Below are 67,259 nucleotides of genomic sequence, written 5' to 3'. Positions count from 1 at the left end.
CATGACCTGATCCAAAGGCGGATACTAAACTGACTGAGCCATCCAGACGTCCCCTTTTCCTTTTTTTTAGTCAAACTTGCATTCACTGGGCGCCTGGGTGGCTCAGTTGGTTGAGCGACTGCCTTCGGCTCAGGTCATGATCCTGGAATCCCGGGATCGAGTCCCGCATCGGGCTCCCTGCTCATCAGGGAGTCTGCTTCTCCCTCTGACCCTCCTCCCTCTCATGCTGTCTTTCATTCTCTCTCTCTCAAATAAATAAATAAAATCTTTAAAAAAAAAAAAAAACTTGCATTCACTGATCACCTCACTCTGACTCCCACCAACAATGGGGGAGACCCCAGAAAACTCCGCTTTGTAACTAGGTGATTTCTAGGGTTCCTTCTGCTCTTAGATTCTGAAATTCTTCCACCTGGCCAGTCCCAGGCTTATCTTCTTTTTTTTTTTTTTCTTTAAAGATTTTATTTATTTATCTGACAGAGAGAGACACAGTGAGAGAGGGAACACAAGCAGGGGGAGTGTGAGAGGGAGAAGCAGGCTTCCCGCTGAGCAGGGAGCCCTATATGGGGCTCGGTTCCAGGACCCTGGGATCATGACCCGAGCCGAAGGCAGACGCTTAATGACTGAGCCACCCAGGCTTATCTTCAGTTCCAGTGGAGCTTCTCTGCAGAGATGATGTTGGCCCGGGCCTTCTAGTCCTTGGATCAGACATTATTATTCTTTTTTTTTTAAAGATTTTTTATTTATTTATTTGAGAGAGAGAATGAGATAGAGAGAGAGAGCACGAGCAGGGGGAGGGTCAGAGGGAGAAGCAGACTCCCTGCTGAGCAGGGAGCCCGATGCGGGACTTGATCCCGTGACTCCAGGATCATGACCTGAGCCGAAGGCAGTCGCTTAACCAACTGAGCCACCCAGGCGCCCCCAGACATTATTATTCTTAAGAAGTTTTGCTAAGACTTAAAAGACTCCAGCTGGCCTGCCTTGTTTGTGTGTTTGTTTACTTGTTTATTTTGCAGGGGATGGATGATGAGCTCTGGCCTCAAATCCACGAGTCTGTGCCGGAAGCCAATATACAATGCTAGTGCAAGATCCGGGTGGGGGCCTGTTTTGGTGGGCTCCCTGAGGGGATCTGGGTAGTTCTAACCACACTGACTCTTCTCCAGTGGTCTCTGCTATGGATGAGCCATCGTGGACTCCCCCTCCCAGGGGAGTTCAGGCATCAAGGTTTAGGGACATCCCAACCCCAAAGGTAGGTGATAAATGGTAGCACATGGCTTGACCTCTGCCTCTCCTCTGAGTTTCTGCCTTGGGACGAATATCCGTGAGGCCAGTTCGACCCCGTAGGACTCACACTGTGAATAGAATTCCAAAGGCCAGGCAGGCAGGGCCCCCTCTTTCCCCCCCCCCCCCCCCCCAAGGCTCGTCCCTCACCCAGAGCGCACCGGCAGCAAGGGCAGTGGGGAGAGGCAGCTTAGGGAACTGGTAGCCCTGCGGGGGCCCTGCCGCTCAGGGTGGCTCTGAGTTTGAGTTGAGCTCTTGCATCCGGGGCCATCGTGGATTTCATCTCTAAAAGAGGTGATTTGAGGGCAGGTGGCAGTCCACCCTTCGTTCTGTGGGGTTTCCCTGCCTTTGGATTTCCACCTCCCGGACCTGGAGTGCGAGGCTGTTCTAAACATTCTGTGGTCTAAATATACCTGGTCTGCAGGGAGCCGGTAGGGGGACAGCCGGTAGGGGGAGAGCCCGTAGGGGGAGAGCCCGTAGGGGGAGAGCCGGTCGCTCCCACTTGCCAGGTCTGCGCGCTCTGTGCGCCAAGCAGGGAGGGAGCCCCCAACGGGCAGGCAGTTCGCCGCCCCATGGCTGGCCCGCCCTGCGGACCCCCTTGCCGTTGTTGGGGCAGGTATTTTCATCCTGCTCTGTAAATACAGGGGTGGGGACCCTCCCGCTGCCCCGCCCAGTACAGCGTGTGAGCAGGTAGCAGTTAAGAGTCCAGACCTCCCGTCTGTTTGCTGGGCAGCATCACGGCGCCCTTGGGGTTGACTGACCAGGGAGAAAGAAGGAAGGGCCCCTGTGACGGTCTTTATTTTCCTCTGGCCATTTACAATCTTTCATAGCCACCTTTGAGTTAACCTCTTAGGGACCAGTTCTGGAAGGATTTCTCAGTACCAACCACAGAACTAGAAATTGTCTCTTGGTTATGGGTCTGTAAGGGAGAGAGAAGACAAAGAGGGCTGGCTGCAGCTCGGAGTGGAGAGTGGGACTAACCCTAATTAAAATGTCCTGAGTCAGGCCTTTCTTGGCTTGCTGGAGTGTGCCACCCACATTTCCCAGCAGCCACGGGGTCTGGCGCGGCCTCGTGATGGCCAGTCTTCCCAGGGTGCTGGGCCTGCCTGCCGTCCTCCTGGCTTTGAGAGGGTGGGTGGGCTGAGCCCAGCACTCCCCGGCGCTGGTGCCTGAGTGCACCCCAAGAATCAGGAGCGGGGAAAGGCGAGTAGCTTAGCCAACCCGGGGTGTGGTCTGGGAACATGCCTGACTTAAAGGACTTTAGGGAGACCGTGGCTTTAAAAAAATTACTTTAAATCTTAATCCCTCTCTTCATTCTCAGCTGACCTTGCTTATTGTTATTTATTTATTTATATTTTTTTAATATCTTTTTTTTTTTAAGATTTCATTTACTTATTTGACAGAGAGATAGAGAGCACAAGTAGGCAGAGAGGCAGGCAGAGGGAGAGGGAGAAGCAGGTTCCTCCACTGAGCAGGGAGCCTGACGTGGGGCTCGATCCCAGGACTCCGGGACCATGACCCGAGCTGAAGGCAGAAGCCTGACCGACTGAGCCACCCAGGCGCCCCTTTATTTTTTTTTTAATTTAAATTTTAGTTAGTTAACATACAGTGCGATACTGGTTTCAGGAGAATTCAGTGATTCATCACTTACATACACCCCGCAGTGCTCATCACAACAAGTGCCCTCCTTAATGCCCTTCAGCCGTCTAGCTCCTCCCCCACCCACCTCCCTCCAGCAACCCTCAGTTTGTTCTCTATTTTTAAGGACCTTGCTTATTTTAAAATTTCCTTCTGATGGGAATAGTTCATCCTGCCGCCTTCTAGCATACCTGCCCACCTGCATCTGGGCACCCATCCCTGCCACCCTCCCCTGGGGCAGTGGGTGCCATCCTGTCTTTCCTGTTCAAGGACTCGACTCCTTCCCTCTACTCCCATTTTCTTACCACTCTTGACAGAACTGGTCAAAGGAGTTTTCTGTATTAATGTCTCCTCTCCTCCCTCCTTCCTCACCTCCCTCCCTCCCTCCTTTCTCGTCCTCTTCCCCCCTCTCTTTCCTCCAGCTAATAGTAGGCGGTAAGGTGAACTGAAGTCCCATGCACAGCTCTTATATCAGGGACTGTTTTGTGTCACCTGTAGCCCTCTGTTATTTTTGAAGCAGATCCCAGACATCCATACATTTTTCAGTAAACATTGCTCAAAGGTGAGGATTCTTTTCTCACATAACCTAATACCACTATTACACCTTAAAATTTTTTTTAATTTATTGATTTTAGAGAGAGAGAGAGAGAGCATGCACGTGCAAGCAGTGGAAGGAGCAGAGGGGGAGGGAGGGGGAAAGAGCCCCAAGCAGAATCTGCCCTGAGCGTGGGGCTCGATGTCACGACCCGGAGATCATGACCCTCGCTGAAACCAAGAGTCAGATGCTCATCCTGCTGAGCCACTCAGGCACCCCACTCACATTGCCTTTATCGGGGTTCCCAGCACCTCCCTTTTCGTGGGAATATGACCCCGATGAAGGGATCATTCCTGGGGCGCCTGGCTGGATCAGTTGGAGGAGCATGTGCTCTTGATCTCAGGGTTGTGAGTTTGAGCCCCAAGTTGGGTGTGCAGATTAGTTAAGAATTAAAAAGAGAAGAAGGGATCATTCCCTCCCTTTGGACACCTTCTTCACTTGGCTTGTGGAGCACACACAGTCCAGATTTCCTTCCTGCCTATCTGGCTGTACCTTCTCAGTCTAAAGCAGTGATCCTCAGCCCAGGCTGGGCATTGGAATTACCTGGAGAGCGTTTTTAAAAATGCTGGTCCCTGGGCTCCACTTCCAGAGTTTCTGCTTTAATTGATCTCAGAAGGCACCTGGGCATGATTATTTTCCTCCTATCCCAGGTGGTTCTGTTGTGCAGACTGGGCGAGGACCCCCGGTCTAACATGGCGTGCCCTGGCTCAGTACTCAGGTGCTGTGCTTCCTGTATTCCCAGGGTTGACCTCGTCCGATTGCACAGCTTTAAATACCTCTCCCTGAGCTCCAGACCCATTTATAGAGCCGTCTCCTTGACATCTCCACTTAGATGTCTGGCAGGTGTTTTGAACTTACTGTGTCCAGAGCAGAATTCCACCTGACCTGGAAATGGCACCCCCCTGCAGTTGTTCAGATGGAGAAGCTTAGAATCATCCTGGCACCCTCCTTGCTCGCATACCCCACATCTAATCCGTGAATAAATCCCTGGGGCACCACCTTCACATGAGATCTTGCACCTGACCCTTTCCCACTTCTACCACTACAGCCAGCTCCAAGCCTCACTATCCATTCGCACTGGTGATGGCCTCCCAACCAGTCTCCTGCGCCTACCGTGGCTCCCCACGGTCTGTGTACACACGACACAGAAGCTGTAGGAGCCTCGTAGCAGATATACTGAACTATGGCGGTTCCCTGTTATCAACCGAACTGGTAATGAAATGTGAAGTCCTTAGTATGGCCTGCATGACACACACGATGTGGCCCTTGGCTGCCCTCCGACCTCATCTCATACCACTCGCATCATCGCTTCCTGAGCTCCAGTCACACCGGTCTCCTTACTGTTCCCCTGCCTCAGGACCTTTGTACCTACTGCCCCTCTGATGAGAGTAACTCTTCCCCCAGGCACCTCAATAGTCATTTCCTCCGTGAGATCTTCTCAGACCCCACATTTATAACAGATTACCTGTACCCTGTGTTTTCTTTTTTTTTATAACATTTTTACTCCTGAACATGGTATTATGTATATGCACATAGTTATCTCCATCCGCCACCAGGGTGTAAGTTTCACAAGGGCAAGAACTTCTGTATAAGATTAGTATCTGATATACATATAGTAGTTGCTCAGTAGATATTTGTTGAAATATATGAATCTTCAAGGCTTGAGCCTCCCCTCTGGCCACTGCTGAACTGAGCTTTGGGCAAGAGACACCTCTCAACCCAACCTGTCACAGGTGTGCACTCCTTGCCACCTCTACTCAAGGCTCTAGACCAAAGCTCAGCAAACTTTTTTGGTAAAGGGCCAGATAACATTTTAGGTTCCATGGGCCGTATAGTCTCTCTTGTGTCTACTCAGTGCTGCCGTCATAGTGCAAAAGCAGCCGTAAGTAAGTGTTCCAGGCCGGCTCGTTGGAAGAGTATGTGACTCTTGATCTCTCGGGGATATGAGTTCAAGCCCTACGGTGGGTGTAGAGATTACTTAAAAAAAAAAAAAAAGCGGCTGTAGATAATACAGAAATACATGACATGCCTGTGTTCCAATAAAACTTTATTTACAAAAATAGGAGGCAGACCCACTGGCCATAGTTTGCTGGCCCCTGCTCTGACATTTTCCACCTTTCCCCCAAATCTACATAGACAGAAAGGAAATACTCAGAACTATTTGGGAATCTGATCAGCAGGATGAATTTCTCCCCAGAAGTGGGAAAAATCTCCTCCTGGAGCAACTGCGGCTTGTGTTAAGCAGACAGTATACCTCCTCACCACTGGGAAGGTGCCAGTGTGGGGGGCAAAGGGATGGTGAGAGTCAGAGGCAAGCTTTCTTCTCAAACAGAAGTTGCCTTGGCATTTCTCCTTGGCCCATCTTCCAAGAAGAGCTGCTGCGCAAGATGCTGAGCTCATTTCCACCCCGTGGTGAAAAAGGTTAGTTCTGTGGCTTGAAAAAGAGACCGCACTTCTCTTTCTTGGATTCTCCTGCAGCAATTAGATCAGAGCATGACATTATATACACATTATTCATTCAGGGGTCTTGAGCCCAGATGGAAAGACCTGGATTGAGAGTCTGGCCCTGCCACTTACTAGTTCTGTGACCTACTTTATGCAATTGCTGTGGTGATTACCCAGTGTTGGTAAACTGTGTCATCGTCCCTTTGATAAAACCAGTGTAAATATTATCTGAACCCTCACATCAGCCTATAGGGAGGATACCATCACTAAGCCCATTTCACAGATGGGGACGCTGAGTTTAGAGAGGTGAGATCACTTGCTCAGTGTCACACGGTGAGTGAGCAGCAGAGCCTATGTTCAAATCCAAGTTGTCTGACCCTGGAATCCATACTCTTCTCCACTCTGCGCTTCCTGGTACCTGGAATAAGCAGTCACTTAATGATGGTGCCAAACACAGCTGGTGTGAGCTCCAACAACAGGTGTCACACGTAACTGAAGAGTCACAGTCTGGTAACTGTGCTCCCAGGCTGACTTATGTTCAGTATCCTCATTCCCCACATTCTGTTGCCCCAGAGCCCTTGTTTGTGCGATGTTTGCTTCCCTTCCGCTCCCCAGTTCTTTCAGAGCCTGCTGATCTTACTGGTGCGGTGAGTGGCTACCAGCTGTGGCCTCTCCACGGTGAAGGGAAGAATAATCCTGCTGTTTACCTTTATGTCCGCACTTGGCTGACCCAACTCCCCACGTATGAGCTCAAGCTGTGGACACAACTCCTGAAATTCTTCCGGCACTGGTTCATAGACATTCCCTTTCTTCCTCCTCCTCCTCTGAGGAACCACGCTGGCCTGCAGCACTGATTCGAGAACACCTAGTCCCCTGAGATCATGGCAAATCTTTATCCACCTGCTGTAAGAAGGTGTTTAAAGAGTAGGCTTTGGAATCCCCGCTAGCGAACCCTTGAACAGAATGGTAGTTCTCGAGAGCAGAGCACTTCGTTATATCTTATTTGCACCTACTGTTAGGTTTAGCCAAGTGCTGTGTTATTGGTTTGACTAAGAATATGGGTTTGGGGCTCCTGGGTGGCTCAGCCAGTTGAGCATCGGACTCTTGATTTTGGCTCGGGTCATGATCTTGGGGTCATGGGATCGAGTCCTGTGTCAGGCTCCGCGCTCAGTGGGGTGTCTGCTTGTGATTCTTTCTCCCTCTGCCCATCCCCCCATTCACGGTCTCTCTCTCTCTCTCTCTCTCAATTAAATAAATTTTTTTTTTTTTAAGATTTTTATTTATTTATTTGAGAGAGAGCAGGGGCCAGGCAGGGGGCAGAGGGAGAGGGAGAAACAGGCTCCCTGCTCAGCGGGGCTCAATCCCAGGACCCTGGGATCATGACCTGAGCTGAAGGCAGACGCTTAGCCAATTGAGTTACATAGGTGCCCCTAAATAAAGAAATCTTTAAAAAAATAAAAAATATGGGTTCATTATTCTTAATAAGCTTGGCTAATATTTATTGAGTGCTTGACGCTTACCAGGATGTATGGTAAGCCTTTTGCATGCTTTATATCATTCCATCCCCCAAACTAGCACCATCCAATAGAATTTCCACAAGGAGGGAAATGTTCTATATCTGCACGGTCCAGTTCAGTAGCCACTCACCACGTGGGGCTATGGAACATCTGAAATGTGGCTAGTGCCACCGAAGAACTGAATTGTTAACTGTGTCTAATTTTAGTTAATTTAAATGTCCCTAGTCCCATGAAGCTAGCCTGTGGCTGCTGTACTGGACAGCTCAGCTCGCTCCCATTTTACAGATGAGCAAAAATGAGAGTTTAGCCGGTTGAGCAGTTTGCCAAAGGTACTCGGCTCCATCGTAGCACAGCTGAGCTTTGGACCCCCGCTTCCTGCCCCCAGCCCCCATTCTTTGCCACCGTGTCACACGCCTTTTCTGTTGTACTTTCTGCAGGAGTGGATTCGTGGTTGTCACACTGTTCCTGAAATCATAGTATACGTGTATGCATGCAGCCCACCTTGCAGTCAATGTGCGAGACCTACCTAAAGAAAGCTGTGAAACTTGCCAAATGATAGAAAAGAAGACCTGCATAAATGGGGGAAAATTCCACGTCCCTGGATGGGAAGACTTACAAAGATTCGGGTTCTCCCCGCCAAATCATCCCTAGACTCAGTATAATTCTACTCCAAATTTGATTCTAAAAGATTATGCCAGAATAGTCAAAACAATTTCGAAAAAGAATAGTTGGGGGATGGGGTGGATTTGTTCTGCCCATATCAAAATGATGAATAAGAAAATAATTAAAAATCAGAGACTGGGAATGCCTGGGTGGCTCAGTCGGCTAAGTGCCTGCCTTCAGCTCAGGTCATGATCCCAGGGTCCTGGGATCAAGCCCCGCATCGGGCTCCCTGCTCAGTGGGGAGCCTGCTTCTCCTTGTGCCTGCCGCTCCCCCTGCTCATGCTCTTTCTCTCTCTCTGACAAATAAATAAATAAAATCTTTTTAAAAATTATAAAAATCAGGGGCGCCTGGGTGGCTCAGTCATTAAGCGTCTGCCTTCGGCTCAGGTCATGATCCCAGGGTCCTGGGATCAAGCCCTGCATCGGGCTCCCTGCTCCTGGGGAAGCCTGCTTCTCCCTCTCCCACTCCCCCTGCTGTGTTCCCTCTCTCGCTGTGTCTCTCTCTGTCAAATAAATAAATAAAATCTTAAAAAAATAATAAAAATCAGAGACTGGCCCAGGAATAGGCAATGGGCTGATTAAAATAATCTAGACAGGTGGCATATGAAATCATAAATCAGTATGGGACCGTTAATAAATGTGGGAATGAGTTCTCCATCCAGAAAGTAATAAGGCTCAATCCTTACCTCATGCCACATATAAAGTAAAGGTCTAAATGCAAAAAAAGAAACCAAAAAAGTCCGAAAGCTATAAAGGGATAGAAGTACTTTTGTAATATATGACTGGGGAAAACAGGAAATGGTGAAGGGCAAGTTTGACAGATTTGACTACCTAAAACATCAAGTTTCTCAATAGGATAAAAAACACCATGAAGAAAACTTAAAGGTCAATTGACATGGGGCAAGAATAATAATTCAAAGCAACACACAGGATTAAATCCTCCACCAACAAAGAGCTATGACAGACTATCCGGAAAAAGGTGAGCAGACAGAAGATCGAGCAGACTGAACAGGTCGTTCACAGGAAAAGAAATAGCAATGGTAGGAATGGCTAATAAGAATGTTCAGCTGGGGGGCACCTGGGTGGCTCAGTCATTAAGCGTCTGCCTTCGGCTCAGGTCATGATCCCGGGGTCCTAGGATCGAGCCCCGCATCGGGCTCCCTGCTCGGCAGGGAGTCTGCTTCTCCCTCTCCCACTCCCCCTGTTTGTGTTCCCTCCCTCGCTGTGTCTCTCTCTGTCAAATAAATAAATAACATCTTTAAAAAAAAAAAGTTCAGCTGGGGGTGCCTGGGTGGCTCAGTCAGAGGAGCATGCGACTCTTGATCTCAGGGTTGTAAGTTCCCAGCCCCACGTTAGGCGTAGAGAGTACTTAAAATAAAATCTTTAAAAAAAAAACCCAAACAATTAGGTACTGTTTTTCCCCAGTTGGACTGCCAAGAATTAGACTAATTATGTCCAGGGTTAGCCGGCCCCGTGGGAGTGCGAATCAAGGTCTGCGGGTCGTTGTAAGCACTCACCGCGCAGAAATACCCACACAGGGGTCCACGGGTGTTCGCTGTGGTGTCGTGTGGCATCAAAGGAGTAGAGACCGCGGCCATTAGCTGATGATGTCCTATTTCAGCGTGCACTGTGGCCTGAGAAAATGCAGTCGCTCGGTATGTGATGGTACAGAAATAGACGCTTCGTACATTGTTAAGAAAAAGCACATTTGGGAACAATGAGTATAGCATGACCCGGTTTCACATTTAAAAAAAATTTTTTTAAGTCTGCGTATGCAGGAAGCGTATTGGGAGGACACACACACACACACACACACACGAGCTGTTGACAGTGGGGAACAGGGGGCCAAGAGGCCTTTATACTTTATACACACTTCCATCTTGCTTGAGTTTTTATGGTGAGCAAATGTTGTTTTCGGATTAATTGTTGCAAAGGTCTCTTTTTTTTCTTTTTTTTTGAAGATTTTATTTATTTATTTGACAGAGAGAGAGACAGCTAGAGAGGGAACACAAGCAGGGGGAGTGGGAGAGGGAGAAGCAGGCTTCCCGCGGAGCAGGGAGCCCAATGCGGGGCTCCATCCCAGGACCCTGGGATCATGACCTGAACCGAAGGCAGACGCTTAACGACTGAGCCACCCAGGCGCCCCGCAAAGGTCTCTTGACCCGAGAAAGGAGTCTGAGTCCCAGCTCTGGCTCCCCTTCACTTAAGCTGACACTCACCGTGAAGAACTTAACTTCTACTGGTTTTAGCCCCCGTCTCTGTTTAAATAAAACAAACACAATCTTAAATCTTTTCCATGTCTCTCCGGTGTTGTGGTAGGTGTGGCCACTTTTATAATCAAGAAAATGGGTGAACGTCCATTTTGCTTTCTCAACGAGGGAGTTTGCCAGATCTCGAAAGGTCCTGCCAGCTCTGTCATCTAAGACTCTCTGATCATAGAAGAAGAAAAGGCCGGACACCCGTGTGGTGGTTCTCAGTACTGAAGCGAGCAAGACAGCCTCCAGCCATCGCTGGGAGGGAGTTGGGTGGTTGGCATAGGCCCGCTTTCTTTCGGTTCTGGGAACCTTCCTCCCGGGCCTGATTTGCCCGCCTCTCAGGAGGGAGGGCAACCCAGCAGGACTGGGGTCTGTCCCCGGCCAGCAGGGCTGCTGGGCTTACCCTGGGCCACAGGGAAGAGAGGCTATTTTTGTTGTGGGCACTGAATGGTTGGCCTCTCGCCAGGAGCGCGTGCTCGTTGGTGTGGTTGATGTAGCTTTGCTGCTGCCATCTCAACCACTGCCCCCGAAAACACTTGAGAACGCATCTGTCCCCTGCCAAGCTTAAACCTGAGATGAGCGTTCTTCTTGTCTGTCTGTCCCCCGTCTGGCCATTAGAAGGGCAACAGCGGCCCGGAGTATGGCTAAACGAGGTTCGAAAGTCTTGTCTCCTAGGGCTTTACTTGAAAAGGGCCCTGCTTTCCAAGCTTTAACCAGAGAGAGCTGCCCTCACCTTCTTCAGCCCGTGCTCAGTGCTGCAGTTCATCTCGCCTGCTGCCCCCTTCCTTTTATCTGTCCAGCCTGCTGGAAACAAGCATCCTTCTTGGTGTAGGGCTGGACATGAGCCTGGCATGGACCCCGGCCCATGCCCAACCTTGTCCGTTTCCTCGGGCAAATCCAGGGCCCCACGTCGGCCTCTGGAGCCAGTGCCCCAGTCCATCAGCCCTTAGTTTGTGCAGGGGAGCTGCTCCAAGCAGGGTATGTTGTACAACTCCGGAGCGGGGGGCATTTATACAGATAATACCTCATGTAGTGCCCCTGGGGGTGTGTGGCTCCGCAGCCCTGGCTCGAAGCCCAGTAGCACCTGGGACCTACACACGGACGGTGGGTCCCTCCCAGCATGAAGCTGTCGCTGTGCAGAGCGCACACTGGGTGCCTCTCGGGGCCTGGGCTCTGAGGATGCAGCTTTGCCCTCTGGAGCCTGCAGGGTAAGCAGCGGGTGGTCACCACGGATTTATCATTTGACGGGTTTTCTTTCTTTTATTTTTTGTTAAGATTTTATTTTATTTATTATTATTATTTTTTTTATTCATGAGAGACAGAGAGAGAGAGATGCAGAGGGAGAAGCAGGCTTCCCGCCGAGCAGGGAGCCCGATGCGGGACTCCATCCCAGGACCCTGGGATCATGACCTGAGCCGAAGGCAGACGCTTAACTATCTGAGCCACCCAGGCGCCCCTGTTAAGATTTTATTTTTAAGTCATGTCTACACCCAGCGTGGGGCTCGAACCTACAACCCCGAGATCAAGCGACGCGCGCTCCACCGAGGGAGCCAGCCGGGCGCCCTTTGACTGGTCCTCTTAGCTATCTGCTATAGCCTTCTTCTTTATCTGTTCCTCATTTCGGGCGCGGTTCTTTTCCTTTCAGTTGCAGAGCTACTTCGCTGCGTGTGAAGATGAGACCCCCGCCATCCGGAACCACGACAAGGTCCTGCAGCGTCTGTGTGAGCACCTGGACCACGCCCTGCTGTACGGGTAAGGTGGGGGCGGTCTCTGGGGGAGACCCTAGGGCGCCACCCGGCCGGGCCCAGGCCGCGAGGAGCCTCCAGAGAGAAGTCCCCCGCCGTGCCTGCCTTTTATTCCTGCTTTCTCTTGGCAGAAAGAGATTTGCCCCACTCAGGCAGACCGCAGGCGTCTGCAGCCGGCCCCTAAACGGCCTCTGCGCAGGCGGGAACGGCTGCGGGAAGAATTAGCGGCAGATGAGCCGCTGGGTGAAGGCGCGGGGGTTGCCTGTGGGCCCTGCGGGGAGCCCGTCGCCTTCAGCCGGGAGCTCGTCAGCGACACGAGGCTGCTGGGCCGGCGGACTGCAGCTTCCCGGGGTGGCCCCATTTCGGTCATGGCATCTCCTGTCCTATTTTCGCAGACTGCAAGACCTCTCATCTGGCTACTGGGTGCTCGTCGTGCATTTCACCCGGAGAGAGGCCATCAAACAGATCGAGGTGCTGCAGCACGTGGCCACCAACCTGGGGCGCAGTGAGTAGCACCAGGACGATGCTGCGGGGGGCCCGGGGCTCAGGTGCGGGCTCAGGGTCAGCCCCGGGAGGCTGACCCCCTAGTGCTGTCCCGCGGCAGAGGGGCGTTCAGGTGCCGGCGCCCTGCGCCTGACAGTTCGTTGGAGCATCGAGGGTGGGGGGCAGGAGAGCGAGGTGCTGAGGAGAACCTGACTCCTACCAAGTCCCAGCCCGAGCCCGGAATGGGGAGCTGGCTTCTCTCCCTGAGCCAGGCAGGATCGGCGCCCAGTCCTTCAGCTTCTCAACCCACCTGGAGCTGGGTCCGAGTTCCCTGGGCTGCCACCAGCTAGGGTCTGACTAGAAAACCACAGGTTTCAGGGGTTCCGGCCCCCCAAAGAGAGGAGGCTATCAGAGCGCTTGGTCCCCTCAGCTGCTCTTGCTGTCCTTCCTGCCCTCGCTTGGCCCAGAGAGCCAGCACCCTGACGGACCTTCCTGCCAGTTACTCCCCTGCTCCGTTTGCAGGTAGGGCCTGGCTATACCTGGCACTCAACGAGAATTCCCTGGAGAGCTACCTGCGGCTGTTCCAGGAGAACCTGGGTCTGCTGCATAAATACTACGTCAAGTGAGTGTCCGGAACAGTCTGTCTCGTGCAGCCCCGGAGCTCCCCTTGAACCTCGTCCCAAAGACTCTTGCCACATGCGGACACCGCGGTGTGCCGTGTCAGAGGCCTAGCCTGGCATGGCATGCTGAGGACACGTCAGTGGTGGCCAAAGGGCCCTCAGCACCTTGCCTCTGATGGCCCTGCCACGAGTACGGGCGTTCCCACTGCTCTGCCTCTGCCCGATCCTCCACCCAGGCCTCAGACCTTACTAGACCGCTCAGCCTCAGCTGGGCTGCCGCAGGAACAAAGTATCTGTGGTAGCTGCCCAGAGCTAGATGAGCCTTATGCTGCAGGCCCCGTGTCTGAAGACAGTGGCCGGGAAGAACTGCGGGGCTCCGCAGCCAGAGGAGAATGCTGCAGAGGGTGGGGCAGGGCGGCCCCCAGCTGGGCGCCCTCCAGGCCGTGGGGACGCCACACGTCAAACTTCGACACAGCCAGCTTGCCGGTGAGCGCGGGGCCAAGCCAGTAACCGTCGTCCCTCCTCGTGTCTCACAGGAATGCCCTGGTCTGCAGCCACGATCACCTGACTCTCTTCCTGACCTTGGTGTCTGGGCTGGAGTTCATTCGATTCGACCTGGATCTGGTGAGACCCCCTGGCTCTCGCCGCCGCTGGGGGCGGCAGGGTGGGCGGGCTGGACATGCGGTTTTACTCTTCTGGTCCCTCTCAGGGAGCCTGTTGGGTGTGACTGAGCCTGAGCAACACCTTGTTTGTTCAGGGTCAGAACAGTGGAACTGGCTGGAAGGGGGTGATCCTCTCTTGGCTTATCTAAGCCAAATGCCTAGTGCAGGTAGACTCCTTCCTGCCTCTCTGTCCAACCTGGGAGAAAAGCCACATTGCCTGGAGTATTTAGTGCTAGGGTACCCTCCTCTGGGTTTAGGACGTGAGTGTTTGAGAAGGACAAGGCACATTCATCCCTGTGCCTCTTGGGACCCTGGAAGTGTCCTCAGCTCCTTGCTCCCCGGTCTCCCTCACTGTCATGCACTAGAGAAACAGGACGTGGGCCCAGGAAGGGCTGAGGAGGGTCCAGAGCGTCCCTCGGACTTGGGCGCCTCAGCATGCAGCTGCCCCGTCCTAATCCCATCACCTTCCCAGGTCCCTGCCCCAGCAGCACAGACCGTCTACGGAAAAGTGGTCAGAACTGGAGAAAACGAGCCGCTCTTGTGGTTGAGGAAGTCAGGGAGGGGCTGCAGGCAGAGCTGGGATCTGCCATCCCTGTCTGCCTCGAGTCCAGAGCTTTAAGAGCCACAGCCATTCCCATGACTCCTTTTAGCAGCTTATTTCTGAATTTCGTGCCTTTAGCCCACCGATTTCCCAAAGGAGAGCTAGCAGGGGAGGCCGGTCGGAGGCAGGTCTGCTCCGGGCCCCCGAGGCTCCCGCAGCCGAGCCGGCTCTTTGTGCTCTCATCTCAGGACGCCCCATACTTAGACTTGGCCCCCTACATGCCCGACTACTACAAACCTCAGTACCTGCTGGACTTCGAAGACCGCCTCCCCAGCTCCGTGCAAGGCTCGGACAGTCTGTCCCTCAACTCCTTCAACTCCGTCACCTCCACCAACCTGGAGTGGGATGACAGTGCCATTGCCCCATCCAGTGAGGGTAAGCGCCCCAGGTGGCAAGGAGCCACGCCTCTGCTGTGGCCCTCGTGGTGAGGCCACTCGCCTGGCTGGGTGACGTCCCTCTGGGCTTGTTGTGGTCTGATGGGGGAGATTGGAAGTTCAACAGGGTCCACCATTTCCCAGATCTTCACTCATTTCCTCAGCATCTCCATGGAGGGTAAAACACAGATTCTGGGGACAAAAAGCCAAAATGAGATCATACGAATGTTAGACCCTTTTCCAGAAGGCTAGAGCCCTATGCCCAGGGCGGGGGCGGGCGGGGTGGTTTTCTAAGTGAGGAGGACGCTCTTCCTGCCACTACAAGGGTGAGTGCGGCCTGCTCGGGGAGGTTGTCCTACTCTGATTCCAGGCAGAAAGAGGCTGAGCAGCCCCTGGAAGGAGAAGAGAGAGCCAGATGGGTCCGAAGAGGAGGGTTTCTCATGAGCCCCCATTTCTCATGAGCCCATCGGGTTTCGGAGTCCCTCCTGCACTTGCTAGTGTGTTAGGTGATTGTACCCCCGGCATCCAAGACTGAAAAAGGTTGTCATCACGTCTGTAGGTCATTCTGTTGTCTGGATCCAACAACTGATGGGAACAGCCTGGTTTCTTTCAAACCTTAAGCTTCTGTGTTCATCTATAAAGCTGGCTGTTTTCTCCACCTTCGTCCATCCCATGTGGGAAAGGAGAGCTCTTCATTTACTGTACCCCGCCTCACCTCCAGGAAGGGGGCACCCCAAGCACAAGTTCAGTCCCCGGGGCTCCCTGGAAGTGCATTAGCATTGAGATCTTGGCCTTCCTCTTTCTTCGTGTCTGCTCCAGCCTTGTTAGCAACACTTGCGTTGCTCCTTGTACAAGTGGAAGGCGGCAGCTCAGTCTCCTCGGATTGGGCTCGTGGGCTGCCTCCAAGAAGTCAGGGGCCGGGCCCTGAAGGGGCAAGCCAGGCCGCCTGGGGGTGGAGGTGTCCCCTTGAGCCGCCCTTACCTCCGATGCTGTGTTCAGAGGGAAGGAAGGCAAGGGATGGAGAAGGTTAGGTACGTTCTTCTCAGCCAGAACCAGGTCCTGGGGTTGGAAAGGATTGTCCTCAAGGATCTTTCCAGCTGGTCAGAGGCCCCTGGGCCAGCACAGGAGCTGAGAAGCATAATAAGTTCCCTGAGGCTGTTAGAGAAAGTGCAGAAAGTTTAACTTTTTCCTCTCTTGTTTTCTCCCCATGTCTCCCACCCTGCCGACCCCACCCTCCCTGTCCTTCCACGACCTGTTTCTAATCTTCAGTTTTGTCCCTCGTTTTTATAGATTATGATTTTGGAGATGTGTTTCCAGCAGCGCCGTCCGTACCCAGCACAGACTGGGAAGGTGGGACAGAGTCCGCTCTTACCCTCTTCTCCTGTTTTGCTATGTTTCCATGCCAAGCTTGCTGCATGATTCGAAATCAGCTCATTATTTATAATAATGTCAATGATCATAATAAAGCCAAGTTTGGTGTTCTAATAGATGGAATTCTGCAGTAGGAGAACTTGACCTCTAGCTCTAGGCAAACCCCCTTCTCCTAGTGCAGGACTCCTGCCTTTATGCAGTGGCCTCGTGGAGTCACCAAGTGACCATGTTTCAGGGACCCGTGGATCACCCTCCCTGATTCTGATGCCAGTGGGAGCACCAGATGTGCGTAGGGAACCGCCAGCTCGTGGGGCGCTAGTGGCCTGATCCAGCGAGCAGAGGCTTGTTCTGGAAAGCGTGGGTTGAACCTGTGGATCGTAAGCTTCTTTAGGTCAGATGTGCTCTTGTGTCAGAAGCGTCAAGGAGTAAAGGCAGAGGGCTCAATTCCTCCAGTCCAGTCTTGGTGGCTTCCTCTCTGGTATCGTGGAAAGAGCCTGAGGGCCCAGTGGGCGAAGCGGCCCAGGTACACCTGGAACTTCCTACAGGGAGATTCTCTTTGAGGTTTTAAAGCAGATTAAAATATAATCTGTCCGCCCTCCCACCTGTCCACTAGGTGGCAGCCGTGCTTGGGCATTCTCCTGCCCAGGACTCCACTTCTAGGCTTCTGGAAACCCGTGGGGCTCTCCCCCTCATTCCCGTGGTTACTTAAAGCACAGGGCATTGTTTCTGAGAGGGTTAATGCTTCCTCCTTAGATCTGAGGCCATACCCCCCCCCCCCAAATTAGGAGCCTCCTGCCCTGGGGGCTGCTTCTGCCCGGGCTGGGCCGGGTGGGGCCGGGGGGCCAGCCCCCGAGGGAGGAGGTGCTGACTGCTCACCCGGGCAGGAGGCTTAGGTGCCCTTTCCACTGCTCCAGAGCTGGTCCCTTTGTTATTAGCGCCGGGATCTCTGAGTAATGGATGACAGATGATCTTTTTCCAAGTAACATATGAAATAGCTTAGTTTGAGGGAAATAAGACAGGGCATTGGGGAAAATTAATTATGTCATCTGGCCAAGAGAGTAGCACTCAAGAGTGCCACAGGTTAGTTAAGATGAGCTCGAAATCCAGAATTCCATCGTAACCTCATTTATCCTCTCAACCTCTCTTCTTGCAGTGCACATGCTGGGCGTTGATTTTTTTTTTCCCCCTCTGATTCTAACCACTAACCCCCTCCTGACCCAGCTCCTCGCTGCTCTTTGCAGTCACTTGACAAGCAGGGCCTGACCCTCCTCCGCAGCCCTTCAGAGCTCCCGGTGGCCTGAGAACTAACATCCCGGGTCGTGCTGCTGGCTCAGGCTGGGCTGGGCTCCCAGGCAGGGTGAGCTTTGTCCCCCTGGGAACTCCTGCTTCCTGAGTTCCCAAGCCTACTCTAGCAGCTCCGCTGGGGAGGCATGGTCCTCTTCCACCTGGAGGAAAGCAGGATTTGGGGGCAGCTCCAAACTCAGGGCCCTGGGGTGGGGGTTGGGGCAGCCTTCCATGGTCCTTGGCTCATTACAGAGCTGGTGGGTAACCAGCCTTGACACCACCATGTCCCGTGGCCTGCTCACTCACTTCTCAGCACTCCTCCCACAAGCAACTGCAGATCTCCAGGGGCTGGAACAAGAGTGTATGGCCTCGCAGGACCCTTCTTTGAGACTGAAGGACAAGGTTTTCTACCTCTGAGAACTAAGGCTCTGGGGGCCCAGGACATCTGAAGGAAGTGTATGTTGCTAGTGGTTTTTTTTTTTGGCAGGGCTGGTGATTGCCTTTGGCCCCTATCTTTGCCCTTATATTAAAAGACACTGTACTTTTTTAAAAAAATGAATGATGTGCTGCATCAGCAGACAGCTGCCCAGTGTTTCCAAGACCCACTAGGAAGTGGACAGCAGGTTGGGCCCTTCCAGATGAGGCTGAGGATGGGAAGCATGTTTGCTATGTCTCCTCTGGGCAGATAATGGCCCACAAGATGTGTGTAAGCTGGCAAATGGGGCGTGAACATCCCATGTCCCCTGCCATTACCTCTCACCCGACCTCTTCCGACAGCTGGGCCTCAGTTCTTTGCTGGGGTGGCTCCCATCTGCCACCAGATAAATGCCCTGTGTGCTTTTCGTGCTCCTGTTCCAGTAACCTGGGCTGGATGGTTGGGGGCAGGGGGAGCAGTTAAACCAGCCCCTCTCTGGAGAGGCAGAGCCCCCGCACCCTGCCTTCTCCCCAGGGTGGAGCCAAGGGTGAGGGGGACCCAGAAAGGACCGGTAGGCAGGCGGAGGCTTGAGTGAAATGGAGTTCCCAGCTCTCGTCTTAAAGGGGTGCCTGGTCCTGCCCCCCCGCTCTGGGAGTGTGCCAATGTCGGGGAGAGAAGCAGCTGCCGAAGGGCCCATGAGGCAGCTGTTGGGGGGCGGCCACTCGGCACACCTTTCTTCTCCCTTTTGCATCTCCTTGTTGCCCTGGTCTGTCATTCTGCCTTACTGTGCTCTGGGCCCTTGTTCTGCCTTTCCCCCGGACTCCCTATCCTGTCTCTCAGCCCCTGCCCCCGCTCTGCACCCCTCAGTTTCTCTGATCCCCATCGTCTCCCTCTATTCTCTCTTCCTTTGTTGCTTTTTATCTGCCTCTGGCACGGGGCAGAGGGGGGCCCCTCAGAGGACTGCCGGCGGCGTGCGGTGCTGCGCGGGCTGCTGAGCACCCCCCAGCTCCCTCTGACGGAAGGCTCTAGGGTTAACCTGAGAGGTCTGTGGCCCGTCTCCTCTCGAGGCACCAAGTCACCGTCCCTGAGGGGCTTCAGCCTGGAGGCTGCTTAACCTTGGGGCTCTTACCTCGAACTCAGCCAAATTGCTATGAGCTCCTGGGGGTTCCCAGTGGAGTGGTGATGGTGTCCCTCCAAGTCACTCTTAAAGCACAAATCCCGTGTCCTGTTGGTCTGGGCCTTCTGCTCCTAAAACAGGGCCACCCTGATCAGATTGCCCCGGGAGGAACTCACCTGCCTCCCTCATGAGTTAAGGCATGCTTTGGGGGCCTGGGGTCCCCAGATGGTGTCTGACGGGCTGTCTCCTGTTTCCTGTTCTCCCAGATGGAGACCTCACAGACACCGTCAGCGGCCCCCGCTCCACCGCCTCGGACCCGACCAGCAGCAAAGCTTCCACCAAGAGCCCCACCCAGCGCCACAACCCCTTCAGTGAGGACCAGGCAGAGACCGTGTCCTCCTCGGACACCACCCCGGTGCACACCACCTCTCAGGAGAAGGGCAAATCCCACGCTGTCGACCTGCCAGACCCCTGCACAGAGCTCGAAGTCATCAGGTCAGCAGGGGTTGGGGGAGCATCCGGGTGTCCATCCTGTCCGCTCCCAGCATCACGTTTTAGTCCTCGCACGCTGGGACCACACACCCCGGGGACGGACCGGGATCTTCCTGGAGACTAAGGGGTCCTCCAGTGGTTCTTCGAGCAAGAAGAAACAGAGGGCCTGAGCCCAGAAGGCGGTGTGGCCCAGACGACAGCCGTGGCTGGTGGCCGGGGCCACACGTGGGCTGCTGGGGCATTTGTCAGGTTCATCCAGGGCCAGAAAGCCCCTTCGGACTGGAATTCTTCCAGTTCTTGGATGTCACCGAACAGTTCCTGAGATATATACTGATCCTAGTTCAGCATGGCTCCTTGAAAGAAAAGTGTCTCCATCATGTGGGCAGGGACCTACCTAGAAGGGAAGGAGGAGGGGCGCCTGGGTGGCTCAGTCAGTTAAGCGTCTGCCTTCAGCTCAGGTCATGACCCCAGGGTCCTGGGATCAAGCCCCGCATCGGGCTCCCTGCTCTGCGGGGAGCCTGCATCTCCCTCTGCCTGCCTCTCCCTGTCTCTCACTCTCTCTCTCTCTGACAAACAAATAAATAAAACCTTAAAAAAAAAAAGAAGGGAAGGAGGCGGCGCAGGACAGATTGTGGAGCTCTCGGCCCAGAGCCTCCTGGGCTCCCTGACCTCCGACTCCTGCCCCTAAAACTCTAAGCGCCGAAGAAGAAGATGTGCATGTTGTCCTCTCCGAGGCTTACTGGCCCAAGGCAGGGGTCAGGGGTCCCACCCTGCAGGCTGGTTCAAGGCCTGAGCCGCTTAAATGGCTCAGACCTGGGGTCACATTGCCAGGCCCATCCCAGCCAACCTGCCATCAAGGAAGTTTGAGCCCAGAAGACTTTGAGTGCACTTCTGGTTGAATTATCCACGGTGATACCTGATGGGAAGTGAGGTCAGCTCACAGCATACCCAAGGGGACAGCTAAGTAGAGGCACCATGACCAACCATAGCCCGTGCTTGTTCCCCAGAGCGCGGCTAGAACAGCTGTCGTCAGCTAGAATTCAGAGGACCTGCTCAGGGGTTCCTCGGGTCCCCACCTCTGCCAGCAGCGGGGGTACCTCAGGGCCTGAGCTGTTCTTGCCGCCCCCCCGCCCCGGCCTAGGGCCTCCCACCCATCACTGCCCAGGGCCGCCGAAGCTCCCGCTGTGCCCTCAGAGGTCACACGCCCAGGATCACCCCTTTTGACCCAGCCCGCCTAATTCTCCAGTACTGCGGCACTCAGGTGGTAAATGTCTCCCCATCACTACTGTCCCAGGGTCACCAAGAAGAAGAAAACTGGCAAGAAGAAGAAGACGAGGTCGGATGAGGAAGCTAGTCCACTTCACCCCTCCTCGACGCAGGACACCTGTGCCCGGCGGGGGGATGGTGACAGCCTGGTCAGCAGCCCAGGCCTGGGGCGGGCCTCCCCGGATGCGACCTTTACCTCCCCCCAGGAGGAGGGAGAGGGGCCCAGCAGCACAGCGGAGAGCAGCGAGCTCTCGGAGCCCGGCCAGATAGGCCTGCTTATCCCCGAAATGAAGGACACCTCCATGGAGCGCTTGGGGCAGCCCCTGAGTAAGGTGATCGACCAGCTCAACGGGCAGCTGGACCCCAGCACCTGGTGCTCCCACGTCCAGTCCCCAGACCAGTCCTTTCGGACCGGCTCTCCCGGGGAAGCCCCGGAGAAGCCGCCATTTTGCGACTTTAGTGAGGGGCTTCCAGCCCCAATGGACTTCTACCGCTTTACCGTCGAGAGTCCAAGCACTCTTACATCAGGTGGCAGCCACCATGACCCTGCAGGGCCTGGCCAACCGCTGCATGTTCCTGGTAGCCCTGCGACTGCTGGCCAAGAAGAGGGAGGAGGAGGAAGAGAGGGACAGACGCTTGGGCCCCTAGAGGACGCCCCCAGGGAGCCCCGGGAGCCGGAGACCCGGGAGCTGGACACTGAGTTGCCCCTGGTGGGGGAGGGGCCTGTGCCAGAACCAGAGCCCGGGACCCACGAGACTCTTTGCCAGCTCAAGCGAGACCAGCCCAGCCCGTGTCTGAGCAGCGCAGAGGACTCTGGGGTGGATGAGGGGCAGGGGAGCCCATCCGAGATGACCCACTCGGCAGAGTTCAGGTGAGCAGGGCTCACCTCAAAAGCCGGTGACAGTGGGCATCTGTCCTCCAAATAAACAAAGCGCAGCTCCTGGAAGGACCAGCCTGGGCTGGGAGGCGGGATGGGGTGTAAGTCTGCCCGCCCCCCACACACACACACTTTGGCCCCCTGTCAGGGGCAGAGCCACGACAGCTATGCTCCGTCTGGGTGCCTGTGTGGCCGTGTGGGTCTGTGTCACCTCCTGCCCTTGCCCTCGCCTGACACCCCCCACACTTGTCCCTCTCACAGAGTAGACAACAATCACTTACTCCTGCTGATGATCCATGTGTTTCGAGAAAACGAAGAGCAGCTCTTCAAGGTCAGTCCCAGGAACTCCAGGGCAAGCGGGAGAGCGTGAGGCCCCGGGGTGGGGCGGGTGGGGGCCGGGGGGCCTGACCCTCCTCTGTCCCGGCCCCTCAGATGATCCGGATGAGCACCGGGCACATGGAGGGCAACCTGCAGCTGCTGTACGTGCTGCTCACGGACTGCTACGTGTACCTGCTCCGGAAAGGTGCCCGCCGCCCCCCGACCCCGGGCCCGGCCAGGGCCGCTGCTGGGGGCAGCCTGAGCATGAGGCCCACCGCCCTCCCTTTCCCTGCACCGCCCCCCCACACCCCCCCGGCTCTCGGCCGCTCGCCATCCCAGCAGCCCCAGGAGACAAGCGCCCCGTGTCATTCTCCTCCACCGCGTGGAGGCCAGGTCTTAGAAAACGGGGCAGGGGGAGGGAAAAGAGGCCACTGTGAGTCACAGGCATTGGGGTCTCCTCTCTCAGGGGCTGCGGAGAAGCCGTACCTGGTGGAAGAGGCCGTTTCTTACAATGAACTTGACTATGTGTCGGTGAGTGCAGGCTCGGCAGTTGGCACGTACCCTAGGCCAGGGCTCCTCGGCCTCCCGCCGGCGTGTCCCCGCCTGGGCCCCACGGCCCCCGGGCTCGGGCCTCAGCTTCTGTCTCAGAGTAGCGTCCACGCTGATGCTGGGGAGAAGAACCGAGTTTGAGGACGCTTCTCCGTCCACCATATTTCTGACCGTCCCTCCCTAACTCATGCCAGGGTCCCGGGCCCCTGGGGCTTTGCCTTGGGCGACTCCGGGGTGTGCTTCCTCCCTCCCCAGCCAGCCCGCAATGCGGCCCCGGCTGCCGCCCCCTGGAGGGAGCAGCCAAGGCCCGTGCGCGTGTGGAGGTGAAGCTCCTGTTTCTGGCAGGTGGGCCTCGGGCAGCAGACGGTGAAGCTGGTGTGCACCAACCGCAGGAAGCAGTTCCTGCTGGACACGGCTGACGGGGCCCTGGCCGAGTGAGTGACGCGCCCCCCGCCCCCTCCCCGTTTGCATGGCACTGGAGAGCCGCTTGGACTCCCCAGCCTTGCGCAGTAGGATACAAAGAAGTGGCGAACAGATGTGTTCCCTCCGGAACCTGCGGGGGGTGTACACGCACACTGACGGACTCGTGTCCTCAGCTCGGGGGACCCGAGACCCTAGGTGGCCGCCAAAGAGGAAGGGGGCTGGCATGAGTTACTAACAGGAAAGAAACGGGGGGCCGCAGGAGCGCCTGGGTGGCCCAGTCATCAAGCGTGTGCTTTCGGCTCGGGTCGTGATCCCGGGGTCCTGGGATCGAGCCCCGCGTCGAGCTCCCTGCTCAGCAGGAAGCCTGCTTCTCCCTCTCCCACTCCCCGTGCTTGTGTTCCCTCTCTCGCTGTGTCTCTGTCAAATAAATAAATAAAATTTTTAAAAAAAGAAAAAAGAAACGGGGGCCACAGAGTGCATACAGAAATGACTCATAATAAGATGGTGTCATTATGCTGACTCGGGTCCCATCCGCCCAGCGTATCTAGTCCGCCCTCACCGGCGACCCCAGGCCCCCGGGGCCACGGGGAATGGCTCGCTCGGCCTGCTGCATGTCACTGCCCCACCTGCTGCCCTGAGCTCCCTCCCCGAAGTTTCTGTGACCCCCCTCCAGGCCAGGATCCCGTCCAGTTGAGGAGTGGTCCCCACCGGGCCTCTGACAGCAAACCCCATTCCCTGTGCAGGTTTTTCTTGGTTTCTTTGAAGTCCGCCATGATCAGAGGCTGCCGGGAACCACCTTACCCCAGTGTCCTGACTGATGCCACCATGGAGAAGCTAGCACTGGCCAAATTTGTGGCCCAGGAGTCTAAGTGTGAGGTAAGTGCCAGGAGTGGAGGGGAGGGGTCGTCCCCGAGAGGCCAGCTGTGGTGTCAAGGCGAGGTCGGGCGGGGCAGATAGAGGTCTTTAGCTCTTGTCCGTCCCCCACCCGGGAGGGGCTCTCCTGCCCCTGGGTCCTGTCCCCCGCCCCACTGGGGCGTGTCCTTGCTTCCTCAGTAGCCATTCCTGATGCTGGGCCATCGGTGAGCCGGGCCCACACCTCACCGCTCTGTTTGCTGCCCCTCCCAGGCCACTGCTGTCACCGTGCACTTCTATGGGCTTGTCCACTGGGAGGACCCCATGGATGAGTCCCTGGGTCCCATCCCCTGCCACTGCTCACCCCCCGAAGGCACCATCACCAAAGAAGGCATGCTGCATTACAAGGCGGGCACCTCCTACTTGGGCAAAGAGCACTGGAAGACTTGCTTCGTGGTACTCAGGTGGGCGCCCCCGCAGCGCTGGCCTCAGGCTCAGCCTGGAGCTTGTTGGGCCGGCCATTGAGGAGAGAAGCCCGAGGGGGCCTCCGCCCACCCCCACAAGGGTTCTAGAGTCGACCTACCTGGGGATATTAGAGCTTATGTGTAAAGCCAGCCATCTCCGGGGCCTAAGGAACTCTGGGGCATCAGGTGTAGGTCTGGGCTGGGCTGCGGCCAAGCCTCTCACTGTCCCGGGTCTGCTGAGGGGGTAGCGTGCCCTCCTACGCCTCTGGTTCCTTCTTCACCTTCCGTTTCACAGAAGACAGGCCCCTTGGCCTCTGGGGCATCAGGCGCCAGCTTGCGGGGGGTCCCTGGGATCTGGGCTCCACCCGGCCCCCAGTTCCTGAGACAGACCTCACCCCTGCTGTGTTGTGCCCCTGCAGCAACGGGATCCTCTATCAGTATCCCGACCGCACTGATGTCACCCCCCTGATCTCGGTGAACATGGGGTGAGTGCCCTGGCGATGGGGGGCTGGGCAGGTGTGGGGCCTGGCATCGCCGCCCGAAGGTGGGGACTCTGGCTGAGCCTGCGGCGCAGGGCTCCTGTCCTCCCTGGCTTGAGCTGACACCCCCTCTTGTGCGTCAGTTCAGGCCCCCCACTCAGCCCCCCCGGTCCGGCAGCCCTGATTGGTACCCAGGCATCTGCTGAGCTCTGAGGGCTAAAGCACCCTGAGCAAGGGGAGGAGGGGCGGCTTCCTGTCAGGGAAGCAAGAGGAACTCCTTGCCAGGAAAGGATCTGGGCAGGCCAGGGAGGGGGTCCCTCCCCTGGGAAGCTCCCGACCTGACGGAAGACGGACACACACATTCTTGGGGACAACCTCAGGCCCAGAGAGGGAGTGTGAATGAATGTGCCCTGATCCTGAGAGGGCCAGAGCTAGGAGCCCATTCTCACCCCTCGCCCGGCCAGGCTAACGTAGCTGGAAGGGTCTTGGCAATTCTGGAGACAGAAGTTGTTCCACAGAAGGGGGTGGGCCTGGCCGGCCGCTGTAAGCCTCTCCTGAGAGCCCAAGGGGTCCACACCACCTTCTGGTGTCCTCCCACCTCCAGGACCGCGGGTGCAGGCCCGCCGTGTCCGCCTGCCTCGAGCCGCCCCCGCCTGCTCCTTGCCCCTCTCTCACCCTCCTCCTCCGGCCCAGGGGGGAGCAGTGCGGCGGCTGTCGGAGGGCCAGCAGCACGGATCGGCCCCACGCCTTCCAGGTCATCCTCGCCGGCCGGCCGTGCCTGGAGCTGAGCGCCGATAGCGAGGCCTCCATGGCCGACTGGATGCAGCACCTCTGCCAGGCTGTGTCCAAAGGGGTGAGCGCCTCGGGCCTGCGCCGTCCATCCGGCCGCCCGGCCCCGTTCAGGATCCCCAGGGCCCCCTTCCCCAAACCCACACGCTCGAGGAGCAGCCCACGAGGACCAGGACAGGGGCGTCCAGGGGCGGACCCGAGAGCTCAGGGCCACCGTCACCCCTGTCCCCACGTCCGCTTCTGAGGTGGGTGGAGTCCGTCTGACGGCTGGCCGGGCCCGAGCGGGGGGCGCCGGTGATGGCCAGCCCGGGATAGCGCCAGCTTGCCTCTCCCCTCCCCTCTGCCAATGCCCTTCAGGTCATCCCCCAGGGGGTAACTCCGAGCCCCTGCATCCCCTGCTGCCTAGTGATCACCGACGACCGCCTCTTCACGTGCCACGAGGACTGCCAGACCAGCTTCTTCCGCTCCCTGGGCACGGCCAAGCTGGCGGACATCAGTGCCGTGGCCACTGAACCGGGCAAGGAGTACTGTGTCTTGGTGAGCTGGGTGGGGGGTGGGGGGGAGAGCAGGCCCTGCAGCAGGGGCGCTGCATCTGCTCACCTGGGGACCCGCTTTCCCCAGGAGTTTTCCCAGGACAGCCAGCAGCCCCTCCCACCCTGGGTCATCTACTTGAGCTGCACATCTGAACTGGACCGATTCCTGTCTGCACTGAGCTCAGGGTGGAAAACCATCTACCAGGTACCTGGCCGCCCAGGGCCCCGAGTAGTGAATGGAGCCACTGTCTGGGGAAGGGAGCCCTGCATGGTACAGAGGCTGGAGTCAGGGGCCTGGGGACAGCGCCGTACCAGCAGCTCCGTGCACCTGAGGCTACAGCTGATAGTCGAGCCCAGGAAACGCCGCTCCTGACCTTGGTCCCATGGTGCGGGGGTGACTCCGGGGTTCCCACGGCTCCCCGGAAGAGCGGGGTCCCGGCCGCAGCCCTCACAGATTCCCTCCGTACCCCCACACAGGTGGACCTCCCCTACAAGGCCATCCAGGAAGCCTCCCACAAGAAGTTCGAGGATGCCCTGAGCCTCATCCACAGTGCCTGGCAGCGGAGCGACAGCCTCTGTCGGGGCAGAGCCTCCCGGGACCCCTGGTGCTGAGGCAGAGCCGGCCAGCACCCCGGGGGCCAAGAGAGGCCTGCCGAGCAGCACCCGCTGTCCTCGCTCCGGGCCAGGCTTCCAACCGTGTTCACAGCCCACTCCCGCCCTGGGGGACAGAAGCACCGGGTCGGGGCTCGAGACAGGGTCTCTCCCCTCCCAGGGATCCAGAACGGGTGCTCCACGCTCTCGGGCATCCCGCCCGGCCAGTGGTGACCGGAGGGCGCTGGGGCAGAGGGTCTGAGCCCTATGGGCTCTGCGTACGCACGGCACATGCAGATGCACATGCCTCTCTTCAGGGTAGCGATGAGAGTCATACCAACTCTGAGGGGAGCAGAAGGACTGAGAGGGCAGGAGTCCCCTCTTCCTCTCCTGGGTCAGGGCTCCGGACCGAGGCCCGGCCGTCCTCGTTCACTTTTGACCACTCAGCTGGCCGTGCAGGGAACCTGGACGCTCAGGCCTCCGTGCATGCTCCCTCCTCACCAACTCCGTCCCCAGGCACACTGCTGTCTGCCTTGCGAAGGCCCGCCGCTGGGGACTGGGCCGGGGCGGGAGGGGGGTGCCGGGGGGGAGGCTGGGCGGCCCCTCCCTGGCTGCTCGGAGGTCCTGCATGTCCTCGGCCCCTGCCTCTCCCCAAACCGCAGTGCCCAGCGGACCCAGGAGGACCCGGGAGGCAGGCCATCTCCTTCTGCCGGGAGCAAAGGGGAGGGAGGAGGGCTTGGAGAGGAGCAGAGCCCCCCAGACTGGCGTCCCGGAGTGTGCCTCCTGACCATCCCCTGCTTGGCTGGAGTTGGGCCCTCTGGGGGAAGAGGTCAGATGGTCTGGGTTTTGTTTTTTTTTTTAAATAAAATAGACATGTTATATTGCCAAGACTTGTCACGGGCCCTTTGTGACCAGGCTGGAGGTGGGGGATCCCAGCCCCCCTCTAAAGCCCCTCGGCCATTCATTCCCTGATTTTCTTCCATCAGCTGCGCAGTGCTGACACTGGACGCCCGGTCACCCACTGCCCCCGTGCTGCTCTCTGGAGCTCAGGCCCTGAGGGTTTCTTGGCCTGACCTTTGCTCTCCCTCCTATTTCCTGCAGTGGCCAGGGGAGGGGAAGCCACCCCTCTAGTCCCAGGGCCTGTCTGCACGGCCAGGGCAAGGCAGTCCACGGCCAGCCTCCCCAGCTCTGGGGGCAAGGGCCAGCCATTTGGGATAAACTCAGGAGAGTCCAAGCTGTCCCCAGACTTCTTGTTGAGCTGCTACCCTGGGGCCTGGCCAGAGGGTGCTGCCAGGCTTACCAGGCCCAGGTGGGGAAGGGGAAGGTGCCCTGAGGCGCTCAAGCACCCCGCACTGCCACCTCCAGGCCCTCACACCTGGGAGGACAGGGGTGCGTGCTGGGAAGGGTGGGCATGGAGGCTATCGAGGTGGGTTCCAGGCAGGGTGGCTCTGCCTCTGGTTCTGACTAGGACTTGGGTGATGCGGGCTGTCCGTGGCAGGAGAGGGCTGCCCTGGGGACAGAGGCCAAGGTGGGCAGGGTGGTGCTGGCTCCCAGGCGTGTGAGGTCCCTTCTGACAAAGGGCCATTTCCATGCCAGGGCCTCTCCTCTGGAAACCTACAGCCCAGAAGGGGGGCAGGACAGGGGGGCAAGTCCACATGGGGTGAGTGACCAAAGCCACAGGCCACTCTTTGAGACACATGGCTCAAGGGCCCTGAAGTCCTGGGAGGCAGGGACGGGGTGAAAGGAGCCAGAAGTGGCGGCGGGTGGGGGTGGGGAATGTGGACCATCTTTTACTGGGTGAAGCCCTGTGCCAGGCATGTTCTTCACACATCTCTAGTCCTCCAAAAATCCTCTGAGGTAGGTACTGATATTCCCATTTTACAAACAGACTGGAGCTACAAGAGAGGAAGTGATTGCCCAGGGTCACACATGATAGATGGCAGAGCCTGGGATTCAAAATCAGTTCCACAGGGCTCGAGAAGCCCTTTGCCCCCTCTGCTCTCCCTCACAGTGGGACCATAGACCGTGGGAGCCAGACTGGAAGACCGAGGCCGGGAAAGGGGAGCACAAGGACGGCGCAGGGTGGTTGTGGACAGCTGCTGCATTGCCTGGGCACGCGGTTTCAGGAGGTTTCAGGAGCCTCCCCGGGTGGTTGCCCCTGTGCCCGGGGCTCTGAGCTGCCGCAGGACTGGCTAGACCAGAGGTGGGGCCAGGGCCACCAGCCCTTTACCCCAGGGCCAGAGGGAGGGCAGGAAGACCAGAAAAGCAGGAGGAGGTGTCTCAGCTGATTGGCAGCTTCTCCCCGCCCCCAATCTCCCTCCTGCCCCAGGTGACCTTTTCCCCAGATCCCAGGGTCCAGGCACACCCCTGCCGGGAGGTGCGGACAACAGCGACAGCTGGGATTGGTCAGAGCCAGCGGGGGCGTGTCCCAGGCTCCTCCAGCCCGGGTGGCTGAGCAGAGCAGGTGGACTCCCGAGATAGACCAGGAGCCACCCAGCCTACCCGACTGGGACCTCTGCCCTCCAGGCATGGCCCCAGGCCCCCTTGGTCCCCAGCCCTGTGGCCGTGCAGGGGTGCGGACAGCCTAAGTGCCACCACCCCAGGGCCTGTGCCCATGTCCCTGACCCGGGCACAGCCAGCCTCAGGAACAGAGGCCATGGAGACGGTTGCCCCAGCTGTGGACCTGGTGCTGGGCGCCTCGGCCTGTTGCCTGGCCTGCGTCTTCACCAACCCCCTAGAGGTGGTGAAGACGAGGCTGCAGCTGCAGGGGGAGCTGCAGGCCCGCGGCACCTACCCACGGCCCTACAGGGGCTTTTTGGCCTCCGTGGCAGCTGTGGTCCGTGCAGACGGGCTGTGTGGCCTGCAGAAGGGGCTGGCCGCCGGCCTCCTTTACCAGGGCCTGATGAATGGCGTCCGCTTCTACTGCTACAGCCTGGCGGGCCAGGCTGGCCTCACCCAGCAGCCTGGTGGCACCGTGGTCGCGGGCGCCGTGGCTGGGGCACTGGGAGCCTTTGTGGGGAGCCCTGCTTACTTGGTGAGTGCCTTGTCTCCATCCTCCACCACCCCGTGACGCATGACCCAGCTCCCTCGGGGGCTCTGGAGCCTTCCAGGCTGACTCTGGTACCAGGTGGGGTGGGGCAGGCTGGGTGGGGTCGCTCCGGGAACATCCCTGCGAGGGGATTGGAATCCGCCCCTGGGCCAAAGCACCGGAGTCTTGCCCCGATGCTCCTCCTGGGGTCCCTGCTCCACTGGACCTGGGCCGGAGGGCGGGGGGGCAGAGGGTGGCAGGACCGGTGCTGGCTCAAACCCAGCGTGGTGGCCCGTCTTCCTGTGTGGCCGAGCAAGTTAAGAATAAGCGAGGCCCCCACGTCCTAGGCTGGATGCCGAATAGTCATGATCCTGCATAGTCAGAACAGCTTGTCCAGCGGGAGCAGAGAGGCCGGGAGAAGGTCAAATGCAGACCCAGGCCGACTTCAGAGCCCCCCCAACCCTATTCCCCACGCCCCCTAAGCTGGGGGTGTGGGCTCCTGGAGGTCTGGACGTCGGGGTACAGCTCGCCCGGTCCCTTTGTCACATCTGCTCTCACAGGTCAAAACGCAGCTGCAGGCCCAGACGGTGGCCGCGATGGCCGTGGGGCACCAGCACCATCACCAGGTAGGAACTGTCACTCCCCAGAGCCCCCTGGGCCGGGTGGGCTGGCAGGGGCTGCCCAGTGACCCGGTGCCTTTCTTCTCCCCCACAGAGTGTTCTGGGTGCCTTGGAGACCGTCTGGCGGCAGCAGGGCCTGGCAGGGCTGTGGCGGGGCGTGGGTGGGGCCGTGCCCAGAGTCATGGTCGGCTCCGCGGCCCAGCTGGCCACCTTTGCCTCTGCCAAGGCCTGGGTGCAGGAGCAGCAGGTGAGCCAGGGACACCTGTGTCTGCCCACGGACACGACAAAGTCAGGGCCTTCTGCCTCCTTCCTCCCTGTGCGGGCCCTCATCACACCCCGACATCTCCAGCCGGACCCCCACCTAGGGAAGCCCAGGGGGAGGGGACGGACAGGGCCCCCGAGGAAAGCTGAGGACCCCGGCTCTGCCCCTGTGCCCAGCAGGGGTGGGGGCCGGCAGCGAGCCCTGACGCTGTGAAGGAGCTGGGCCGGGGCGATGGCTGGAGGGGCCTGGTCTGTCCCCTTACCCCCAGCTCTTCCAGCCCCCAAGTGCCGGGAGGGGAAGGTGGGCACCTGCAGGGGTCAGAGTCTGTCCCGTCCCCACAGTGGCTCCCGGAAGACAGCTGGCTGGTAGCCTTGGCTGGAGGCATGATCAGCAGCGTCGCCGTGGCTGCCGTCATGACCCCCTTCGACGTGGTCAGCACACGGCTCTACAATCAGCCCGTGGACGGAACTGGCAGAGTGAGCAGGGGAGGGTGCGGGGGGGATGTGGGGAGCTGGAGAGCACGCCCCAGCACGCACACACAGAGCCGGAGACATGCAGACGTGTGACACACACGCAGACACATTGGTTCAGCTTGTTTGCTGAGCACCCATGTCCCGGGCATGGGCTAAGCATGTTCACACCTGGATTTTGTTCTAGCCTCACAACCACCTTCATTTTCCTGATGAGGAAATGGAAGGTCAGGGAGATCTAGTGACGTGCCTGAGGTCACCCAGCTGCTAAGTGCAGGAGCCGGGCCAGGAATCCAGGCTGGACCCACGGCCCGGCAGACACACACGGGCCACCCCGTACCCTGGCGCGGGTTGTGCTCAACACAAAGGTGCCCTCCAAAGGCTGAGCTCGGGGCAAAATCCACTCGTGTGCCACTAGCCAAAGCTCGGCCCCCGGGGCATGGGCTGTGGCTGCCTGGAGGAAGAGGTCTCTTCGTAAATGTCACAGCCTAAAGGGCCACCTTTCTGTAAGTTGCCAGCTTGGGGAGAGTCTGCTGACGTGCTGCAGAAGCCCCCACACACAGACACACCGGCTTGTGGCAGCCAGGGCTCCATGACCCCCACCGTGACCTCCGCCCCGTGTCTGTCCCCAGGGCCAGCTGTATGGTGGACTTGCCGACTGCCTGGTGAAGATCTGGCGGCAGGAGGGCCCCCTGGCACTCTACAAGGGTCTGGGCCCGGCCTACCTGCGCCTGGGCCCCCACACCATCCTCAGCATGCTCTTCTGGGATGAGCTCCGGAAACTGGCCGCGCGGGGCCAGCGCCAGGGCACCTAGGCAGCATCCGTCATCCCCGGATCCTGACACAGCCCGGGACCTGGCAGGAAGCGACGGCCCGCTCCGGCTGGCAATGGCCGTCTCAGAGCAGGCCACAGGCCCAGACCCTGCCACACGTCCGAGGAGAGTGTGGACAGCTCTGGTCAACCGAGACCCCTGGCCCACTCAGGGCCTGAGCCTCTGCCCTGGATCACCAGGCACTCTGTTCTCCGGCAAGTTCTCTTCCCTCTCTGCCTGGGTTACCTCATCCCAGAGCCTTACCCGTGATTACAATAACCGCTCCGGGGCATGACCGTCACCACGAGCTGGGTCACTCACATGCATCAGCTTGCTTAGTCCTCAAACAGGACGAGACAGTGAAATCCTCTCTTACCAAGAGGAAGCTGAGGCTCAGCAAGGTGAAGTGCTTTGACCAAAGCCACACAGCTCTGAAGGGACGGAACCAGGACTGGATCTTAGCTCTGCCCAGTGCAGACTGGTGCCCCTGGCAGGAGCCAGGACCCGGGGGCTGGAGGGCCCCTGAGTGTCACTAGTCATGGGGAGGCCCCAGGACGCACCAGGAGGCCGTCGTGTCACACCTGTGTTCGTGAGCTCAGGCTGCCGTAAAAAGCACCTCAGACCAGGGGTTCAAACGACAGATCTTGTCTCACAGTCTGGAGGCTGGAAGTCCAAGATCAAGGTGTCAGTAGGGTTGGTTTCTCTGAGGCCTCTGTGCTTGGCGGCCCTGGGTCCTCACATGGTCTTCCTTCTGTGCCTGTGTCCGAATCTCTTCTAATAGGGACACTAGTCATGTTGGATTAGCACCCACCCTAATGTCCTCATTTTAACTTAGTTACCTCTGTAGAGACCTCATCTTCAAGGACAGTCACAGACTGGGGGTTAGAACTTCAATATATGAATGTGGGGGGGGGGGGCTAGTTCAGCCTATAACATCAGCTGAGAGCTTTTACTGAGGGCCTCCTAGATGCCCAGCACTGGGGGCGTTTGCACAAAGCCTCATGACCATTCTGAAAGGGAGCTCTTGCGGTGCCCATTCTTCAGATGAGGAGGCTGAGGCCCGGGGCAGGGAAGTGACTTGCTTAAGGTGAGTCGCGGAGGCAGGTGTCCTCATCTCGGGCCCTTTCCGCAAGCTGCAGCCACACTCCCCCAGCGAGTATGTTCCTAAGGCCCGCGCTGACCTTTGTGCTTCAGACATGGACACTGAGTACCTGGAAGGGACAGGACTGGCCCAGGTCAAGCAGCCTGAACCGCCACACCCCACGTCTGCCGTTCCAAGGGCACAGCACCCCTACTGCACACTCCAAACCAATAAAGTTTTCTATTTTGTTTACTTCCACGACTCCCTTCTGCTGGCAGCCTCAGTCTCCGCCACCCGTGAACCCCCACCCTTGGCTCGCTCTCCTCAGTTGGGAAAGGAGGATCCAAAAGTTTTGGGGCAGGCCAGTCGCACCCCACCGCCTCCATCCCGACTGAGGCCTGCCACCTAGTGGACACGGGGAGGGCCGTCAAGGAAGGCTGCCCCGTGGCTGAGGGAGAGGACCCAGACCCCGATCTCAGCCTCAGGCTGTGGGGGGATAGATGCCCTCCCTCCAGACCTCAGGCTGAGGACGCTGAGCCTCAGGCTGTGGGGACACAGACCCCGCCTTCCAGAACTGGGGCTGAGGGGGCAGAGCCCAGAAGCAAGGCTGGGGGTGGGGGCAACAGCGACGCCTGGGGCTTCGGGAAGGCCCTGTGGGGCAAGCCCTAGCGGAGGCTGAAAAAGTGGGCCCCCAACTTGAGCGCGGACAGAGGCCAGAGACCAGTGCTGGAGATGCCCCCCGTGTCATGCTGCCCAAATGTGGAGGCCCTGAGCAGCCGCTTGGCTCCCTGGGCCCATAACCCTGCGGCCCTGAAGGTGTAAGGCCCCTGCCTCCCCTCCCGGGCCCTCCCCTGTCCTCCCCTCCTCCCCCAACCCCACTTCTGACCCCTCCCCTCCCGGACTTCTGACCCCTCCCTTCCCCCATCCCCCCACCCCCCGGCTTCTGACCCCTCCCCGCCCCTCCCCTCCCTCCACTGACACCTTTGCCCCATGACGTCGGTCTCTCTGGTGCAGACCTGGCCGGAGGCTGGGGCTGCTCCCGGCAGCCATGTTCTTCCTGCCATCCCTCCCCTCCTGGCTCCCCAGCCTCCCCTCCCTCCAGTGGGGCTCTGGCCTCCTCGACTCTGTCCTTCAAGGTGAGCGCCGCCTCCTCATCCCGCGCAGCCCCGCCCCTCGGGCAGCTCTGGGCCCCCCGCAGGGTGGACCCCCCACGTGGGTCTCCCACCACCTGTCACCCTGCCAAGCTCGCTTGCCCTCCCTCCTGCCCCTCAGGCCTCATCGGGGCCAGTGGAGTCTCGGTCCTGAACAGCCTCCTGAAGGTCTACTTCTTTGTGAACTGTGCCAAGTGAGTGTCTGCCAACCCAGCCCACTCGGGGCCCCTCCCTGGGCCCTGCGCCCTGAGCTGACTCTGGCCTCATGGGGGAGGGCTGGAAGGAAGAGAACCCCGTCCCCAGGGTGCATTTCTGGGGGCACGGGGTCCGCTGCCTGGGCCGAGGCTGGTGGTTCTGCCCCTGCCCACGCCCGCTCTGCCCGACAGCAACCCCGAGCGGCGGCTGGAGAAGGAGCGGCTGCAGGCCCAGTGGGCCTCGCTGGAGATGGTGCACCTGGCCGGGCTGGCCCTGATCCTGACCGTCCTGGGGGCCCGGGTGGCCGCCCTGGTGGTGCTTGAGTTCTCCCTCCGGGCTGTCTCCACACTGCTCTCCCTGGGCAAGGTAAGGCTTCCGGAGGAGGTGAGTCACGACCCAGCCCTGGGCCCTAGTTCTCCCTTAGAACACAGGAAGCTGGGCCCAGCCGGAGCAGCCTGTCTCCTCACCACCCCCTTTCTGTAAGACTGAGACTGGAGAGTGCAGATTGCCCCTGGGGGTTGGGAGCACAGTCCCGCAGTGGCCCGAAGCCCCAGGCCACGGGCGGTGGCAGCTCCGGGCTGTGGAGCTCCCCACGTGCCAGGCGCCCTGCCAGATACTTTGGGTGCGTCATCTCGCGCATCCTCACAATCACAGGGGGTAAAGCTCTGCTGTGATGGGGGGACTAAGCCTCAGAGAGGGTGAGCGGCTTGTCCCAGGTCAACCAGCAAGAAGTAGAGTCAGGCTTTGAACCCAGGTCTTCAAGGCTCCGGGCCACCAACCTTCAGCGAGTAACAATCGTGTTGGAGACCAGGCAGGGAGAAGTGGTCCCAGGCAGGGCTTGACCCGAAGGCAGTGTTCCTTCTTTGGGGACGATTCCCAGGGTTCCTTCTGGCCCCAGCCTCCTACAGAGCGGTCTGTGTGCCTTCACAGCCGCCTGGCCCGTCCCCCGCCCCCGTGGGAGAGGCAGCCCCCCCCACCGCGGCCCCTCTTCTGCTCCCTCCTCCCCCCACCCCCTGCGCAGGGCTCCGAGGGGGAGAGGCTGCGGCTGTACTTGCTGAGCCAGTACTCACTGGGCTGCGGGCTGACGTGCGGCCTGAGCTTCCTGCAGGAGGGCGCCCCTCGCCGCACCCTGAGCCTGCTGCTGGGCCTCTGGCTGGCCGCCCTGCTCAGCGCGGGCGCCCGGCGCCTCTGCCGCCACGCCTGCCAGCTCTACGAGCCGCACCGCGGCCTGCAGCGCTGCGGGGTCTGCCTGGGCCTGCTGGCTGGCGCTCCGCACCTGCCGCGGCTGCTGGCCCGCGCCCTGGCCGTGGCCTTCGCTGTGGGCAACCTGGCGGCCGTGGCCCTCGTCAACCGGGACTTCCCCACCACCTCGGACGCCGTGCGCTTCTGGATGCCGCTCGTCATCTGCTACGCCCTGCTGGTCATCTACATGCAGGGTGAGGGCCACCGCGGGGGACCTGGGCACTCATGGGCCGCTGTCCGACCCGGGCACAGCATCCTCGCGCTAGGCCCTGGGGAGGCCAGCCACGGCCAGACACCCCCCTCCCCGCCATCCCAGGGCGCCCAGTCTAGTGACAGAAGCCACAGGGAACAGCTCAGGGAAGGGTGTGGCGTGCGGCGGGAGCTTGGATTGGGTTTTGAAGGATAAGCAGGAGCCCCCTGGGAGAGGTGGGGGGTGGGGGCAAGGAGGTCCTGGCAGGGGAAACCACACACGCCAAAGCCCAGAGGTGAGAGGAGGCACGGCGTCGGCGAACTGGAAGAAGCTGAGTGTGGCTGTCACCCCGAGGGAATGGGGAGGGGATGAGGCTGGCCAGCGTCATGGGGGCCTGATGGGGAGCCCTCATCAGCCAGGCTGGCAGGCAGCTGAGAAGCCACCGCGGGTGCCAGCAGGGGAGAGTGGCCTGGGGCCCCAGGTGTGGCGGCACGCGGTGACAAGCACCCCTCCCCCCCAGAGGAACAGCGGCAACACCCCGGCCTGCAGAGCCACGTCCAGACGTTGCTGGTGCGCATGGGCGGCCTCTTCGTGCTGCTGCTGACCGTGGGCTGCTGGCTGGACCTCCTGGGAGTCCTCCTGTCCCTGCTGGGCGAGCTCTGGTGCCTGGCAGGCAGCCGCACTCTGCTGGACCTTTGCCAGATACAGGTGGGCACCCCACCCCGAGCGTCCCCCGGACACTGACCCTGCCCCAGACGGTGCAAGGAGCCTCACCACGCCCCAAGTTTACGAAGAGCTGGGGTGACCTCTCTTGGGGTGGGGGCAGAAGGAGCTGAAATCCCCTCTTCCTCCTGGTGTTAACCTTTGACCCCGCAGAGGTCCCGAGTGGGAGGAAGGGCCTGGGTAATCAGAGGCCTGAAGTCCCCCACCAGAGGATGGGGGAACTGAGTGGTCCTCCATCTCTGCCTCCCCACCTTCCCGCAGGATTTTCCATCCCAGAGGCCTTCGGGGTCAGCTCCAAGGCAGTCCCAGCGCCAGCCCTCAGCAGCTGCCCAGCCCCAGGACACAGCCCCCTCCTGACCTGCCTTAGCAAGGACTTGAAGTCCGTCTTAGGCCCACCCAGGCTCATCTGGAGGCCTTGACTCCAGGACACTGCCCCGCAGCAGAGGGGCCAGCCCCACCTGGAGCTCAAGGTGGGCGCTGGGGGCTCCTGCAGGGAGGTGAAGGCTTGGGGCTAGGGACCTCAGAAGGGGGGCACCAGGAGGCCAGTGGGTGAAGCCCTGTTTTTCTCAGGATGGACAATGCATACAGCCCCCTCAGACCCTCCTTCCCCAGGGGGGTTGGGGAATGGGGGAGAAGTGCATCCTCAGAATGGCCCCCCTTTACTGGCCTCCCTCTCCTCCTCCATGAACAACAATAAAGATGATTTTTCTCAACCCGTGCTTAGAATCATGAACACACAGAGAGGGAAAGAGGCTTTTCTGAGGCCACACAGCCCTTCTGGCTGGGGCAGGTTCCGGGGATACATGCGGACTGGGTCCCCTGGGGTTTAGGAGTTCAATATTGAGGTGGCTGAGGAAGCGACAGGGATTCGGTGGCATGGACTCATGGTCTAGCACCCACTTGCAGTTGTGGGTGGACGGTGTCCGTGTCCCGCCCCATCCTAGGCTGTCGAAGACCATGAGGGTCCTTGCTCTCTCATCCTCGTTCAGCCCTATCTCCCCTGCAGGGCCCAGCCCAGGGAGGCCACAGAGTATCTGGGAAAAGGTCGGGTACCAGCTCCTCTCCTTACTTGCCGTGTGCCATTGGGTGGGTCGCTGTCACTCTCTGAGCCAGTCAGAAGAAAAATGGCCATGTGTGGGATGCTTACCACGTGCCAAGCACTTTTATGATCTCTTTTCATTCTGACATCAGCCCCAAGAGACGGGTACTGTTATCCCTTTTTAACAGATTCAGAAAGCCCAGAGAAGCCCAGAGAGGTTATATAATTTGCTCAAGGTCACAGAGCTAGTTAGTGGCAAAGCCAGGATTGGAGCCCGGGTGGCCTGACCCCCAAAGCTCAAGTGCTTTGCGTGCTTCCTGCTACCTTCTTCTTGTTGAAGAGCTGGGGCCACGGAAACCAACAGAGGTGCATATAAAAAAATAGGGTAGGTCCATTCCTGGAAGGTTCTGGAATGTGGTTCCAGCCACCTTGCGAGCAGAGTAGCCTGAGGTTCCATCACAGCCACGTTTTCCTGGCCTGGGCACCGGGCCCACAGGGATTGAGGGCCCTTTCCGAGGAGGGGCCCCACAGGGCAAAGAAGACTCCTAGCTAGGGGGTGTCCAGAGGGCTACGAGGGTCAGGTTGTCTGGGAGTGACCGAGGACGCACCAGGAAGGCGGTGAGGCGAGAAGGTTCTTGGAGGATTCCAGGTTCTGGCGAGCCCTGCTTCTCAGCAAAGGCCACCATGCTCACCCAAAGGCTACTTCTGGAAGCAGACAGAGTCTGGTGTAGGCTTCTCTGTTCCCCACCCCAGGGCACACCTGGGACACGGGGGCAGGCTGGCCCCAAGGCTGGACAGGGTGGTTTCAGCTCCTTCAGAAATGGCCACCCACTGACAGCTCAAGCCCAATCTCTGATCCCTTGCTCTCTGCGCTCTACCCCCAGGAGGGCCTCTCAGCTCCAAAGTAGCTGAGGTGGGGGAAATGCCTGTGGTTGCCCCTTCTCCCAATCCAGGACCCAGCCCCCCCTCCGCCTGGGAGTGTGTTCAGTTCCCTCTGGGCAGGAAACTTGCCCCAGTCTGGGAGGAAATGGCTCAGTTAGCTGGGCACACGGCCAGCCCTTGCCAGACCCAGGCACCAGGTTCCGACTTGGGCCCGATGTTTTTGCTGGAAGGTTCCCTGGCCTCCTGGCTCCCAACAGCCTGGGATCCAGTGGGGATAGGGCTGGGAGGGGATTGGATTTGGCGGTCCTTTCCTTTTTATGGACATGGGGACCATTTCCAAACAAAAATTGGGTCACATGGGTTGGAATAGGATTCTTTTCTTATCTATTAAATTATTTTTGTGAAAAGTCTGACAAGGGCATAAAAATTAGATCACTCTAAGTGAGGCATTTAGCAAATCTCCATACCAAACAAAGAAAAACAGGCCTGAAGTCCAGAGAGCAGAGGAAATCCAGAAGGTACGGTCTGGAATGGGGTATGCAGCTGGGACTCATTCTCCTACAGAGACCATAAGAGGCCCGAATCCTGGGCCCGGACCAGCATCCTTCTGAAGAGGTGGGAGACCAGGACTCCCAGTCTCTGCTAAGAGAGGATGGTAACCTCCAGGACAGCTAGGATTGGGGTGAGCCAGCCTCCTCCCTCCTGAGCCCCCTACTTCTGGCTCTTCTGAGCTACGGCATTGTCCCTTTGGGCATCTTGCATGCCTTCCCCTGTTTGCTCATTCATAAGTAATTACTAAACATCCGCATGGGGCCAGGCTCTGGGCCAGAAAAGATGCAGAAGTAACAACTGTGCTATAAAGAAATATAAAGCTGGGTAAGGGGATAGAGTGGCGGGAGGTTGGGGCGAGCAGGCTGAGAGGGTATTTGTTAATCACCGTCACGTAACAAGTGGCCCCAAAACTTAGCAGCTTAAAACAACAGATATTTATTGTCTCCCTCTTTTTTTTTTTTTTGAGAGAGTGCATGTGCTTGAGCGGGGGGGGGGGGTGGGGGGGGGGTGGGGAGAGGGGGAGAGAGACTCTAAAGCAGGCTCCATACCCAGCCCAACGTGGTGCTCCATCTCACGACCCTGAGATCATGACCTGAGCTGAAGAGTCAGACGCTTAACCGACGGAGCCACCCAGGTGCCCCTACTGTCTTTCTGTGGATTGGGTCCCACAGCCTGGAAGGGTCCTCTGGCTCAGGTTCTCCTCACAGACCAAGTCAAGTTGTTGGCCAAGGCTCTGGTGTCATCTTAAGGCTTGACTGGGGTAGGATCCACTTCCAAGCTCACTCATATGGTTGTTGGCAGGGTTCAGTTTCTTGTGGGCTACTGGACCGAGAGTCTCAGTTCCTCTCTGGCTGTTGGCTGAGGGTGTCCTTAGTTCCCTGCCACATAGGCCTCTCCAAAGACAGCTCTCAACACGGAAGCTGGCTTCCCTCAGAGCAAGCCAGGGAGGGAGAGAGAAAGCAGACAGCAGGACAGAAGTCACAGTCCTTTTGTAGCCCGATGTGAAAAGCAACACCCATTGTTTTTGCTGTATTCCATGGATTAGAAGCAAGTCCCTGAGTCTTGCCCACCCTTGAGAGGAGGGATTACACAAGGGCAGGGCAGAAGGTGTGGAACCTTGGGGGCCATCTTTGAAGCTGCCTTCCACGGAGGGCTTCTTTGAATGGACTGAGGGAGCAAGCCAAGCAGATTCTGAGGGAAGAACATCCCTGGCTGAGAGAAGAGCCCGGGCCATGGCCCTGAGGTGGCAACAAGCTGAGAGTATTGTAGAAACAGCAGGAAATTTAGTGTGGCTGGAGCATCAGAGAGGATGGAGTGGCAGGAATGAAGTCGCAGAGGTGGGCAGGGACCAGCTCACTCAGGGCCACGATGAGGGTTGTGACGGGTAGCCAGCAGAGAGTTTGTACAAGGGAGTGAGTGACATAATGTGACTTACATTTTTAAAGGATTCCTCTCCTTGCTGTTTGTAGAATAGTGCAGAAACAGAAAACCAGTTTAGGAGCATTTGGAATTACCCACATGAGATGATAATAACCCTGGGAATAACCCAGGGCTTGGACCAAGATGGTAGCCATAGAGGTAGCCAGAAGTGGATGGATTGGATTGGATGGATGGACATGGCTGGATGGATATGGATGTATTGTGAAGAGCTCATAGGGCTTCCTGATCAATTAGATGTGGGTATTAAAGAATGAGAAGAATCCAGGGCTCTTAGCTTTTTGGCCTGAAAACCTGGTGAATGAGGTGGGAGGCATCTGGGGCAGAGCAGGGCCATCTCACACGGGTGTGGTCAGCATTGACGGGAAGGCCAGATGTTACAAGGTTTGATGAGGTCTGGGGCTCAGGGAGGCCTCACTGACAAAGAGCTGTTGACCTGGAATCCTGAACATTCAGGGGGAGTTCCCAGACCAAGGGAGTGGTGGGGAAGCCCAGGCGCTGAGCCGCCTGAGGGGCTAAAGAAAGGTCTGTGTGGCTGAACAGAGGGGGCGAGAGTCCCAGCAGTGGGAGACACTGTCACAGAGGCTGGCTGTGGCCAGATCACCCAGGATCACAGGAGGGCTTGGCGTTCCCCCCGCCCCAAAAGCAGCAGGAGCCCCTGAGGGGCTTTGTGGGGGCCCTTGAAGATCACACGCTGCTTTAGCAAGATGGTCTGGCCATCAGTGGAGATGTGTTGTGAAGGAGTAAGAGCAGGGCCAGTCCAATTTTAAGGGTCCCCCCTTAGGAAAAAGAATACAAAATGTGTATTAAATGAATAGTGATAGAACGATAAAGAAAAGCATAACAAATTGCTGGAGGCCTAGAGACTTGGGTTCCTTCTTCTGACATCTCCCTGGGCAGCGTGCCAGGAGCACTTAATGGAAAATGCTTCCTGAGTGCGATCTGGCTGCCTCCCCTCCCAGAACACTCTGTAACTCCCAGCAACCCTCACAGGGGCCCCTACAAGTAAGAGGCCTACACAGTCACTATAAACCCACCTTGGCTAAGAGAGAAGTAGGGAGGCCAGCTGGGGGTAAGGAGGGGTCTCAGGGACTGGAGTTGCTGAGTAGATGAAGCCAAGGGTGGGGGCTCCTGGTGGGGATGGGGGCTCAAGCTGGGGGATGGGATCAGTGAGGTGTTTGAACAGGGGCTCAGCCTTGGCCAGTGGCCGAGGGCTTGGGGAAGTCTCAGGGACCTCAGGGACCTGACTGACACCAGGATTTCCCCCTCTCTGTCCGAGAAGGAGCTCTGACCTTCAAGACTGGGGTCAAGGAGCCTCAAGCCCCCTCCATGGCCCACCTCTCACTCTGGAGCCCGTGCTGATTTGGCAAACCATGGGAACCAACCAGCTTAGACAGTGTCAGTTCAGGCCCCCAGAGCAGGAGGGGATTAAGACCCAGACGATGTTGTCATAGCCAGGTCTGGGAGGCTGGGCCCTGTGTGGCCCAAGTGGACACAGACTTGGGGCCTGAGAGGAGGGGAATTTATGTGGCTATAATGTGGCCCAGTCTGCTCCCCCTGGGTTTTTAAACATTTCCCTACACACTTGGCCCGTTCAGTAGAGTTGCCTGGAGCCAGGCCACCTGTTTGAATGAAGCTCATTTACTAACCTCATGACCTTGAGCAAGTTATTGTCTGTGCTCAGTTTCCCCATTTGTTGAGTGCACTGAACAGATGGTAGGGCATGTAGCCAGCGGCTGACTGTGGGCTCCAGTCCCCACCAGCCCGCCAAGGGACCATAATTTGCATTACCTGCCCCCAGCCTTCCGAGCAACCTGGGAGGAGTTGACTGTTTCTCTTTCTCCTCAGGAGAAAACCCAAGGTACAGAGAGATCACATGACTTGCTCAAGGTCACAGAGCTAATAAGTGGGAGAGCCAAGATCCAAATTCAAGGAGGTCTGACTCCAAAGCCCAAGCCCCTTACAGCTCACTACCCCTCACTATTTCTACGTGATTTGCCTACGCAGCTACTTAAGACCTCCATCTCCAACTTGCGCATTTTGTAGGAATTACTGAGTCCCTACTATGCACCAAGCATCATGCTGGGTGCTGGAGACCCAGAAAGGAATGAGACAGAGCCCTGCTCCCAGGCTCATGGGGAAAACATAGTGGTGCAACCCAGCAGCCTTGGGATGTATCCAGGGGATGGACATGACTCCTAAGCCTGCCTGGAGGAATCAGGACAGGCTTCTCAAAAGTGGTGACAGGGATGCGGAGTTTGACAGGAGGAGGAGGTGATCCAGACCCATGGGGTCTCACCAGTCTTCACCATGACTCTGCTTTCAGCAACAGAAACACAATTTTAACCTGTTGAAGACAAGGCAAGAAAAAAGAGAATGCATTGGCTCCAGAGGTCCAGAGGGAAGACTTCAGGCATGGCTGAATCCAGCAGCCTAAGTGATGAGATCAGCTATCTCTCCTTCTTTATCCTCTTTGTTCCCATGCCTTCTGTGTTGGTCCAAGTGCTCGTAAAAAAGTGGTGCCAAGCTTGCATTCTGGCAAGACTGGAAAAATTCTGCCTCTTTTTAAATAGTTCCAGCCAGGCACTGACAGTGGGGGTGGGGTTCCTCAAACAGAAACTGGAGGCTGTGACCAGAATCCAGGGAAGTGATGCCGGCTGACAGGAGCCATGACGTCCCTCGGATTCTCCAGTGGAACCAAGTCTCTGCCTTACCTCCAGCACTTTGTTCATCTCGCGGTGATCTCCCCAGATCCCTGTCCTCTCCCTGCCAGGGAGAGAGGAAAGGAGCTCATCTCTGAACACCTGCGAAGCACCAGGCATATTTATCCACATGCATCCATCAAATCCTCACGGTGAAGCAGGGAAGGGGTGGTGACAAGAGGAAACCGATTTGCCCAAGGCAAGCGACTGACCAGTGGCAGGGCTGGACTCACTCACAGATCCTGCTTTGACTCCTATCTGTGCTTGGCCCGCCACCTGCCCTGCTGCGGTGGGAGGCGGGCTCCCGCTTCTCGAAACTGCCCCCCCTCCTGCCTGGCTGGACACAGAGTAGGTGCTCAGGGAATAAGTGTTGAGCTGATCCGACTCCCAGCAGGCAGAGCAGAGGATGGAAGAAGGAGCAGGGGCAGAGTCAGGACGGGGAGGCCCAGGGAGGTTTCTGAGGCTCTTTGCCAAGAAGTGGACTCCCTGCACCTCCCCCCGCCCCGAATGTACAACTTCATGCAGCTGTAAGTCTGGGCACCCCACCCCCCAAAGGCTGGGGCTGATGGTTCTGCTCTGGTCTGGCCCACACGGAGCCGGTCAAGGGGAAAGGCCACTGAGCAGGCAGATGCTTCCCTTCCTCAAGGTCTCTGCCAGTGGGGGCTGTGTGGCTCCGGGAAACTTGTTCCTATTCCCGGGTCTAGTTGCACAGCCTATGGACTGTGTGAACAGAGGGCTCTGGAGACCAGGCGAGGGTGACGGGACAATAGCCAGAACTACCATTGGTGGGCACTGACCATGAGCCAGGTCCTGGGGGCCCCTTTCAGCACCTCTGTCCCTAACAGTTCTACAAAGGGAAGCATTCATGTCCCCAGGGGAGGGTATCTGATCCATCTCCCCTATTTTTTTGTTTGTTTCTTGAAATAATTTATTTTTAAGTAATCTCTACACCCAATGTGGGGTTCGAACCCATGACCCCGAGATCAAGAGCTGCATGCTCCACCCACTGAGCCAGCCAGGTGCCCCTCCCTTATGTTATAGGTGAGGAAACAGAGCCTCAGAGAGGGAAAGAGCTTGTCCAAGTTCATAGCCAGCACCAGAATGCTGGGAGTTAAGCCGAAATCTGACCTCAAAGCCCGAATATTCCTTGCTGCCTCCCTAGCCCTGGAATGTCCTCCCCTGTTCTTCTCATGGCTGGCTCCTCCTCATCTCATCTTAAGTGACACCCGCCCCCCAGAGAGGCCTTCCCTACTCTCACCTGCCCCCCTTACTCTGTGTCAGCCTCTTATTCATTCCTTCATGGCACACATCACCATTATGTTATGGTCACCGTGAGATCATGGTAACTATTAGAGTAGTTTGTGTTACATGTTGATCTCTCCCACCTCTCCGGAAGTTCCGTGGGGACAAGGATGGGTTGTGTCTGATTTGATTCCTTTGGGCTCCACGACTCCTTTTAGCACATAGTAGATGCCCAACCAATGTTTGCTGGATCAAAGCCCTCTTCTGGGGGCAGTAGGTGCATGCTCCCCTCAGACCGGGCGGCAGCAAACGTCCGCACTGCCCTGGTTCTGTCCCCCAAACCTCTCTCCCACCCCTTCCCTGCCACCCGGAGTCTCAGCTGCCACAGCCCTACTAAAAGATTAAGCCGCCTTGCTCAACTGCTTGGAAGAGAGCTGGGTCCAAGGCTAGCAGGACAGGGGGAGGGATCAGGGGCTCTCTGAGCTGGCAGACAAAGGGCGTGTGTTCCCACCCAGGACACTTCCTGGGTTTCCCTTACAGGAAGCTTGGCACCAGCCAAGGTGACACTGACACCCGTCCCCCCCCCCGCCCCCGGGCTGGTGTGGGACCGCCTTCCCCAGAAAGGCTCCTCTCCACCGAGGAGCAGCGACAGAGGTAGAACAGGCGGCCAGGCGTGCCAGACGGCAGGTAAGTGGTGGCAGCTGGACCCCCACATATCCCTTCGACCTTCCCCCTTCCCAGCCAGTCCTAGCCCCAAGCAGATGTGTGGAGCCTGGGCCCTAGATGGAGTCCGTGTGACTTTGGACGAGGCCCCAGATCAACCCTTTGGGGCCTCATTGTCCCATCTGCGGGTGCAGTGAGGCGGCTCAGGGGATATCATGAAGGTGAGGGAGGGCAGCTCCATTTTTACCTGTTTTAAATAAGCTTCTGGGTCACAAAGCACTTGAAAAGGGGGTTCTAGGGAAAACCCCTGGATCGCACCTTCCTCCTTAAGGTCCTTCCCATCCCTGGCCGTCAGCAGCCCCCTCCTTCCTCCTGGGGAAGCTCCTGCAGGCTGGGGAATGGGCCTGATCAAGGGCTCAGGCAGCCTGGAGTCTGAGTCCCCTGGGCCACACCGTGCTCTGCAAGCCTCCACTCCCACACCCCTGTGGGCGGCAGGTGCAGGGGCGGGAGCCACAGGGCAGCGTGTGTTCCCCGGGGCCGCCGGCTGCTCTGGGTTTGAATCCAGCTCTGCCACTTGCCCCTCATGTGGCCTGATGCCTCTCTGGGCCTCGGTTTCCTCAATTGTGAAGCAGGAATGACCAGTCCAGCCCCACAGGGCAGTCCAGGCGATTCGATGGAGAGGCCTGTAGGTCAGGCGCCTGCACCCGGGAAGCCTCTGCCTTGGGGGCTACTGTTATCATATCGTTATTGTGGAGTGGTTGAGAGGCTCACAAGTGGGTGAGGGATTGAGAGGGGCTGGGAGGAGGAGAAGGAGGGGTGGGGGAACGAGACAGCGTACCCAGGTGCCCCCCTCATGACCCCCATGAGCGGGAGCCCCTCAGCAGCAGCCCCAGAGCCAACCTGGCCAGAGTGACTGTAGCTTTGGCCCCGGGGGAGAGCTCGACCCCGCCTGGCCTCCCCCAGATGGTGCTGGGTCCAGCCTTCCTCTGGCCTCAGCCGCTGTGGCTTTAATCAAAAGAACAATCTGTTTGCCTCTGAATCAGACCCAGATTCCTTTTCCCACCAATGTTCCCGAGGCCTCCAGGGACCCAGGCGGCCCATCCAGGCTCCTGGCCCCATCTCCTGTCCCAGGGCCCCAGGGCCCCAGGGCCCCATCTCTGCTTCCTCCTCCCCTCTCTACTCTGGCTTGGGCCCAGGGAGTGCAGGAGGGCGGAGGGAGCCAGAGACTGGAACCAGGGTTGGCAAACCAGGTGACCCCGACTGCCTGCTGGGCCCTGCCTACCAGGCTGCCTGGAGGGGCCTGTGCCCCCAGGGACACTGGGACCCGACTGCAGAGGGCTTAAGGGTCCACTCAGGCAGTGGTGGCTGCTCAGGACAGCAAACTGGGATGACCTGCTCCCCTGAGCATCTGAGACCTCCACCCAGGGTCACCCCCTAAAAAAGCCCCAAGCCCAGCGTATATTGAGCACTGACTGCCGCCCACTTCTCACCGTCAATACCATCGTTTATCCTCAGGCTGACCCCGAGCGGGAAGCAGCCTTTACCCCCATTGTACAGATAAGAAACTGAGACTCCAGGAGGCGGAGTGACTGCCCAGGGTCACTGGGTTAGTGATTGGCCATGGAACCCAGGTCCACCTGACTCCTAGGACCCTGGGAGATCTCAGGCCAAACTCAAATGTAAGTACCACCCCCCCACACACACACCCCCGACCGGGCAGGTGGGGCCACCAACCCAGGTGACCTAGGGAAGGAGGAGGGGAAGGACCTCGCTGGGCGCACAAAGGCCCCGGGGGTGGGCAGCAGCGGAGGCCTCCCACCCGAGGCCCGGGCCCAGGGGACGGGAGGAGTGGTCGAGGGAACAAAGGGCGGGTGGCGGGGCGCGGCCGGGCAGGTGGGGGGGCAGGTAGGGGCCACTTCCGCCGGCGGGAATCCCGGGCCCCCTCCCCCTAAGCTTCACCTTTTATGGTAAGGCGGCCGGGGCGGCGGGGCGGAGGGAGCCGAGGGGGCGGGGAGGGCGGGGAGGGCGGGAGGCGCCGCGCGGCTCCCGGCTCTGCTCGCTCGGGCGTCGGACCGGAGCCGCTGGGGCGCGGGCGACGCAGGTAAGCGGGGCGCGGGGCGCGGGGGGGCGGCCGTCCTTCCGACCCTGCCCCGGCCGCACACAGGTGACCGCGCGGGCAGCCCCGGCCCGGAGCCCACCCCGGCCGCCCGCCCCCCCCCCGGCCGGGACCCCAATCCCGGCGCTCCTGGAGGGGGCCCGCGGGGGGCTGGGGTGCAGCCTTGGGTCCCGGCCCCCGGCCTCTGTCCCCGGAGCGGGGGGAGGGCTGGTGTCCCTGCCCCGAAGCGGGGCGCCGGGGTGGGGAGGAGGTGGGCAGGGCGGAAGCTCCCGCACAAAGAGGACAGCGTCCCGCACATGGATCGAATTAAAGTCCCCGGCGGCGCCCCACAGTGACCCGGCCAGCCTCCCGGCTGGGCTGCTTGCGGGAGGGCGCCGGGTTTCCGGAGCTCCGGGGGGCGCCGGGTCCCGGAGCTCCGGGGAGCTCCGGGCCCCTTCACCCAGGCCGGGTCAGGCGGGGGGATGGAGGGGCCCCAGGGCCGCCCCTCTCTGGGCCTCAAATCCCCGTCGGGGGCTGGGAAGGGGTGTGCCGTGGGGCATCTTGGCCGAGATGGGCCCCCAGCCCTGCTCCGGGGACCCCGGGAAGAGCCCGGGCAGCGCCCAGATTCCTGATCTTGAGGACGGAAGCCAAGTCGGGTCCTCCCAAATCCCGCAAGCCCGCTGGGCCCCTGGGGGCTCCTCCCCATCAGGGGCTGGATAACCAGCTGGCCTTCTCTTTGCACCTACCAAGTACCAAGATCTGGAGCGCTCTCTCTTTCCTTGTATTCTCTCAGCCAACCACCTTTCAGGACAGACTTTTTTTATTCTCACTTTAGGAAAAAACTGAGGCCCAGAGAGGGTCAGTAACCTGCTCTGGGTCACCCAGCAGGAAAGAGGTGGGGCCTGGCATGATTCCAGCTCTCCGTGCTTCCTTGGCTTCCCTGAGGTGGGGGAGAGGGAAAGGGAACCCTACCCAAGGTTGCAGGGCCCTCTGCAGAGGGTGGGCACAGCCTCATTCCCACCTCCAGCAAAGTGTCATTCTGAACCAAGCGTAGGTTGCTTTGTCCAAGTATTAAAGAACAAAGCTTACAGGTGGTTCCAGAAGTTTTTGGAGGGGGTTAGAAGGAGTAGGAAGGAAGGGAAAGAGGGGGGCCACTACCAGGAGGCTGGCCAGCTCAGCCAGCCTGTCCCTGCCCTGGGCTACAGCCTAAAGCCGGGCTGGGTGGGTGGCTGGCTGGATCTCAGCCTCCTTCCTTCCTCTTGACAGGAAATGACTTTCTTTCCCTTTGTTCCCACTTTCTCTGCTTACCCAACTGGATCTCAGATTCCCCCTCTGCGGGAGGAAGGATGGGGGTGGAGGGTCCCGTGGGTGCGGCTGGCCAGGAGCCCCACACAGGGAGCTTTCTCACTCATACCCCGCTCCGGGGTGACCTGCGGGCAGTGGGACCTGAGGGAGGCCAAGGCTCCCTCTCCTAGCAGCCCTGGGCTGGACTGACAGGCTTTGAAAATCCCCAGTGGGGGCCCCTTCCCCTGGGGCCTGAAGTCCCTGCAGGAACCACAGGGAGGGATGGGGGGGCGGAGCTGCCCAGCTGTGAACATCTGGCCTCAGAGCGAGGACATTTGCCTTGGATGTTTTCCGAGAAACCCACAGATCTGACTTCCCGGAGGGGTGGGCTGGGGTGGAGTGGGGGTCAGAGCAGGGTCGGAGGGAGGTGGCGGGGGCATTCACAGCAGTCTCTGGGGATGAGCCCAGAATGCACTGACTACAAGAAAATCTATCTGGTTTGGGCCATTCTGGGGTGAGAACAGGCCTGAGGATTTGGAGGCCCTGTACCATCCAGGGAAGGAAAAGTGTGTCGTCTCAGGTCCAAGGACACCCCCGGGACTCAGGTCAAATGGTGCTCAGTTAGAATTCTGAGTCTGCCAAGTCTGCTAAGATGACCTGGAAAAGTCACGTAACCTCTCGGGGCCTCACATGGAACTACCTGTAAAGTGGGGGCATAAGGGGCTGTGTTGCAAATGAGGTGCGTTTTGAGGCTCGGAAAGCACGAGCCACAGTGCCCAGCGCATAGCAAGTGCTCGGTCAGTAGGTGCCATCGCTGTTGTTTCTTGGATGTGAATCTCTGAAAGCTGCTTACAAAACTAGACTCTTAAGCTTATAACCGAGCGTAAGGCCAAAGTGTCAAACCATATGGTTTTGACCTCTGACTATGGCAGCCAATATCAGCGAGCATATATACTTCTAGACATCACTTACAGAACAAGATGCAAAAGGAAAGCACTTTTAAAGCTTTCTTCACATGTTGGTTTCTTATTCAGAACAGGTATTTTATTAATCAGACTGAGCTATATGTTTTAACCAAACATATAAACCAGTTTAAGAGGAACTGAGGCACATTTGTTGTGTTTGTTACTATTATCCCCTCAGTCACCAAGAGAGTCCAAGGTGGCCAGTGGACTTTGAGATACAGAGAGGGGCCCTATGAGTGGTCACTTGGGCTCCAAGTCCGCCACTGGGGTCCCTCAGGGCCCTCAGCCCCTACCCACCCAGCCCCACTTCTTGAGATTCACTCACTAGGTCCTTGTTTATTCTTCTCCCTGCACACTTGTGGGCTGGGCTTTGGAACCATATCCGGGTGGCTCAGCTGGAGAGTGAGTTAGAAAGAGGAGAGACCCAGCTTAGAGACCCAGCTCAAACTGGGCAGAAGCCCTGGGAGCCCAGTGAGGACCCCTGGCTGAATGTGGTCAACTTGCCCTCCCCCCACCCGAGTGGCCCCACCCCAGCCTTGGCCTTGGAGGCTACTGTTTGCAGTCACCACCTGGGGGATGGAAAATGGGCTCCTTGACATCAGGAATGCTGCCCTGCTCCCAGATCCATGCTCTGATGTCCACGCTGGCCTTGGGTCACAAAGATTACGGGTACAGCTGAAGTCACATACAGTCACTTGGGGAGGTAGGGGCAGATGTGGTGACAGGGAGCCAACATGTCCTGTGATGGGCTGTCATCACCCTGTGGAAGCAGACAGCTGCTCCCAGGAGGGGGTCAGGAATCAGGGGAGGCTTCCTGGAAAAGCTGGGCCTCTAAGAATAAACTGACATTCGCCCTTTGGGGGGCTGGGGAGGAAAAACAAGGGATGGAAACACTCCAAGGCCAGTAAGAGAAAAAGTTGAGAAAGGGTGAGCGGTCCAGGGTGGTCAAAAAAGAAATTGAGGGGCACCTTGCTGGCTCAGTTGGAAGAGCATGCAACTCTTGATCTGAGAGCTGTGGGTTCAAGCCTCATGTTGGGTGTAGAGATTACTTCAAAATAAAATCTTTTTTAAAAAACTTTTTTAGAGAGTGAGGGAGAGGAGGTGGGGGAGGGGGAGAGGGAGAGAGAGGGAATAGTAAGCAGGTCCCGTGCTAGGCATGGCTTGATCTCATGACCTGAGATCATAACCTAAGCCAAAATCAAGAGTCAGACCCTTAACTGACTGAGCCACCCAGGCACCCCTAAAAATAAAATCTTTTAAAAAAAAGGAAAAAAAAAAAGTTGAAGCCAGAGGAATTTGGACTTCATTTTGAAGGTAATAGGGAGCTATGGAAGGTTTTTGAGTACAGGAGAGATAGACTTATGCTCTGGAAAGATCACTCCAGGGACAGGGCAGGAGGCAGGACTGGAGACCACTGGGTCTCCTATCCCTACCTCACCCCAGTGCCTGAACCAGAGCCTGGTTTTGGAGATGGGACAGAGTGAGAGATTCTAACAATAGAATCAAGACTTGATTGGATGTGGAGGCTGATACCGAGAAGAGGATGCCGGCGGTGGGCTGGGCTGGGAGAGGGTGACAGAGCCACGTGGTCAAGAGCATGGACCCTGGATTCAGATCCCGGCTCTGCTGCTGCATGACCCTGAACAAGGGACTACACCTTTGTGAGCCTTGGCTTCTCCATCTGCCAGGGTAGTCATGGCGCCTCTCCCCCAGCGGCCGGGACGACTTAGGAGTGAGTGGGCCGAAAGTGCTTAGGACGGTGGGTGCAGAGTAGGCCTTGATCCATGGTAGCTCAGATTGATCTTCTGTCCCCTCTGCCTCCAGGAACCCAACCCTGATGCTCTGACCGGTCACGCTCATTCCCTCCCACAGCAGAGCTGGCCTGGATCCCCCGGGCCTCTGACCCTCCGGGAGGATTGGGTTCCAGGTGAGGGAGGTAACTGGGGTGTGGCCCCGCGGCAGGCAGGGCCCTGGGCTGGGACCAGCAGGCGGCTGCCCTGGGGGTGGGCAGCTAGAGGAGCTGCTCCTTCCTCACGTTTCTCAGATGAGGAAGAGTAATCATTTGTGAGGTGAGCAGGGCAGGGCTGCCCTTTGCTTCCCCGGGTGCGCAGGTTGGGGGCAGGGGCGGTCAGGACTGCTGGGTCCCCTCCCTGTGGCCGAGCCACCTGGTGGACACCTGCCCTCCCCCCGCAGGACATCCCCAGCCCCTCCTCTGTCTCTGTTGTGTTAGGAGCAGGGAGGCTCCATGCCCTGGGGATGCCTGTCTGGCTAGGAGGAGCGCAGCCCTGGGCCCGAAGCCCTGCCCCAGCCTGAGCCCCACTCTGTCCCCAGCCCCAGCAGGAACCGAGACAATGGCCTCGAAGCCAGGGAAGAAGGTCGCCTCGTCTGTCTTTATCACGCTGGCCCCCCCGCGGCGAAACATGGCAGTGGCCGAGGAAGTGAAGCGGGCGGCTTGTGAGGCCCGGCCTGGCCGCCCCTGGGAGGCCCCTGCTGCCGTGAAGGCGCCCGGGGCTGGCTCGGCAGGGAGGCCCAGCCCTTGGACCCCCCCTGCCAGGGCGGCAGCCACCGTGCCAGCCGTACCACCTCAGCTCTCCAACGGAGGTAAGAAGGTGAGGGGACTGGGCAGGAGGCTGGGTCAGAGGCAGCACGGAGGTGGGGAGGAAGGGACAGGCTCTGAGCTCATTCAGGTGTCCATTCATTCATCGAGCACCTACTGTGTGCCAGGCAGACTCAAGCCCGCCTGCCCGGGTTTGAATCCCGGCTCTTCCACTTGGCTGTGTGATGTTGGCAAGCCACGTACCCTCTCTGGCCAGTGGGCAAAGCAAGTGCAGAGGCCCTGAGGCAGGAATGGATTGGGCACGTTGAAGGACCTCAAAGGTGGTTTTATTCTCTCTCAAGCTCTGCCATTCACTTGCTGTGTGGTCTTAGGCGAGCTGGGTCTTTGCTTGGTTTCCTCCTCTGGAAAGTGGAAATTTGGTCATGTATGTGATGCAGCCATCGCAGAATGGATATGCTTCATACATGGCTGTTCCTTTACCTTGAGCTTGGCTCTGCTGTCGTGGTGTTGAAGAGCCTTGGAGACTCCACTCCATGGAGTCTTAGCTGTTGGTTGGGTAGAAACGAGGAAGGAGGACAACCCTGGGGCAGGGGGATGGCTTGCCGTACAGGACACCAAGTGGAATAAGGAGGCACAGAGACAACAAGGACGAGCCCCCTGATGTCCCCCGGGTGCCGAGTCGGGTGTCCTGCTGTCCTTGAGCAAGGTCAGGGTAGCCCTGTGCATCCCCATCACCGCAGAAACCACCTAAAGACCAATAGGAACTGCCAATTCCAGGAGGCCAGAAAAGGGCAGGAGAAGGGGCCACGTGTGTACACACGTGGGAATACGTGGACATTCATGTAACATGCCTCTTCGTGTGACACAACCTTGCAAACTGATCTTTCCTTCCTAACCATGCATCCCAAGAACACAACCTCCTCCAGGTGCTTCCATATAGAACCAGGACCACGAGGACCAGAATTCACACAGCAGGATGTGTGATCCAGTGGAAAAAAATGACGTCCCTCCTGGGTAGGAGAGGGAGTCCAGGATATATAGTCTAGATGCCCCTAATGCCAACATTTCCAGGACATTTTCATGGGTTATTGGAATATCAGAAGATCCCGGCAGTGTGATAACAAAAGCGGACCTTCCCTGGGAGGGGGCGCCCAGCAGTGGCTGGTCGGCTGGTCCGCCATTTTGTTCTCCGATTTGGCCCATGGGCAGAGCTCAGGGAATCTTGGGGTTCAGCCTCGCTTGAGTGAGACAAGTTCCAGGCGAGCAGCTTGGGCCTGAGTCTGGTCTGACCACAGAGCACAGAGCGGGCCCTGGGGCCCTGCCAGTTGCTTAGACCCATCTCAGCTGCAGGCTGTCATATGACACCCCAGCTAGAGCTTGTCCCCTCAGGAATCCACACACATTTTTTTTTGGCTCTTTCATCCTGACAGAGGTCCCCACCTTTCCCTCGCTCTGTCCCCACTCCCCTCTAGATGCTCATGTGCACTGATTCATCCTCACCAACTCGCATTCAGAAGTCACTTTTTCTCTGGGCTTCTCTTTAAAAGTCTGCTCTTAAAAAAAAAAAAAAATTAATTAAAATAAATAAATAAATAAATAAATAGAAGTCTGCTCTTCCTGCTCCTGGCCACGTGACCCTGGTTCAGCTGGGGCCCTCTGCACACATGCCTGCAGCCCTCCAGCCCCTGTCTGCCTTGAATTCCTGTCCTGGCCAGGACTGAAGGCAGAGTCCCGGGCGAGGCCTGAGCACTCCTGCTGTCTCTCCGCGATCTGGTTCCTGACTCACTTCAGCTCATCTGGAGCAAAGTTCTCACACTGGAGCAGCCTCAGCTCAGGAGGGGGCTTGTTTAAACACAGCCAGCAGGCCAGGCCCCACCCTGGGTGTTTCTGATTCAGCAGGTCTGCGGTGGGGCCGGAGAATTTGCATTTCTTACACATTTCCAGGTAATGCCCGATGCTCTGGTCTGGGGACCCGGCTTGGGGAACTATTGTTCTAGCCCAAAGGCATTAAGCAAGTGAAGCTTGGGGAGTAGAAGCCTAGTTTTCCAAGTGTGGGCTTTGAACCAGAAGCTGCAGCTTCACCTGGGAACTTTTCAAAAATGTAAATTCTCAGGCTCTTCCCCCAAGCCTGCTGAGTCAGAAGCTCTGGGGGTGGGGCCCACCATCTGCATCTGAGCAAGCCCCCAGAGGATTCTGTGGCTTACTCACAGGTCTAGAATAATCCTCCCATCTGTACCCCCTCAGTCCTTGGGAGAAAAGGGAAGGGGCTCATTTTCTTTATCGAATGGATAAGAAACCTCTAAGCCCAGAGAGGTGCCCCAGTGAATCAGCAGGGAATGGGACCAGACCCTGGGTCTTGGGGGGGAGCGGCGGGCGGGGAGGGCCTGGGGCACCTTCCGTCTGCTTTCCATGGGTGTCTAAGGCAGTCTGACCTTGTGAGGCCTGGCCTACCTTGTGCCCCAGAGATAGGAGGGGAGCGGAGGGCAGACTCAGACCAGATTCCCTGCCCTTTCTCCCCGGGGCACTATTAATAGCACTCTCCCTGCACGAGGCAGCCGACAGGATTTTCGGGGCATGCTTCCCTCTTGACCCCCAGGCACCTCCTCCAGGGGAGCTGGGCAGCGCCTTGTTGGGACAGCCAGGAGGGGTGGGGGTTGCCGCACAGTGTAGGGAGCTGTTCCTGGACAGAGCAGAGCCTGGGGCTGAGGCAGGAGCTCCGCAGATCCTCAGCCCTCCTCCTCCCTGGGTCCTCCCCTTCTGTGAACCTCTGTAGACCTCAGCTCTCCTGGGGCGCCTGAAGCCGCCTGAGTCTCAGGTGGCTCAGTGGTTAAGCATCTGACTCTTGATTTTGGCTCAGGTCATGATCTTGGGGTCCTGGGCTCTCTGCCAGCGGGGAGTCTGCTTCTCCCTCTTCCTCTGCCTGCCACTCCCCATGCTCCTGCTCTCTCTCTCTCTCTCAAATCCTTAAAAAAAGTAGACTTAAGCTCTCCTGCACTAACCATGAAAATGATGTCATGCCAGTGTGTTTTTCTTATGTATGTACATGTGTTTGCTGTTGGGTGGCTCTTTTTAAAATTTTATTATTTTATTTTATTTTTTAGAGTGAGTGAGAGAGAGAGTGAGAGCTTGTGCACAAGCGGGGGAGGGGAAGGGGCAGAGGGAGAGAATCTTAAGCAGGCTCCACTCTCAGGCTCAGCGTGGAGCCTGAAATGACCACCCAGGCACCCCAGGTGGTTCTTTTTTAAATTATTATTATTTATTAATTTTTTAAAGATATTATTTATTTATTTGAGAGAGAGAGCACACAAGCACGAGCAGGGGGAGTTGCAGAGGGAGAGACAAAAGGAGAAGCAGACTCTCCACTGAGCAGGGACTCTGGGATCATGACCTGAGCGGAAGGCAGACGCTTAACCGACTCAGCCACCCAGGTCCCCCAAGTAATATTAATTTTAATGATGTATGTTATGCCATCTGTTACAGTAAAATGGTCATTTCAGCAGTAATTACAAAAGTTATCAATGAGATATTTTACATTCTTTTTTCAGTCCTGAGTCTTCCAGCACATCTCGGTGTGGACCTGGATGGGTTATTTAACCAGGGCGGTGGTTCCCACACTTCGGTGGCATATTGTCACTGGGAGGGTTTCTTATGCCTTCTGTGGCTGGATACCCCCCACCCCCACCCCAGGTTCTGATTCTCCAGATCGGGGGCAGACCCAGAAGGTGCATTTCTGGACATACTTCTAGTCACTGCTGCTGCTGAGCCAGGAACCACACTTTGAGAACCACAGCCTTAGGGGTTGAGTTTGCTTGTATTTCACAAGGACCTTCTAGCAAGGATTTGGGGCCCTCGAGTGTCCAGGTAGGGGAGGGCTTTTATGGAGGGTTCTGACAGCTTCTGTTTTCTGAGCCCATGCCACGTGCCCTCTCTTGTGCTAAGCTCTTCCCATCCTCACAACAGCCCGGAAAGATTGATACCCATGTTTCAACTGAGCAAACAGACCCAGAGAGGTTAAGTATCTTGCCTAAGGACACACAGCAAGTCAGCGGCAGAGCCAGAGATGGCACCCAGGTCTGGGGGACCCTGGACCTGAGCTCTTGGCCCCCACGCTGTATGGCCTTCTGGGTAAGTGGACACCCTTTCTGCCCGCCTGCAGAGACTCAGACCAACCCTCTCTCCCCTTTTGTTTGCAGGATGTTCTCCCCCTCCTCCTACCTTGGATGGCGAGGACACACTCCCCGACCTGGACCTCCTCCCACCTCCACCGCCCTCCCCTGATGAGGAGCCCCCTGCCTCGATGGGAGCATCACTCATTTCAGACTTAGAGCACCTGCCCCCGCCCCCGCCCCCACCCCAGGTACTGCCAACCCCTTGGTCTCCCCCACCCCCAGTGGAGCCCCAGGGGCCCCGGGAAGGCCGGGGGGCGGGGTAGGGAGAGTCCCGGCCTTTCAGGGATTTAAGCCTGGAGGATGCTCCTGCTTGAGGGCTGTCCCTCTTTGAAACTTTCAAGCTGGTAAAAGTTGGTCCTGTTTTTCTAGGCCCCCGGAGGAGGGGTGCCATACCCTTTTCCCCCTGGGGTACCCCTGCTTCAGCTCTGAGAAGATATTTTTGATACTCTGCCCTTAACAGAGGCCACTGCATTAATGGGCGGGATTCCAGGCCAGGGAAGAGATTCTAGGAGATTCTTCAGAAGTAGCTTTGGGCCCCAGCCACTGCTGTCAGCCTTCCTGCTGAGTGACATTAGGTCACTTGCTTCTCTGTGCCTCGGTTTCCCCCTCTGTAAAGCGGGGCTAATTGTGCCTGGCCATCAGAGGGGGAGCAGAGCTGAGAGGGTGTGTGGGGTCCCCACAGGATGCCACCTCTCCTGCCCTTCCCCGTCTCCCCACAGTCCCTGCTGGAGGGGCCTCCAGTGCAGCCCCGGCCCGGTCTTGCCAGGCCCGCAGGGGAGGAGCTTCTGCCTCCCCCAGAAGAACCTGTTGGCCCCCACGAGAAAGCGGCATCCACAGGTATGGACTCAGGGCTGGAAGGCTTCCGGGTGGTCTCCAGGGGCCTCACTGGATAAGCATGAGCTTCCAGGTGGGAACCAGGAGAGGGGGGGACCACCAGCACCTGTCCCCGCTCACGGTTCAGCGATGAGCCTTATAACTGCACATCAGTTTTATGTTTATTGCCTAAATCTTTTTCCTTCATAACTGAAATCCATTTTTTTATGCTAGGTTTTTTTTTATTTTTAGATTTTATTTATTTGAGAGAGGGGGTGCAGGAGGGGCAGAGGGAGAGAGTCTTAAGCAGACTCCTCCCTGAGCATGGAGCCTGACGCAGAGCTCAATCTCATGACCCTGAGATCATGACCTGAGCCTAAATCAGGAGTCGGACGCTCCACTGACCGCGCCCCCCCCAACCAGGCGTGCTGAGCTGAAGGCCGTTTAAATATTGATCAGCAAAATGTGCTATGATAGCAAAATGCTACACTTGATCTTAGCCAAAAGGCTGAGAAGCGATGTGTGATAGCAAAATGCCTTGAATTTTTTCACTATTTAATTTTTTGAACACATAATGTTCTCGCGTAGACAAAATAAAAAGCACAGAAAGGCATACAGTGAAAAGTCTCCCCTTTGCACCATCCGTGTGTCCCCCTCTTTCCTGCCAGATGGGCAGCCTCTGTTGTTAATGTCTCACATACCCTTCCAGAGATATTTGATACATATGCAAGCGAATACAAATATGTGTCTGCCCCCCCCCACCCTGGCCCATTTTCCCACAAACTGTAGCAAACTCTGTACTGTTCTGCAGCGAGAGAGGGAGAGTGGGAGAGGGAGAAGCAGGCTCCCCGCGGAGCAGGGAGCCTGCTGCGGGGCTCGATCCCAGGACCCTGGGACCATGACCCGAGCCAAAGGCAGACGCTTAACGACCGAGCCCCCCAGGCGCCCCTATAACTTTGATCTTTTTGCCACATTGGCCTTTGTGGTCCTCCCGATCTGCATCCCCCCACCCAGCAGTGTCTGAGGGCTTGACCTCCCCAGCCTCCCCAGGCCCGCGTGTTAGCCATTTACTTAGCATCTACTAAGTGCTTACCAGGCACCAAAAGCCTTCTCTACTCCAAGGTTATAATATAATTCTCTGGCTTCTTCTAGTCTTATGGTTTCATTTTTCACACTTAGATCTTTGATACATTTGGGATTATCTGGGTATAAAGGTGTCACCATGGAGCCTCCTTTAAACTTTTACGGATGGCAACCCACTCGTCCTGATGCTGTGTCCTTTGATTTAGGCTTTTTTTTTTTTTTAAGATTTTATTTTTAAGTAATCTCTACACCGAATGTAGGGCTCAAACACAACCCTGAGATCAAGAGTCGCACACTCCACCGACTGAGCCAGCCAGGCGTCCGTCCCTGATTTAGGCTTTCAGAGGCTGTTCACGTTCCTTTTTACCGCTCCTCCCAAAATGAGGCCACACTCACAACCCCGGGGGCCCGAGGCAGAGACCCAGCGCTCTAGGCTTGTCCCGGGCGGTGCCTGGGTGCGGTTCTCCCAGGCCGGGCGGCTGACATCCTGTGTCTCCTCCACCCCAGACGTCTGTGCCTTCTGCCACAAGACCGTGTCCCCCCGAGAGCTGGCCGTGGAGGCCATGAAGAGGCAGTACCACGCCCAGTGCTTCACGTGCCGCACCTGCCGCCGCCAGCTAGCTGGGCAGAACTACTACCAGAAGGACGGGCGGCCCTTCTGTGAACCCTGCTACCAGGTAACCCCCCTGCGGCTGGCCTCCAGGTACCAGGCACCGTGCTGGGCACTTGGAAGGTGTCCCGTTATTTCATGGCCCACAGTTATCCTGGGAGGCGGGCCCAGTGACCCATTTCACAGATGAGGAAGTTGAGGCTCAGCGAGGGGAAGGAGCTCAGCCAAGGTGTATTAGTTTTCTGTGGCCGCTGTAACAAATCACCACAAACTTTAATGGCTTCAGGCAGCACACATTTATTCTCTTACAGTTCTGGAGGTTGGAAGTCCGTAGGCAAGTCTGCACTCCCTCCAGAGCTCTAGGGGAGAATCTGTTTCCTTACCTTTTCCAGCTTCTGAAGCTGCGTCCCTTGCGTCCCTTGGTTCCTTCGTCCACCTTCAAAATCAGCAGGGTGGCATCTTGCTTCGGTGTCCTACTTCCTCCTTCTGTGTCAAATCTCGCTCTGCCTTCCTCTTATGGGGACACTTGGGATGGCACTTAGGGCCCACCCAGGATCATCTCCCCAGGTCAAGACACTGAACTCAATCATATTTTTTTTTTTAAGGATTTTATTTATTTATTTGACAGAGAGAGACACAGCGGGAGAGGGAACACAAGCAGGGGAGTAGGAGAGGGAGAAGCAGGCTCTCCTCCGAGCAAGGAGCCCAACATGGGGCTCGATCCCAGGACTCTGGGATCATGACCTGAGCCGAAGGTAGACGCTTAACGACTGAGCCACCCAGGCGCCCCTGAACTCAATCATATTTGCCATTAAAGGTAGTCACAGGTTCCAGGGATTAGGACCAGCCTGTCACACACGCCACACTCCAAGGTGGTGGAGCTGGGACTCTCCCCCAGCCCCGTCTGGCTCTGGAGCCTGCCCGTGGCCTTGCCTCTCTCACCTAAAGCCACGGGTTCTGATGCACGGTCTCACAGGAATCTGTCACCTCTGAGTACCAGATGCAGTCTGGGAGAGCTAGTTCGGATGCCGCGATGTTAGAGTCGCTAGCACTCTGATGGCGTGGCAGTGCGGCCCACTCCCAGACGCGTCCCCTGGCTGTGTGCAGGCCTCACCGTGTTCTCATGAGTTGGTAGCACCTGGCAAGCTGCGCTTTTAGCAAGTCTCTCAGTGATTCTGATACACACACTGCTACTGGAAAACCACTGATTGGAAGGGTTAGAATATTTGGAGGACTATCTAGTAAAATCCAAACAATCTGATGACAGTCTCAACACATCACTGAATCCAGTGAGGCACCATGGGGGGCAGCAAGGGGCCAGGTCATCCCTACCCCATCCCTCTGACCCCATCAAATGACAGCGGGGGATAGCCTTATCCTCTTCCCTCTGCTTACAGCCAGGCAGGAGTGAGGCACTGAGGGGAAGCAGGGGCGAGGGTGGGCTGACAGCTGGAAGCAGCAGGAGGAAGACTCTAGGCAGAGTCTAGTTCTAGGGAGGGAAGGGCTGCCCCCAGGACAAGGAGAGAGGGGAAAATGTTGTCCTTACCAAATGGGAGCAGAGACAAACATACCTGTCTGTCTGGATGAAATCAGGTTAAATGAACAGGAGCATAGCCAGGAAGGGAAGAGACCTGTCTAGAAGAGAAGGTGGACGGGCTGGAAAGTCTTTGCTCTGCCTCAGTAATCTCCCTCTCTCCCTCCCCCCATTTCCTCCTCCCTTCCCCCATCCCTCCTTCTTCCTTCCCCCCCTCCTTCATCCTCCTCATTCCAGAAGGGATTTGAGGCAGCTTATAAGAATGCACAAATACCTATAGTAAACAATGTTGTACACTTAAAAATTTGCTAAGAGTGTAGATCTCATGTTAAGTGTTCTTACCACAATGAAATTTCAGAGATATTTAAAGAAATCAGAAGAGAGGAAAATCAAAGTAGGAAGGGAGATGAGACCAGAGGGAGAGTTAGTACCCCAAAATATATGAATAAAAGACCCCTACAGTCATTCCTAAAAGTGGGACACAGAATTTGACTCTGAGCTTCCCAGTGGCCAAATGGAAAAGGGAAAGAGTTTTGAGGTTTATTTTCTATAAGATCAAAAGCACACCAGTTCTTCCAGGAATTCCTTTTCCTGAGTCTGAGGTTTAAGAGAGATTTCTCCTATGGGCTCTAGTGGACACTGGCCTTAAGCATGTCCTAGTAACAAAAAAATGCAGTAATAGCTTCTTGGCAGGATTCCTCGCTGTAAGCCCAGGATACAATGCTAGGCTCGATTCACTTTAAGCAACGGTAGAGGTTTTGGGGCAGTGGTTACAGGCCGGTTGCATGAATGGGAGCCCTTCTCCTATAGCCCTGTGCTTCTGGGCCCCTGTGGGTCACCAGCCAGAAACCCCTTTCGGCTGGGAGTGGGCACAGCCGTTGGATGGCTCTGAGGCAATGTCCCTCTGTCCCAGGACACCCTGGAGAAGTGTGGCAAGTGTGGCGAGGTGGTCCGGGAGCACATCATCAGGGCCCTGGGCCGGGCCTTCCACCCCGCCTGCTTCACGTGCGTCACCTGTGCCCGGTGCATCGGGGATGAGAGCTTTGCCCTGGACAGCCAGGATGAAGTGTACTGCCTGGACGACTTCTATAGGTACGAGAGGGATCTGCGCACTGGGTGGGACTCGGCCAGAACAGAGGCGCCCGGCCTGAGCTCTAGGGGCTGGAGCAGAGCATTCCTGCAGGCTCTGGGCTCACAGAAACCCATCTGCCTCTTCCACACACCTTATATTTGAGCACACACCTGCTTCTAGCAGACACTCGGGGTACCTGAGATGTGGCAGGCACTCCCCGTGGCTTAGGCCCTTTAATCCCCAAGCCTGGCCTGTCAGGCAGGTACTATTAAGCACTCTCTTTTACCAAATGTGGAAACTGAGGCAGGCAGCAGACAAGTCTCCCAGCTGGTATGTAGGGAAGTTACGATTCAAACCCCCAGGCCCCAGGAGCTCCCCTTGGAACTAGAGCCTTATGAAGCAGTAGCCCCAAGCTAGGTGTCAGGCTCAGCCCCCTGCCCTGGGGTTGCTCACTGCCTAAGGGGAGAGGCAGATGTGTCTGTTCAAAAGACAGGGAAGAAGAAGAAGAAGGAGAAGTAGCAGTGACCTACAATACCAGATAAACGAAATGGGGTCAGCCCCACTGAACACACAGGAGATTTCTCGGCTTTCTCAAATTCAAACGTTCCGCAGTCACTTCCTTGCCTCGAGCTACTTCTACCCTGGGAAGCCGGGTCTAATTACACCGGTCTCTCCCTCCGCTCCTGCCAGGAAGAAAGAGGCGTTTGTGGCCGTGGAGTCACACGGCAACGCGTCTGGCATAGCTCGGGGAGGCGAACGAGCGCCGCCCCGGCTCCCACAGCTCATTTCTGCGGTCCTGGCCGGAGCGCCTCGAGCGTGGGTTCCCTTCCCCTCTAGGAAATTCGCCCCCGTGTGCAGCATCTGTGAGAACCCCATCATCCCTCGGGACGGGAAGGATGCCTTCAAAATCGAGTGCATGGGAAGGAACTTCCATGAAAACTGCTACAGGTGTGAGGTGAGTGGGGCGGTGAGGAGTTAGGATCGCGCTGCTGGGCGGGGAGGGGGGGGGGGGCCCGGGGGGGGGGGGATGCCGGGCCTGCGCTGGGCGCGGGGACTCGGGGACGAGTCAGGGTGGGGACTCAGCTCACGGGCTGGGCTCACGGCCCAGGAGCAGAGACAGATAAGAATGGAGATCATTACAAATAGAGTCTATTAATCGGAGCTCCGAGTTAATGATAAAAACCAAGCCCATCCTGCTTTCCTCAAGAAAGGGAATCTCATGAGAAGGCTGTCGATGAGGTCATTGATGAGATCATCAGGGCTCTCTCTCCGTCTCTCGGTTCTGCATGTTTTGTGTGTTTGCTTCATTTTCTCTTCCCGGGGGGCTAGCATCCTCTGTGAGGAGACGGATACAGGCATGGTCATCCTTCCAACTTAGAAACCCCATCAAGGGAACCGGTACCGTCTCAAGAAGGCCTCTGATTGGTCCAGCTTGGGCCACATGACCCAATCATTCTGGGCCAATCACTGGCCGGGGGGCCATGATTGACAACCCTTGGGGCCAATGAAGCAGGACCCTATGAGACCAAGAGGGGTTGCTACAAGCCTAGGAAAGAAGAAAGGGATGCTGCAGGGTGGAGGGAGGTTGACAGGGGGACACTGCTTAAAGCTGGTGCAGTAGCCCCAGCAGGAAATGCCCAGCACAGGGTCCCCCGCTCAGCAGCGTCCCACGCTTGCTTCAGAGCTCTGCTGTCACCGTCCTGAAATTCTTCCTCTTCGAACAACGGGCTCTACTTTGCACTTTGCCCTGGGCTCTGCTGGGGAGGCTCCGAGTCCTCCCCTGCCTCTTCCTCCGTCACCCCCATGTTGCTTCTGTGTCTTCTCTGGCGATGGTGACAAAGGTAGCCCCTTTTATGGGTGCCACCTAAGTGGGGTGTCCCAGAGGAAATCTCTTAGCCAGCCAGTGAGTAATTCCAAACATTTATTTTACTTTGCACTTATTTAAACAGATGTATGGAGCCAAGAGACTGTTTGCACACAAGTGACAAGGGGGCTTGGTAGAGAAGTTGATATATTGCTCCATATTATGTTGTGCGTTGGTTATGGTTCAAGGTCCAGCTGATAACACATCTTACAAGAACAATGATGTCATTCAAGTGCTGTTATCACCACCCTAGCCCTCATTAAGCCCAGTGGCGATTAGCTTTTCCCTGAGCCTGGCTGGTGAGCAAACAAACCCTCCCTGCCTGCCCCTGGTCGGCTTGGCGAAGGCGGCTGTGAGCGTCACCCAGGTTGCTGCTGTAAGTCAGGGCTCGGGCTCTAGCAGTTACATTTCAGAGGGGAAGGCTTGAACCACCGTGGCCCGGAACTGATTCGGGGTGCTGTTTCCCCCAAGCAGGGAAATGGGCTCCAAAGTGCCATCTCAGATGAGGAACCATGAAAAAACTGAGCCTGAGAAAAGTGACTCCAACCCTAGTCCGTCTGACCCGGGTCTAGCCAGCTTGGGGCCACCCCACAGCTCCCTCACAGACTGTGACTCGGTCGTAGTTGAGGTGTTTTCTCCCTTGATTCTAATTTAGGAGCGGTCACATGGGCCCCTTTGGGACCTGAGGTTTGGCACTTGTTATTCTCGGAATGCCAAACAAGTGGCCTTTAGGAATAGCGCGCATCCCGTCACCTTGCTTGACTTGAGGTGCAGTTGCAGGGAATAGACACACGAGGGCGCCCTTCTCCCCTGGCTGTGCTGGGTCAGGATGGCAGCCGGGACCCCAAAGTTGTCTCTGTGGGGACCAGCCCCTCTGGTCTGAGCCGTGCAACTTCCAGAGGATGCCAGCTGAGCCCTGAGCCAGGTTTCTGGACATTAATTGTTCCCATTGTCACCCTCCAGCGTGTGCCCAGGTGAGGCCCCATTGAGGTGTGGGCTGTGGCGGAATGGTAAAGTGGCCGAAGTTCGCCCCCAATCCCCGTCCTCCTTAGTCCGACATCCTTTGGTGATTTGAAAAATTGGAGGTTTGTGCCAGTGTTGAAGCTGTACAGACAGAGGAGCAAGAAAAAGACGCCTGAACTCAGGCTGGAGACCTGTCCTGTCCCAGTCCAGGACCAGCTCTACAGCCTGGGGCAAGCCTGTCTTTCTCCAGACCTCAGTTTCCCCAGCTGTGAAATGAAGGGACTGGACTAGATCCCGTTATTCACCCAGCAGGTGGTTATCGTAGGCTTGTGGTGTACCGGTCTCTGGTCTAGGTGGGACCTAGCAGGAAATGGGGTTACTGCCTCGCAGAGCTTACGTTCTCAAAGGGCTGCTGCTGGGTGGTCGCTAAGGCCCTTCTAGCTCTTTCCATGATCCCTCAGTGTCCATGATTCTCCGAGTGTCCTCAGTTCTCCCCTCAGCTGACTCCTCCCTCATCACTCACACCTCCGAGTGGATGAAAGCCCCCATATGCCTCCTCTTCCCTGACCGAGACCTGGCCCAGCTGTGTTGGGAGAATGGAAATGAGGGGCCATGCTCCCGACCCTTCGGGAGCGCATTCATTCCGTTAATTTCATCAGCAAATGCTGGGGGAGTCCCCACCCCGTGTGGGTTCTGTGCTGCCGTGCTCGGGCCTGGGGTCCATCCACTCGTGCCTTGTTTCCCGCAGGACTGCAGGATCCTCCTGTCTGTGGAGCCCACGGACCAAGGCTGCTACCCACTGAACAACCGCCTCTTCTGTAAGCCGTGCCACGTGAAGCGGAGCGCCGCAGGGTGCTGCTGAGGGCACCCACTGGGCCTGGGGACTCGAGGAGGGGTGGGGGTGGGGGGACCTTTCCTGACTCAGTTTGCCTTTCTGACCCACTCTTGCACACTTTCCTTCTGAGCCGGGACAGGGACCAGCCTGCACTCCGCCCACCACGTCTGGGACACAGGGGCTGAGCCGCCCCGGTCCCCTCCCGGCTCAGAGGTGGGCGGCTGGCAGACCGTGCTCCTCAGACTTTCCACTCCTCCTTCTAGCCTCTGGGCTCCCATCTCCAAGGCTCTAGCCCCTCTCGAGCGCTGGCCTTGAGCCCCATTTCCAGGGGTGAGTTGGAGTGAGTTCTCTAGATGACACCCCATGTCCCTAGCAATGACACTTTAGCTGTCCCATAGGGGATTACTAAGACCAGCCCTGGCTTGCAGGACTGAGCTGTTTGGGGAAACCTCTAGGATCCCTTAAAAAGCCCTTTTCTAAAAATTTGAGATTTAAATGGTGAGAAACATTCTTTGGATTTGGGACGAGGTGGGGATCTTGATAGGAAATGTCTCATAAACGTACAAGACTGAGGCCTAGTGGCGGCAACCTTGGACTTCTCACCTGGAGGACATGTTGAGCCGACATGGGGACCAGACCCAGGTATGAACCTGAACAACAGGGGCAGGAGGAGAGGGTGATATATGCTGATACACCAGGCACTCAGCCCCCCTCTGCCCTGCCTTCCGGCGCTCCTCCCGGCGCTCCTCCCGGCACTCCTCCCGGCGCTCCTCCCAGCGCCACAGTGATTCAGCATTGACTAAGTGCCATTGTATGTTGGGGAACAGGGCCCAGGAGCTCTGAGTGTTCCTCCTACAGCCTTGACTGGGGCTGTGCACACAGACCCCACACGTGGGCACACTCTTCCAGGACAGTGCTGGGGTGACCCTTCAGCCTCCCTGTTTATCCCCCCAACCCAGGCTACCCTGTGTCCACTGCTTCCTCAAGGCCATACCTAGAAGATTCTTCTTCCCTTTTAAGGAAAATCACTTTTGTTGCTTTGTAACTCCTAAGACATCTTGTAGGGCATAAACAAATTAAACAAAATGTACTTTCCTCCCTGGGGTGGTCTGGATGCACCACGCACTGCTGTGGGGATGCCCTGGGCTCTGAGGACCCGGAGGGTCTCCCTGTAGAGCCCCTTAGGGGCCTCAGAGCAGAGCCCAGCTTCCGGCTCGAAGCTTGGAGAGTGAGTCCCAAACTCCGGGCATTCACGTACCACCTCCACAATTCTTGTCGTAACCGAGGACCTCCTGTTCTCTTCTTCCTGAATATTCTCTTTGACTCAACATATTTTTTATTTTACTTCTTTCGAACTTTAGTCTTATGCTAAACAATATATCCTACAGTCACATCTTATGTGCTAGTTATGTTTCTTCCTATTACACATGAAAATAAATGCATACCTATTAGAAGTCCGTCTGTGTTCCAACTAAGATCTCACCTAGGGAAACACTGGCCTTTGGCAGTAGCTGGAAAAATGTTGCTTGAGTGTCTGCTCACTGTGGTACAAGTGTCTAGGCGGCGCCTACACCTCCTTCCCCCAAACTGGGGCTCCGCTCAGCAGATGGAGGAACTCATGTCCAGTGATGCAGCCGACCCCCAGGCATGCTGGCGCGCCGTTCCTGGACACAGGCCACCAGCAGCAAGGGTGGCTGTGGGGTGCCCAGAGCGGAGCCTCTGCTGTGGGAGGCCCTCTGGGGCCAGCAGATCCTTCCGCAGAGTCAACACCTGCCCTCGGGGTGGGCTGTCTGCACATGAACAGGTCACCCTCCACGCTCACGCAGACAGCCGGGAGAGAAGGGTGCGTGGAGGAAGGAGCGCTGGCCTTGGGGGTGCTCAGACCTGGCTCTTGTCCACTCTTAGCAGTGTGGACAAGTGATCAGTCCTGAGCCTTGATTTTCCTCATTTGTAAAATGGGAACAATGCTGACCTCTATCACAGAGGGTTGCTGTGGCCGAACAAAAGAAATACCTGGCTGGTGAGGGTTCTCTCCCAGGGCTGGCTGGCAGCTCTTAGTGTTCCTCGCTGGTCCTGTGATGCCCGTCAGAGACCGCTGGGGACATGCCCGCAGTGACAGCTGGGTTTCCGTGCCTGCTGCAGCACAAGAGGCCGCATGGCGCAGAACCGTGGGGCATCTCAGTACTCGGGCGTTAGGAGAGACTCCCAGGACTCCAGGATTCCAGCTGGTATTGAGGGATTTGGGGAAGTATTTAGGGAGGTGAGGGTTTGCCCCCTGTGTGCTGTCAGGAAGCAGGGATGACAGACTGAGGGGCACGACGCATTTCTATCCAGGAGGTGGCACGACAGCAGGGATTGGTAGTCAGGCGACAGTGGCTCACGGTGGAGGATGCTGGCCATTTTTGCCGTTGGCCCAGAGCCACTCAGC

General features: G+C 57.5%; 4 protein-coding genes across 6 annotated transcripts; all 4 read left to right on the top strand.

The window, feature by feature from the left end:
- The first annotated feature begins 10,462 nt into the window (after positions 1-10,462).
- Positions 10,463-27,601, top strand: PLEKHM2 (pleckstrin homology and RUN domain containing M2). Of its 3 annotated transcripts, XM_032393060.1 has the most exons (20): positions 10,466-11,044; positions 12,037-12,143; positions 12,532-12,641; positions 13,142-13,241; positions 13,776-13,863; positions 14,691-14,877; positions 16,167-16,226; positions 19,330-19,558; positions 20,850-21,692; positions 21,960-22,029; positions 22,131-22,221; positions 22,483-22,547; positions 22,911-22,999; positions 23,732-23,864; positions 24,114-24,304; positions 24,724-24,789; positions 25,477-25,636; positions 25,930-26,109; positions 26,194-26,310; positions 26,583-27,601. In XM_032393060.1, the coding sequence occupies exons 1-20, from the start codon at positions 10,967-10,969 to the stop codon at positions 26,715-26,717; spliced, it is 3,099 nt and encodes a 1,032-aa protein (XP_032248951.1). In that variant the 5' UTR covers positions 10,466-10,966; the 3' UTR covers positions 26,718-27,601. The 3 variants fall into 3 exon arrangements, with proteins under 3 accessions (XP_032248968.1, XP_032248951.1, XP_032248960.1); XM_032393077.1 differs by lacking the exon at positions 24,724-24,789 and having other exon boundaries at positions 10,463-11,044; XM_032393069.1 differs by lacking the exon at positions 16,167-16,226 and having other exon boundaries at positions 10,467-11,044.
- Positions 27,602-28,506: 905 nt separating this feature from the next.
- On the top strand, positions 28,507-33,382 carry SLC25A34 (solute carrier family 25 member 34). Its single transcript, XM_032418473.1, has 5 exons — positions 28,507-29,730; positions 30,285-30,350; positions 30,439-30,591; positions 30,948-31,082; positions 31,709-33,382. The coding sequence occupies exons 1-5, from the start codon at positions 29,311-29,313 to the stop codon at positions 31,889-31,891; spliced, it is 957 nt and encodes a 318-aa protein (XP_032274364.1). The 5' UTR covers positions 28,507-29,310; the 3' UTR covers positions 31,892-33,382.
- A 568-nt stretch (positions 33,383-33,950) lies between these two features.
- TMEM82 (transmembrane protein 82) lies at positions 33,951-36,883 on the top strand. The gene is made up of 6 exons (XM_032418459.1): positions 33,951-34,105; positions 34,242-34,314; positions 34,507-34,681; positions 35,337-35,751; positions 36,268-36,455; positions 36,732-36,883. The coding sequence occupies exons 1-6, from the start codon at positions 34,018-34,020 to the stop codon at positions 36,825-36,827; spliced, it is 1,035 nt and encodes a 344-aa protein (XP_032274350.1). The 5' UTR covers positions 33,951-34,017; the 3' UTR covers positions 36,828-36,883.
- A 10,127-nt stretch (positions 36,884-47,010) lies between these two features.
- FBLIM1 (filamin binding LIM protein 1) lies at positions 47,011-66,293 on the top strand. Its single transcript, XM_032393048.1, has 9 exons — positions 47,011-47,088; positions 51,156-51,258; positions 51,663-51,932; positions 56,082-56,245; positions 56,777-56,894; positions 58,461-58,630; positions 61,011-61,189; positions 62,007-62,124; positions 64,745-66,293. The coding sequence occupies exons 3-9, from the start codon at positions 51,683-51,685 to the stop codon at positions 64,856-64,858; spliced, it is 1,113 nt and encodes a 370-aa protein (XP_032248939.1). The 5' UTR covers positions 47,011-47,088; positions 51,156-51,258; positions 51,663-51,682; the 3' UTR covers positions 64,859-66,293.
- Positions 66,294-67,259: the final 966 nt, after the last annotated feature.

Source organism: Phoca vitulina, unplaced genomic scaffold (assembly GCF_004348235.1).
Source record: "Phoca vitulina isolate PV1807 unplaced genomic scaffold, GSC_HSeal_1.0 scaffold2, whole genome shotgun sequence".
NCBI lineage: Eukaryota > Metazoa > Chordata > Mammalia > Carnivora > Phocidae > Phoca > Phoca vitulina.
The sequence above is the reverse complement of the archived record's forward strand: the minus strand, read 5'-3'. Positions and strand labels throughout refer to the sequence as shown.

Bases quoted from the DNA above. Each gene is read 5' to 3' on its own strand.
- PLEKHM2 (XM_032393060.1), top strand. From the start codon at position 10,967: ATGAGCGTTCTTCTTGTCTGTCTGTCCCCCGTCTGGCCATTAGAAGGG. The intron at 16,227-19,329 runs GTGGGACAGAGT...CTGTTCTCCCAG, and splicing joins ACCCAGCACAGACTGGGAAG to ATGGAGACCTCACAGACACC. The intron at 21,693-21,959 runs GTGAGCAGGGCT...TCCCTCTCACAG, and splicing joins ACCCACTCGGCAGAGTTCAG to AGTAGACAACAATCACTTAC.
- SLC25A34 (XM_032418473.1), top strand. From the start codon at position 29,311: ATGTCCCTGACCCGGGCACAGCCAGCCTCAGGAACAGAGGCCATGGAG. The intron at 29,731-30,284 runs GTGAGTGCCTTG...CTGCTCTCACAG, and splicing joins TGGGGAGCCCTGCTTACTTG to GTCAAAACGCAGCTGCAGGC. The intron at 30,351-30,438 runs GTAGGAACTGTC...TCTCCCCCACAG, and splicing joins GGCACCAGCACCATCACCAG to AGTGTTCTGGGTGCCTTGGA.
- TMEM82 (XM_032418459.1), top strand. From the start codon at position 34,018: ATGTTCTTCCTGCCATCCCTCCCCTCCTGGCTCCCCAGCCTCCCCTCC. The intron at 34,106-34,241 runs GTGAGCGCCGCC...CCTGCCCCTCAG, and splicing joins CCTCGACTCTGTCCTTCAAG to GCCTCATCGGGGCCAGTGGA. The intron at 34,315-34,506 runs GTGAGTGTCTGC...TCTGCCCGACAG, and splicing joins TTCTTTGTGAACTGTGCCAA to CAACCCCGAGCGGCGGCTGG.
- FBLIM1 (XM_032393048.1), top strand. From the start codon at position 51,683: ATGGCCTCGAAGCCAGGGAAGAAGGTCGCCTCGTCTGTCTTTATCACG. The intron at 51,933-56,081 runs GTAAGAAGGTGA...TTTTGTTTGCAG, and splicing joins ACCTCAGCTCTCCAACGGAG to GATGTTCTCCCCCTCCTCCT. The intron at 56,246-56,776 runs GTACTGCCAACC...GTCTCCCCACAG, and splicing joins CGCCCCCGCCCCCACCCCAG to TCCCTGCTGGAGGGGCCTCC.